General features: G+C 41.3%; 1 protein-coding gene across 1 annotated transcript; it reads right to left on the bottom strand.

Annotated features, from left to right (window-relative positions):
• Positions 1-21,814: 21,814 nt before the first annotated feature.
• Positions 21,815-54,217, bottom strand: LOC311246386 (uncharacterized protein; the record flags this gene model as incomplete). The annotated part of the gene is made up of 6 exons (XM_084336545.1): positions 21,815-21,948; positions 31,345-31,516; positions 40,935-41,050; positions 52,477-52,593; positions 53,764-53,844; positions 53,944-54,217. 6 exons carry the CDS (start codon positions 54,215-54,217, stop codon positions 21,815-21,817), a joined length of 894 nt encoding a protein of 297 aa, XP_084192671.1.
• Positions 54,218-72,089: the final 17,872 nt, after the last annotated feature.

Raw genomic sequence — 72,089 nt, 5'->3', positions numbered from 1 at the left:
TCTGCTGTTTAGTTCAGCACCGTGGGCAGCGCCAAGCTAGCCACAGCGCCGCTGTCCCAGCTGAAACGTATAAAAGGGAACCTGTGTTGAAAAACCATTGTGCCCCCCCGAGAAAATGTTATGCCCCCCCACTAATTTGTTTCTGCAGCCTGGTCTGGATAGTAGGGACTGCATCTCTGCCTGTCCTGGCCAGGAAACACTTTGCAACTGTGATCTCCTCTGGCAGTAGTTGGATATTGTAATGTGTGGCGAGGGGTTGCAGCAATTCCACTGAGAGAAACTGGTCTGAGGCTGTATAACATGCCTGTATGCCTCTCATACGTTGTTCTCCAACTCATGAGAACCTGCTCTCTAGCTCTTGCAGCATTCTGTTGAGGACTGGATAAAACAGTCTCTGTCTCAGCTGATCTCCATGAGGTCTGAGCTTGTGCCACAAGATGACTCAACTACATACTCGTCCATCCTTTTCTGCTTCCTCCTTTGGCTGGTAGTATGTTCCTCAATCCCAAGGCCATTACATATGGCCTTTGTCCTGTCATACATGTCCACTGCCATCTCTGAGGTGCGATAACCTTTGAGTGTGTTCTGCACTGTGCTTTTAAATAGTACAGATAGGTATTGAAGATGTGCACTTTAACGCAGCAGCACCTGGAGCCATCCATACCCATGTCCAGTGTCTACTGACAAAGACATGCTCATGATACTGTGATAAGCTATAATAAGCTTTAATCGAACCCTGGTTCATTCCCTCGGATAGTCCGGTTGGTTTGGGGTGGTGTGAAAGCTCATTCACTCTTGCAAGTGAACCCTGCTGCGGTTCATTTGAGATGTGAATGCAAAGCAGACCAAAGGCAGAAAAAGACCCCAAAATCTAATCTTTTTTTATGAGAAGACTGAAACATTATGTATATAATTTTTTCGATTGCTTAACACTTTGAATGCCCAACCCGAGAATATTCGGGTTTACCCCCCGCGGGTTGAATGCCCATCACGAGAATATTCGTTTGTTCTCGTTTTTTTATTTTATTAGTGATCTGAATTCATATTGCATCAAGCGAGTCTACCGTTGGTGAATCAGCCACCCCAGGCGCTCAGATGTGAAAAAAGCGCCCCCTATCGTCTCCCAGATGGTAATTCACCCTTTTGGATTGGACTCAATGAAAATGAATGAGAAAAAAAAAACCAGACTCACCATTTTACTTCTCACCGTAACCGGTGAGAGCCGACCAGTTTCATTCTGGACCCTCAGAGCAGCGGGATTATGTGTCTTACAGTATACGCGTGGGATCAATAAAAGGATCGATTTTCGGAATGGCGATCAGAAATAATCCATTTGGATACCATCTGATCTCAGGTAAGGAATCTATTTTACCAGTCTTAGGATAATCAGACCCGTTTTCACGGAGATATAAGCGTTTCCCATATGTGTCCCCCAGGCTGTTTGACTGTGCGAGCGGTCAGGAACTAGGAGAATCGATTTTCAGCTCGCGGCACAAGCGTGCATGCGTACACATATACAATCGATAATCTAGCATTTATTTGAAAACGATTCATAAATAGGCCGAAAAATTACAACGTTCTAGAATATTCCAGTAAAGCGCGATTATCATCGAATGTCTTCTTTTTTCCGTGAAAACAAGTGCTTTTCAAAATGCTAGAAAACGGAAATGAACCGATAAAAAAACAATCTGCTTTGACAATGTTGACTAGAAAATGAGTCTTTGATAAGCGACGGGCAGATTAGACACATAGCCATAATTTAAAACATAGATTAGGCGATATTAACGTTAACATTGGAGTGGTGCTGGGCATTCAAGGGGGTAAAAAGGAAAACACGGCTGGCATTCAAAGTGTTAAGCATGATTTTGAAAACAGGGCCCGGTGTTTCAAAACACTACACACAATTAGCACAACCACACACACAATTATCAGAACACCTCAGATCCTTTGCTAAATTAAACACAAACTATACACTAATTTATAAAAACTACATTTTGTTACCATGAAACACACGTTTCATATGACTTAATTCTGTTTGAACCAGTTACACACTGCTGTGCTTAACCTAAAACACATTTAGCAATTCTACTTCTCAGTGATTAGAGTACTGTAAGTGAAGTACACAGAGAATGTGCAAATATACAATAAATTCACCAAACACTACACAAGACCAATGCTGTAGACTGATGAAAATATAATTTATTTATCTCCATATACCCAAATCAATGATGCAGACTGATGGAGAAAAAAAAATCAGTCAACATTTCAACATGGAGAATCACAACAAAACATGTCCCAGTTTTCATGCTACTACAGTGTGCATAACACAGTAAGCTCAGCAAATATCAGACAAACATAAAATACTGTATCCAGTACAGGTTAAAATGACAGTAAAACTAAAACAAAAATAGAAACAATTTAAATAGAGTACAGAAAATACTAGACATTATCTTTTTGCCTAGCTGGATCTGGCAAGAGATTATTTTGTTGTGATTCTCCATGTTGACATGTTGACTGATTTGGGTATATGGAGAGAAAATTAATATTTTCATCAGTCTGCATCATTGGTTGTCTTGTGTAGTGTTTGGTGAATGTATTGTATATTTTCACGTTCTCTGTGTACAGTACTTCACTCTCCTTCCATTTTGGTTGAAGGCAGGTGAACTCACCTGCTGCATTTTTATAGTGCTTAAACCTGATTGGTGTATCTACAATTAAGCAATGGTGTGTTTGTGCATCTGATTGCTGTGTTTAACCAATTGGCTCATATGTGTGGTAATTTGACATTCTATGTGTAATGTAATGCAAGTGTGTTTAGTGTTTTGCAAATCACTGTGTGTATTGTTTTGCAAAAAGTGTGAGGCTGACTTTGTGCTTATAGGGGTGCAAATCTGGGCCTATGTTTTGCTCCTTGAGTGTAAGGTTTTGATAATTGTGTAATACTTTTGATTTGAGTGTTTATGCAATCGAAGAAAACTGTAAAGACTAGAGATTAACTGTTTATTTCTTTTGTACATAGGCTGTGCATAATGTTTGTTTGTTTATTTGCTTATGTGTATGATTCTTAACTGTGTTTTTATTTTGTTATTGGTGTATATGTGTGTATGTATGTATATGTATATGTATATATATGTATGTATGTATGTATGTATGTATGTATGTATGTATGTATGTATGTATGTATGTATGTATGTATGTATGTATGTATGTATGTATGTATGTATGTATGTATGTATGTATGTATGTATGTATGTATGTATGTATGTATGTATGTATGTATGTATGTATGTATGTATGTGTGTATATATGTATATTTGTACCCTCGTTGGGGCCTCTTGGACCATATCAATGTTTTATCTGGCTAAATAAAGGTTAAATAAATAAATAAGAAACTGATGATTTGGTCCTGTTAACTTTGAATTTTCTATGGGGACTGCCCAGATCCCTCTCATGGACCTGGACCTCACTTTAAAAAACTCGAATCTAGTTCTTCAGTATTCGTCTCTAATTACTCTAAAATTGCGTATTTCTGTGTGCTGAAGCCCCCAATGTTTTCTAACCCTAAAAACGCCCCTGCGATCTACTGTCTGCAATCTATCTCAAGTCATACATCTAGCCACAAGAATCAATGTCAACCGGGACCAATCGGTCACGTCAAAGTGCATCCATCACTTTTTCACGGATTATGCTGAAAAATGCTCAAAAGCGGTCTCTGTAACGGTGGGCTTCAGCGACCACAATTGCTTTAGCTATAAGAACAAAGGTTTCTTAAGCGGGGCTGTGCCGTATAGGTGGGTTGGTCATTACTATTATCATTGTATTTGTAACACCATGTGAACATCAGGTTAGTATGGGTAAGTTGTTTATGGTATTTGTTTGGTATGTGTGTATGGTGGTGCCACCAGGTAATAATTCCCCTTTGTGTTTCGCACTCCCCCCCCCTCCTCAGGTACCGCCCGCCCTTTCCTGTAGAGTCTGCTGAGTGCCCAATGATGACTATACAGCTGAGGGCACAGCTGAACGTAGGGTTAATATGAATTGGTAAATAGCCTGTGGCGTATGTATTGTGTTACTGGGTGGGTTTTCCCGGTTGGCCAACCAAATCAAACAAGCGGAACGTAAACGCTGGGAGGCTTATTATAGCAATTTGCCTGCTATTGTCCAGGGATATTCATCAGTGTCCTGGCCCGGGAAATTCAACTTCAAATGGGGAAGTAATCAACTTAACGGATCTGCCGAGGAGCGACTACACCTCCCCGGATATCTGCGGGGAGCGCTACCTGTGACATCTTCACTGATCCGTCTCCACCTCTCTGCCTGGGAGCTGTTTTTCGAGGGCCGTGGGAGATGACACCGGGCGATCCAAGTGCGGAGTGTCGTGAGAAGGAGACGGTGAAGCAGGGAGCGACACCGGGTGGAGAGGCGACTTCGAGCGGATTGAGGAAGCGGGAGCCACCGTTAAATCGTTACCTGATGCAGACAGTGAAGAAAGACGGGCCGAGATAGTCGGGAGGATTCACATTGATCACCTCTCTGTGATGGTGAAGATACAGCGGGATCATCAAGCTTTACCATTGAAAATTTAACTATAAGTAATCTGGATTCTGATACACATAAACACTAGGAGTCTCCTCCCCGAACTTCGACTGCTTGCTAGTAAGAATAATCGCTCAATAATTTGCTGTAGTGAAACGTGGCTAGATCATAGGCGGCGCATTAACCGGACATTAGGGTAGACTATATCGCGCAGAGTGCGCAAAATGTTTCCTTTTTTGTCAATACACACAACCACTAGGCTATGCGAGGCGAGCCCCACTCATTTAATATATAGTGCAAATTAAGTGTTAAGTGAAGGCATCCAATAATAGATTAACCATTGTCTTACCTTAACACATTGACCGCCAAAAAAGGTTTACGACGTGTTTGCTGGCCATGCTAATTCTGCCAGACCACGCTGTACGACGTTATTGAGATCATATTTAATTTTTTCACCATGGCATTCATAATTAGGCCACCCAGCCTCTGCTGATACAGTGGGACTCTGCACAACAGTGCAACGCCTCAATACCGCCGCCTGGTGGATGATCGGGCAAGTTACAACCGGAAGTGGATCTGGTGATCTCGGTGCATCTGGGAAATCCGTCCGGCAGTCACATATCGTTGCGGGACTATAGACACACACTGGCGTGCATGGATCGCTGCCATAACTCAATAATCGATATGATTTGGGCGTTTATTGCGCCATACAAACCGAAAATGGATCTAGTCGATCGACGTCAAATAAGTGGGATCTTTTTCCTCCAGTCTCATCGGAGAACGGTAAGAGGACAGTAACGTTACTTTCAGCTTGATTGTTTATTCTTTTCACTGCAAACCACTCTGATCAATATATCACCCATACTACATAAAGCATTTACTGACGATCACGGAATTATAAACGACCCCCCCCCCTTTCATCCGCGCATGATGAATCATAACGTATACGATCATGTACAGTTGAAATGTTTAATATAGCGTGTATCGACAATAAACGGCAGTTGATAATCTATATATGCGTTTATGCCTATAACTCACGTTCTATGAATTACTGCAGAAAACGATAAAAACATATTTATATTCTATGAGGTATTTTTTGGAAGAATCTATGAATGAAAAAGTATAACGTTCCTACATCCTGAACGATAGATAATCGATGTTGAATGGGCCATAGTAATGTCAATTTAGCAATACAATTTAAAAAGTTATAGCCCTGCAAAGAAGGTGAACATCTCCATAGGCTTAGACTGGTGGCAGTGATCCTACATTGATGGATAGGAGCGTGGCAGTCAATGTGTTAATGCAGCAAAATGCGACGTTTCGTCTTGGCGTCAATGATCTTTTCTGCTTTAACTTTGTCTGTGAGATCACTTTCAATGTGAAGCAGACTGGCGCATTGTTGTTCTTAGCCAGTTTTGGATGTGATGTGCCTCATTGCTGAGAAAGACTGTTCACAACTTGAATCACAAGCAGTGACGAATCCTCCTGGAAGCCAAGGGAAGCCAGGCTTCCCCATTAAAATATGAATATGAAATATTAAATATGAAAAAAAAATATATATATATATATATATTTTTTTTATATAGTTTACAATCATAATCAAAAATCATTATTTTTCATCTCTGTGTTATAATTTTTTTTTTTTTAATTTTCTCACTCTCTCTACACTGTCAGACTCACTGAGGCAGGCTGGCAGTCACTGTGCTCAGTCAGTCACTGCAGCTCAGGCAGGAGGGGAGGAGGGAGGTGTCTTTCCCTAGCTTCCACCACATGATTCATCCAAAACCAATTATTAGCCAATAGGATTCGAGCTTAATAAAGCACTTTCCACATGATAACACGGGTCTCTCTGAAAGAAAAGTACTCTAGCATCCACATACTGGCATCTAACGTGAGTCACGTGACAACGTCTGAACGTCATCCCCTTGCGGGATTGATTGATTGAAATTTTTATTAACACAGCAGGCACGTTCGAATCCTCTATTAGTGTATCAAACATTTAGCACTTTATTAGTCATTTATTTTTCGCCGGCGGGACATTTACTGAGGACCAGCACAGCACACCACTGTGGATATTATGATTTAACAAATCTATCTGTCCAGGAGGAGCGAGGAGGACCAGTTTATTGGCCAGGTAAGAAGCAGTTTCTAGCTTGGATGCTAAGTTACTAACGTTATCAGGCTAGCTTGGATGCTAACTAACGTAAGCTGGTCATGGTTCATGGTGACTAACGTGAGCTGTTTGTGTTATAACGAGACAGCAAATTAATGAATGAATGAAAACTTTATTTAACAGATTGCAGAATGGGTACAATAGAGTACGACTCAATACAATCAATTGTTAAGGGGATGCAGACCAGAGAAAGACGTTTGTCTTGTTTACATCAGGGTCCCCCATTTTCAATTCATATTGACATTTATGACATACACAATATACATGACATTTATGGCATAGGGACATATAGGTATTTAGTACTGATACATTTGTGACATATGCGGTATCCAAATATACAGTACTGTTACTCATAGATCCTGACAGAGTACATATGATATGATGGGGAGGGGACTGTACATTAGGAGGGGGTGGGTGGGTGGGAAAGAAATATACATCCGGTGGTGAGGAGACTGTACATTTGGGGCCAGGGGCTCGAATACGCAGTCACTTATTCCTCCATAGTAGCCAGGTTAATTTGGACATATGTACCTGTGGTGTTTGTTTGGTTTATTTAATTCTTTTTGAGGCGTGCAGTCTTATAAATGCCAAGTAATAGTTGTTTCATGGACCAAGACCACAACAGTCTCCTCTCCTATAGCGTCAAATGTTTTATCTGCTGACAAAGCACAATACCTGTTGGTTTTTAGTTCACTCATTGTTCAGGGAAACACATTGTTAATGACATTGACGGATTGTGAATTTTGTGATTGACTCAAATTATATTTATTTGGAAAAATAAATATAGTCACTTTATTTGAAGAGTCAAAACTGTTCTCTTGGCTTTGTTTTGTTCATAGTAGTAACGCCGCCGAGCCATACTGACTGCTTGGTTTGACTGGCAGTGGCCGCCGAGCCATGCTGTACATTACCCTGTATTATACACTTTTACTATCATGTAGACTATTCTGCTTTGTGTTTTTGTGTTTACATGTGATGTATTGTATATTGTATACATGCCCATTTATTATGTTCTTGTGTGATGTATCGCACATTTTATTGCTGTGTGATGTATTGCAAATGTTATCGCTGTCATCTTGTCCAGGTCTCCCTTGCAAAGGAGATCTTGTATCTCAATGGGACTTCCTGGTTAAATAATTGCAATTAAATAAATAAATAATTGCAGGCCTGGCGATTTTTTATTGCATCCTTTCAAATCACGATTTCGATACAAAATCGATTAATCGTTCAGCCCTAATGCACATGCCCACCCAATCCAATGATGTGCATTACCATCCGGGAGACGATAGGCGGCGGTATTTGCCCTTTTCGAGCTCAGACCCATTCCCAATGATAACGTCAGGTTGGATGGATGAAAAATGAATGGATATAGCTAATAAAAGCAAAAACGAGAAAAAGACGAGAACTCGTCATTGGCACTCAACGCATGGCGAGTTAACCTTTTTCCCAAGGAGCACATGTGCTCCTAAATGAAAAAATTTAGGAGCACACAAAGAAATTTAGGAGCACACAAAAATATTTAGGAGCACAGTGAAAATATTTCAAGTAACAGAGTTTATTTATTTATTTATTTTTTTAAATAAATGTATATTTGTACTGTGCGTGCATGTGCAAACGGGAACAGGACACACATCTGTGCAATAGCACATATACCACCAAAGTCACTGGCCCACTGTGTGCGTGTGTGTGTATCTGCGTGTGCAAACGTGAATGGGACACAGACATTTGAACTATTAAGTGATTAATGCCTACTGTGGCAAAGTTGTAGCCAACAACTAGGCCTAATAAGAAAGGCAGTGACATTGAACAAGAAGGAGACACTGGCATTACCACCAGGGCCATCAGTAGAGGGGACTGTAAGGTGCCCTTTCGGTATACTACCTTTGCTAAAACTGTGTTCTCTGTTAAAGTTGGTAACTACTGGAATAGCCTACCAGTTGTGATTAGAGAGTGCCCCACATACTCCATGTTCAAGACCCATCTTAAACTGCATCTTAAGGCAAACCAGAACTGTGATAATTTTTCATCTGATTTAGTTTATGTAACTTGTTTCTTGTTTTTATTGTTGTTTTTATCATTGATTGTCACCATGCTTTTACCCTAAGCAGGCTATTTATTTATTGAAAGAGTTTTGCTGTCTCCTGGTGTAAATTAGCTCTTGCTACAACCCTGCATGTTTACATTTTGTATTTTGTACTTGATGTTCATTAACATGTGCTGTCCCTATCAAATAAACTATCAAATAAACTATCAAATCAAACTACTGCTACAAAAGTAACAGTCACTTAACTTTAGCTTTTGCCCCTTTTATGCATACAATGCCTATGTTTTGGCTAGTGTTGCTCTTCTAGAAAAATAATGCTTTCAGGGTTGCCTATTGAAATACTGTACACCTCCAGTACAGAAACATTGTTTATGAGTTTGCGTGTCAGGTAGACCATTGATTGACAGTCGATTCTGCCAATTACGTCACACCGCTTGCACTCCGGCCGTCCGGCGCTGCAGCTGGACCCTATTGCCCACCTCTGCTGTTGTTATATATCGTATTTGCTTATCGCGTCCCGCTCTGAGCCTTATGAGATACCCCTTATCTCCTATGATACCTACTGTATCCCCAACGAACAAACTACATGCACCCACACCTGAATGGGGCCCCGCCCCTAAGGAAGCGTAGCCTACATAACCATGACTCTGGTCACCAAACACTCGTCCTCTATTTTCGTTCCAGCGTATCGGCTGCGTGCACCGTACGTAAACTAGCAGGATGAAAAGATTAAGGAAGATTCGTAATGTTGAAGGCTTACCGGAGGATTGTTTTTCCCTGGATTCTCCGGAGCTTGTTTCGGCGACACATGAGACCTGTGCTGATGGTTCCTCGGCTGACGACGACGGATCGAGGGGCAGCGTGCAAGGTTTGACTAGCGGGTCGGCTTGTACAAAGGTGAGGTCTGTGTCAGTAGGCATCAATGTCGGTGTTGGTCGTGCTGTGGAGTATGTTTCGGCACGGCTTGGCGATCGTTCCACTGCAGTGGACGATGTCCTGGCGATCCTGGAACATGCTGTTAACGCTAATACTGCTACTGCTAATTCTGCTAACGCTGATGTTGACGCTGGAATGTCTAATAATCCCCGCCGCGGGATACCGCTTTTCCCTCCTCTTACCAGCTTCATTGATGAAGGTCAGTCGGTGGATGTGGGGGGGTTCGCTGAGCTCTATTTACCTTTTTTACGGGTGGAGGGGCTAACAACGGGGTGCAGGCCGGGGGTACCTTGGCTAAGCAGCCAGGTAGCTTCTTTTCTGTGCCCAGGCGGGGATGAACGACGTTCCGCCCGGCCGATGCTTGATAGCATATCGGCTCGGAGGGTGGCAGTATGGAATGATGAGTGGTATACTGCTGCAGGATGGCATTTAGCGGCGGCCAGTGTTATGGCTCAGCTGGCTACTTTCCTATCCACAATGGCGTCGGGTAGTAGGACTTTGGGGCCAACCGGCATTGTAAACGTGATTCATGTTTTTTTTTTTTTTTTATATTTTATTTTGATTTTCCATTATTCAAAACATACACAAATGACAATACTGAGACAATTACAGGACAGTAATAACAGCAACAATAACAACAACTATATGTGGGTGCCTATATACGCCTATGGTAAATGGTTGTAAATGTGCAAGATAAAGTGATAAAGGTCCCTACATATGTAAACAAACACAACAGGAAAACAGAAACAAACGACAACAACAAAAAAACAGAACAAAAAATTACAATATTTTCAGAGACATTGAGAGATACAGGATGTCCTCAACACATCTTTAACACATCTTTACCAGAATGGAGCTACTAGAGAGATCAATGAGAAGGTCATTCAGTCAAGTCGGGTGGGAGATCTCCAAGATAGTCCAGAAAAGGCTGCCAAATTTTATTGAAATGATCAACCCTGTTCCTTAGTGAATAAGTCACCTTTTCTAGAGGGATACAGCTCTTCACCTCTGAAAGCCACATCCCAAATGGCAAAGGGAGATCTGACTTCCATTTTGTTGCAATACATTTTTTGGCAATAACCAGGAGGAGTTCTGTAAGCTTGATGGAATGACTGCGTGTAAGGTTTGAGTTTGTAAAGTTACCAAGGAGGCATAATTCGGGATCAGTCGGAAATGTTATATTATGAATTTGTGATATGGCCTCACAGACCCGCTCCCAGAAACTTTGCAGTTTGATGCCATGCCAAGTGGAGTGAAGGAACGTGCCCTCCTCCTGGCCACACCTAAAACAGAGGGGCGAGATACTAGAGTTGAACCCATGTAATTTGGAGGGGGTAAAATAGACCTGATGCAGGAAATTGAATTGAATCAGTCTATATCTTGAATTTAGTGTGCATGTGACCCCATCTTTACACAGGTCCTCCCAGAGGCCTGGATCAATTTCTGTGTCCAAATCTCTCTCCCATCTAGTCCTGGACCTATCAGGTTCAGTGGTCGGCAGAGAGGGTAGTAAGGTGTTATAGACTTGAGAGATGGTTCTCACCATCCTTTGATCATTATGAAAAAGACTTTCAATGGGAGATTTTTCTGGTAGTTTCCATTGACCTTGAGTGTTAACCCTCACAAAATCTCTCAGTTGCAGGTATTTAAAGAAATCTCTTCCAGGAAGTTGATATTTCTCTTTCATTTGCTGGAAGGACATAAAAACCTCCTTTTCATAACAATGTTCCAGTCGAGTGATACCTTGTAAAGGCCAGGACTCAAAGTCTCTATTCTGGTATAAGATAGGTATAAGCCTATTTCCCCATAGGGGGGTTTTAGGTGATAGAGGGCTATTGTGTCCGAATTTTTTTTGTAATTTTAACCAGGTTTGGACTGAATGGATCATGAAGGGGTTCTGGGTGATGGTCTTAATTGATTTCACGTCCCATTCGTACAAGGTATCAGACGGGGCGGTCTCGTTGATGTCTAGACATTCAATGTTCAACCATGAGGCTGAGAGGTCCCCCTCAAACATTTGAGCCAAAAATCTGGCTTGTGCCGCCAAGTAATACAATCTAAAATTAGGAAGTTTCAGTCCTCCCTTTGTATAGTCTAAAGTAAGTTTAATTAAGGCGATCCTTGGGGATTTACCTCGCCATATAAACCGTCTGATCAATCCGTCAAAGGAGGAGAAAAATTTAGAAGGGACTTGGATTGGGAGGGACTGAAATATATAAAGAAACTTTGGCAGGACATTCATTTTTATAGCATTAATTCGGCCTAGTAAGGTGAGAGGGAGGTTCATCCATTTTTCCAAGTCCTCCCCTAGGATTTGTAACTGTCTTAACAGATTGAGCTTATATAGATTCCATGATGATGTTTTCTAGCAAGCCACTCATGCCACTCAATGACTTCCAGGTGGTCTTCAAGTGACTGCTCTGTGCGGTTCCCCCTGAGTCTCCACACCCTCTCCTTATATGTTCTCCAGGCCCTTTCAATGTGTTGGGTGTGGGCCCCTGTTTCTGCATCTACGTAAGCTATACTGTGGTTCACTGTGTAATGCCGGTAGCCAAGCTGAGGCAAAGCATTTCTATAGGCTCGCCACTCATCACTAATGATGCTCGACCCTCTCTTCGCATGGTGAGCAATTAGTGGCACCAGTTCCCTCCTTGTTCTTCGCTCCACCAAGCGGAGCACAGGTTTCCCTGGCCTTTTCCCTTCCCCCAGCATGCCAAAGACCCACTTCTTCCTCTTCCAACCCCCAGCCATCCTGCCCCTTCCATACTGTGTTTCAGGGAAAATGGCAAAAGAAGAAAGAAGAGATTGACATTGATTCAGAAACATTTATCATGTGAGCAGAGATTGGAGGTAATTCATTTTCATTAATCATGATTGAATATACTGCATCCATATTTTTCCAAAATGGTGATATGGTTATGATGACCAGCTTAATAATGTGCAATGGTTAATAGAAAGGTACAGGCTACTTGCCTTTCTTTTATGTCTGAAGTGACTCTCATCGATCACAACAAAGTGTCTTCTCCCCCCTATGCACTGTCCTCTTCTTCTTCTCACGCAGGCCTGTCTCAGTCTATTTGAAATTTTTTACAGGGTTGCTGAGGACCCGGCAATGTCATCCATGATGAGGTCAATCTGGCGTAACCTCAGTCCTTGGGAAAATCTAGAAATATATAGTAGAAAATGGGTACCACGCCGTCCTAGCAGTTTTCTGAGCAGAAGTACGCGCAGTCGCGCACGGATGTGTATGCGCAGTCGCGCACGGATGTGCACACGCGCGCACACAAAAATGCGCTCCACTCAGTACTAAGTACCCACCGTCTTATAACAATAGCGCAGATCGTCAGGTGTCTTCAACTACACTACCCGGCACTTATCTATCACCTAGACTTTGCATAATAATAGGATACCAATACTAACATAACAAAGAAAGAGAAGCGCAAAACCAAAATACAAGCCCTGTGTGGGGGTTTGCTTGATCTGTGGAACTCTCACTATGTGACAAATGGTCCCGACTGGAAGGATGAGGCATTAAGTTGTGCTTCAGAAGGAAACTGTCCTTCTATAAACTGTAAGTTACATTGTTAATTTAGTTTGTATATACTTGTCTAGTTTAAGTTAATTCAATTAAAGAAAATGTAACTACAATATTGTATCTACAATTACATTTAAAACATTGTTTGTTTTTCAACCATATCTGTTGACAATATAATTTCTTTATATATTGAAGGCTACATCCTGCTACCTTTTTCAGCTTCTCTATTTCAAGGCAATATTTACAAAAACTAAACTAAAACTAGTAATTTCCTATACAAACATGTTTCCTACTATTTATGCATAATAATCATCTGTTCTGTGCGACCGCGAGGGAACATGTATGCGCATTCGCACGTGCACGTGGCGTCCAGGCAGTTCTGATATTACGACTGCATCCCTGCCCCCAAGGGTAATCTGCATGCCATTGGTGTGCTCAATACCTGGCTACACACATACAAACATTAAAACAGGTATTATTAGTCTAACCTGTACACAAATCTCAGCCAATTAAACAGGGAGATTTTTGATCTTGAGAAAATCGACTTGTGTCGAATTGACTTCCTCACTTCTTTCCCCTTGTGGATGTCCCGCCGACACTTCCTGGATTATACAAAGATAAAAATAGGGTCATTAATGACATGGAGGCATTAATTAGCATGGCCAATACATGTACTACCCTATAGTACAGAGGACGTTAAGTTAAAAAATAAGCTGTTGAGGGCATGCCCTCTTAGAAATACAATACAACACATCAGAGTAGGCCTATGCCCGCTATGGACTACTAAAAGTTACCTGATTGATTGATTGATTGAAAACTTTATTAACAGATTGCAGAATGGGTACAGTACAGTACAGCTCAATACACACAATTGTTAAGGGGATGCAGACCAGAGAAAGACTTTCATCTTGTTTACATCAGGGTCCCCCATTTTCAATTCATAATGACATTTACCTACCACTCAAAACGGTCCACACAATGACTCCGTAGCTTCAGCTTCATTTTATGGTGACATGAACTGCATTTAACCTTGCGTCGTATTATTTTTTTCTTTTGCAGCCATTCAATCAGTTTGTAGTGTTTTTTGTTAGTTTTTTCCCCTCTATCAGCTCTCTTAATTTACTGGCTAAACCAGGCATTTTAACAGCTCACAAGAATCCTCTTCAAGTTAAATGGTACACCACCCCTCCATGCATGGATATAATAATGGACTGTCCCGCCAGAAAACTGCAAACTCCCACAAGGCACTGGCAGGGGTGCGTTCAAATGCAGGCAAGTTCGTTGCGAACATGTTTGCATTCAACATAAACAGATGGTCTGGACTCTGGATAATCATATTTTGGATGTTGTCCTGCTAACTAGTATATAACGTGCTGCAACCCAACTTAACGTTAGATGCAAGTGAAATGACCTCCGGTATTCAAATAATTAATTAAATCATACAATTCACAGTTTGAAATAGTTTGCTTAACATTTGCGAACTTGAACGCACCCCTGTTTGACGTGTCATAGACACGCCCGTCTTTATAGACTCTGATCTTAGCGCTTTTAACTTGTGGGCAAAGCATGAACACGATGGAAGCCAGAAAAAGGACATATTCTAAGCCTAGTACGCGATCCTCGACTGTCGAGGAGGCGGAAGGAGCTGGCAACAGTGCACTGAGCGCAAGTAAGATACAGTACACAGCAGGGTTGATTTTCGGGGGCTTTTTTTTGTATTTCGGGGGCACAACATTTTTATAATGAAAATTAACATAAAGATTATAAAACATTGTTGACACTTTTTTTTACAGTCTTCGTCCCTATGTTTGATAACGTAATGTTAATGTCTCCATATATAGGGCTCTACGCTAACCTTTTTCCCAAGGAGCACATGTGCTCCTAAATAAAATGTTAATAAATAAAATCTAAATACAAATTTAGGAGCACACAGAAATTTAGGAGCACAGTGACAATTGTTCAAGTAACACACACACACACGATGTGTGACATCATGGCTTGGTTTCATGTTTTGAGGTACCTTCAATTATCTGTAAATAATACATACATACTCTATCTAAATAGATTAAATATTATTGTCCCTGAGGGCAAGTTGTGTTGTTGTCTTGATATATCTACAAATAGCAGATGAATAACCGGTTGCCTCTGGATCAATGAATGTCTAATATTGAATAATATTATTAGCTATTTTATTTTTAACATCCCTAATTCCAACAGTCAAGAGGCTTGTTTCAAATTGATACATGAAAAACCCCACACACGCAACGTTTGTGAGTATAGGCTCTGGCCAGATCGATCAATAATGAAATACGTTGCGTGCTCAGCGCTGTGGAATGAAGGAAATGCGCATCGGGATCGGATTTGGATGTTATTCTTTGGAGTTACAAATGGAACGGTCTTTCCCCGCCGAACACAAGTTACTTAACGTTACACAGGTCGCGCTATGCAGATGCTTAGCTTGCTAACGTTAAGATAGCAGTGTAAATTATGTTACACTATGCATGCTTGATGAAAGCAGAGCTCTCCGTCTGTCTGCGTTCGCAGCACCTCTCAAGTACCCTGTAACACGCAGCGGGCCCCGCCTCCCTCCCTCCTTGGAACAAACATTCCACCCAAAAACTGAATTTCAGTCCAGTTTCTGAACTATTATCAGCGGAGCTGTTTTGTAATCTTCACTCGTCTGTCTCGCACACTGCAAGTAAATGATTTTTTCCGGTTCGCACACACACATATTATTAGGGGCAAATACGAGGGAAATGCTCGCACTGTAGAGCATATATATAATTATATATATAATTAGTAAACTGTCTGGGGCTTTTCTTGCCCCCCTTAACTGATTTTCGAGGGCATTTGGTAAATTTTCTAGGGCATTTTGCCCCAAGCCCCCGTTAATTTCGAACCCTGGTACACAGCACTAAATTCACGTTGGCTGGCCAACTTACTTATTCCTTACTTAAAATGTACCTTGCTAAATTTAGTACTAGCTAGCTATCAAGCACATGCAAACATCTGTTGTAGATAGTTAGCTAACGTTAGCTTAAAAAGCTATTAGCTATAGGCTATCAATCAATGTATGGCTATATAGCCATTATCAAGAGTTCAAGTTCAAGAGTTTTATTCATCACATACATACCAGGGCATACAGTGAAATGCGGTGCATTTATCAGTTATCAATACTGATACAAGTACAACACGGCATGATAGTTTTGCTAATCCAGGAAGTTTGACTTTCTGACCAGCGGGGGGGGGGGAGGGAACGAACATTCTATTGTGCTAGTCCAATGGTCTATTCTGTACAATTAAGATGCCAAACACAGTACCGTGCCCAGATTATGTTTACATTTTAACTACATTTAGATGTAGTGTTTACATTAGGCATGAAATTATCATAATTTTCCTTTTGGGATTGCAGTGACTTGAGCGTGTAATACAAATATAAATCATTCCAACACTCGTTTTTTAGGCTACTTCAAAAGAATGAGTGCAAAATCATAAAGAAATACAAACAAGAAATGTTCAAATAAAACACGGTAAAAAGCTCTGTCAAAAATGATGTTGCTCCATATTTGCAAAGCCCCTTCACCAACTAAAACTTAATAATAATAAAAAATTATATTCTCAGTAATAAAATAATATGTATAATTACATGCATTATAATAACCAAATTAAATATAGAAAATGTCTGGATTATGGCTTGCTCTTACAGCTTGTTTCTAAAACATTCAAGATAACATATATAGGGGATCTGTGCAAGATAGGTTTGCTCGCTCGATTCATTTTTCCAGGAAGGGACATATTCCCATTGGAAATAAAAATACACAGAAACAAATATTTAGATTTTCTCATTGTTTTATTTTATTATTTTTACTGGTCGCAGCTATCAATCAATGTCAAAATGTCCAGCTGTGTTATTAGGGCAAATTAACCACTAATAATAACAAATATGAAACATTGAAGAACATGTGCTTGTGCTATAGTAGTATTTTGTTATTGTATGGTATGTAGTTATTGTTAGCTATAGCTACACTAGCGTTATAACAACTTATAATAACAATCACTTTTTGTTAACTAGCTGGTTGTTTTCTGTGTAGTTTCAGGTAACGCTATACAACCGTGCCCCACAGCTGGGCTGTCTGCAATAAAATTCCGCACACAGCTGGGGAAGTTGTCAAAAGAGAGGGTGTTACGGACGGTGTCCTTATGTATATATATAGAGGGGGTAATGTATAATATTATGTTGTGTATATATAGGCATGTGTTGTTTGTTGTTCTTTTGTCTCCCTCTTGTGTCTACATATCCCCATTCTCAGGTGTCTCAGGCCATGTCCCCACGTATCTGGATCTTTTGCCAAACGCACATTTTATTCCACGATTGGGCCTTTCATCCACACGTAAAGGGTGTTTTCAGAGACATAAACGGAGATTTTCTCAAACGCATTTTAAAGTGAAGATTTTCCAAAATATCCGTTCAGTGGATCCGTGCAGCCACTGTAAACGCATAGTCTAGATAAACGATGACGCCACAGCTCACTACGCATGCTCAGACTGTGGCGGGCCGTAATAATATCTGGCCCGTCAGATTGTTTGTCGAATATTACTTTACTATTTCTCTAATATATATCAGACCGACTATAGACTAGCTAGGCTATATATTTCAGCTATAATGTCCTTACAGAGAAACTACCACCACCTAAAACATCCTTATTACACCTTGTTTTATCCATATAGGCAGTAGCGCTTTGAAGTAATAATAACTTCGGTGGACTTGGTGCTGAAATGTCATTCAAACTATCCTTACTTATGCGACGACGGCACCACACGTGAACAGTACAATGAAATTAATGAATGTCTTGTTGTAATTAGTATATATATAGTTTGCTTTGTGATAAGGACTCGCCATTTAGTTACAGAATCCGGAGATTGTTAGCCCCTTTCGTGACTGTGATGCACCGAGTGAATCCACAGTCACTTGCTCCTCAATAGGAAATCAACCTAGATTTACCCTGAAGGACTGGTTCTAACCGAACCGTTCGTTATACAAGTATCACAGAGAAATGTCAAAGGTACTCACAGTTGCACGAGGGTTTCGAACAGAGATACGGGATGGTTTGAAAGCTTGGCGTTGCTAATAAACATTTTAAATATTTTTTATAGACTGCTCAAAACGGTATTATTTCCGGCATTGGCTGCCTGGTGTGATCACAGCGCATGCGCATCATGCACCCAACGCCGGAAATAATGCCGTTTTGAGCAGTTTATAAAGAATATTTAAAATGTTTATTAGCAACGCCGAGATTTCAAACCATCCCGTATGTCTGTCCGAAACCCTCGTGCAACTGTGAGTACCTTTGAAACGTCTCTGTGATACTTGTATAACGAACGGTTCGGTTAGAACCAGTCCTTCAGGGTAAATCTAGGTTGGTTTCCTATTGAGGAGCAAGTGACTGTGGATTCACTCTGTGCATCTAGGAGATTGTGATCTCAACATTGACATTGTATCTCTCCGTCGCCCAGTACGCAGAAGTAAAGCATTGAATCGTGACATATCTAGATTGGTTGTTTCCTCTGGACTGCATAATCCTCCGCTATATCTATTTATTTATCATCTTGTATGTCAATATAGCCAATGGAAATGCTAGGAATGGTCAAGTGGGCTGGGTGAACCAATGAACAATTCCTATCGTTTCTCAGTCGTCCTGACCACTCGTACATCGCTTATCGCCACCTGCTGGCCCGCATGCTTGTTGGAGCAATTCATATGCGTTTATGTGTTTGTGTCTGGATGGAGTTTTTTTTTAAACACTGTGGTGTGGACGGGAATTTTATTTTAAACAGAGCCTGAGAATATCCGTTTGGCAAAAGATCCAGATACGTGAGGACATGGCCTCAGCAGCAGCAGCAGCAGCAGCGGCTCGTCAGGCAATCAAGCTCCACACTCCTTCATATACCCATTGTGTGCAGTGTTAGTTTAGCTCCCTGGTTCGTTTGGTTGTGGTAACTATTTTGTGTCTTTGTGGGAGAGCGGGTCTTTTGTAGAGCTGGTGAAGGCTCTGGCACTTTATGCTATTAGTTAGTTTAGGAGTTTAGTTTAGTTTTGTGCTGTTTGTGTGTTCTGTAGAGCTGTGGCCTTTTTGGCATTAGTTTGGTATAGAGCTGAGGCTCTTAGTTAGTTTTGTGTAACTCTCTGTCTTTGGTTATAGAGCTGTGGCCTTTTTGGCATTAGGCTGGTGTAGAGCTGGTACCTAAAGCTCTGGACCGTTTGAGTTGTTGTTTAATAGAGCCATTGTCTTTTTGAGTACATTTCTGTTGAACCCTAACCCTGTGTATATTTATTCCTCGTCACCCAGCATATGGTGATTGTCTTTCTTTTGTATTCATCTTTTGTTTCGCACACAGGGACAATTGAGGACAGGAAGATACCCTGGGGTCTACATTTTGCATCACGTAGGATGTTAAAGACATCAGCCTTAGAGTGAGCACCGCCACCTGTTCTTTTGGGCGTCCGCGCCTGTAAAGGGGAGGGGAGGGGTGGGCTTTTGATATTTCATTTGGTGCCACTGCTAGTCCTCCTTGCTCTGTGTTGCTGTGTTTTGGTTATTTTGTGAAATAAATACTATTATTTTGCAAATTGTTTCTTGGGTTTTGTGTCGCTGCACCCTCACCTACCCTGTTTGTGGCCTTGTGTTGCGTCTCCCCACTGGGGTACGTAACAGAGGGACAAATTGACAAAAGAGAGGGACTCCCTATTGACCGAATTGGCCAAACGTAAGTAACACATTAAGCAACATTTATATTAAATAACATATTATTCAATAGCGGTTTACGTAAACCCTCTGTCATGAGACAAACATGGGGTGACATCATGCATCAAATATTATTCAGGGGGCACAGATAAGCAACTCAATTTGACTTATTCAATTGCTTAATTATAACAGCGTTTTTCAAGGTAGACTTTCTTAAAGTCTACGCTTTACATGGAGAGCAACAACAATAACATATTTACAGTATAATAATAGAGGAAAACAGTAGGTCTAACAATAAACATTAAAGGAGGATATGGAGTTGGTGACTGGTCTATGGCGGTGCAGAATTATGCGAACACTACATGACCGATTTTCACAAACCTTGATGGAGGGGTGTAGCATGGGCAGGGCAACCCAGTACGTTTTGACCACGATTCGTCCATAGGTTGTGCTACAGTGTCCGTTTGTAAACAGGATTATATAAATTATAGATACCAGATTTTAAATGATATAAAAATAGATTTTCATAAAGTTCAGTGGAATTTCACCATCACCCATGCATGATTAGACCTGTTGCTCTATGCTTCTAGATTTCACATCCAATACTAATCTACTCTGCCACCTAGTGGTAACATTTATATAGTCTAAGAAGCGACATAAACACACAGACATACAGTACTATCAGTGCCGACCTTGTTTACCTTTTACCCCGTTGAATGCCATCATCCACTTCAATGTTAGCGTTAAAAACGCCTAATCTATGTTTTAAATTATGGCTATGTGTCTAATCTGCCCGTCGCTTATCAATGAATTGTTTGCAGTCAACATTGTCGAAACGGATTGTTTTTTAATCGGTTCATATCCTTTTTATAGCATTTCGAAAAGCTATCGTTCTCTAGAAAATTTTCGGAAAATGTAAAGATTCCCCCCATAAACGGCATTTATTGGAATATTCTCGAATACACTAGACACGTTGTCATTTGTCGGCCTATTTATGAATCGTTTTCAAATAAACGCTAGATTATCGATAGTATATGTGTACGTATGCACGCTATAGACGCGGGCTGAAAAATCTATTCTCTCGTTTCCGCAAGATCACACACACACACATAGGGACACGCTGTTATCTCAGTGAATACAGCTCCGACTACCCCAAGACTGGTAACATAGACTCCTTACCTTAGATCAGATGTTCTCCAAAAAGATTATTACAATTCCTGATCGCCATTCCAAATATCGATCGCATTGATTGATTGATTATTGGCTGCTGTAAATATATGATCCAGGCTGCTTTCCGTCCCGCGATCAGATCCCTCTTGAGCAGACGGCTCGCCAGCACAAGGAGCCAGTTGGCTCCACCTCTACAGATCCCAGGTCAGTCTCCTGCAGTTACACAGGGATAGACGATAGGGGGCGCTTTTTTCCAATCTGAGCTCCTGGAGGGGCTGTTGTACCAACGGGAGACTCGGTTGATGAAATATGAATTCAGATCGCTAATAAAAAATTAATACAACATTTGTCGTCGTCGGCACTCAACGGGGGGCATGATAAGACGACAATACACGTCGCCGGCACTCAAAGTGTTAATGGCTCCATACAAACTTCAATGCCTTAGATCAACATAATGCTACTGTAGAAACAATGTACATTTTATATGGTATTTGAACTTCAAGAAGGATTACACATTTGCTAATTAGGGATATCACGCTGTAGTATTATTACATTTCAAAGTAAACAAAAGCAATAACACGGTCTTCATCGGGTCATGGCAACACACAATTTACAGCCACAACTATGCTCTCTCTTTCGTGTACCGTGTCTACAAAATGTTTACAGTATGTCTGTCTTTATTTTTGTTCTGCATTAGACAAGAAGAAAAGCAGTGCCAAGGCAGTGGAGGAGGCCGCGATGGACCTGGAAGACTCATCGGAGTCATTCAAGGATTCCTCAGCCTCATCATCTTCTTCCTCGTCCTCATCATCTGAGGAAGAAACGCAAGAAGAACAAGAAAAACAAGAAGCAGAAGAGGAAGAAGGGAAAAAAATATAAGACCAGAGGGGAGGGAAAAAACTACGGACGCAGAGGTAAATATGGGCTGTGGAAATTATGTGTCTGGGAGCTGTGATTACAAAAACTGGGCTTGTATTACTGTTTAAAAGGGTTCATTTGGAATGATGGACATAGATTCGTATTGCCTAATTATCCAGAATGTTGATTCATGGATATATCCATTTCAGCTCAATCCATGCTGTTTTTGGTTTAGAACGTCCAGCTATTGCTAATGCTGTGTTGTAAACTCATCAAAAAAGTTTGGAGCTTTGTGTTTGGTCGATCATATCTCTGTTGTCACTGTATTAAATAGCATTGTACCTTATATAATTGGAAAGCCTGTTCATTTCCCTTTACAATGATGTTCCATCCGTACGGATCATGCATTTGTGGGATGAGTATGAGTAAGCACACACACACATCTCATCCCAGAAATGCATGATCCTTATGGATGGGACAACACACACACACAATCCCATAAATGCATGATCCTTATGGATGGGACAACACACACACACGCACACATACACACACAATCCCATAAATGCATGATCCTTATGGATGGGACATCATTGTTAAGGGAAATTAACTGGCTTTCAAATTACGTAAAATGCAATGCTATTTAATACAGTGACAACAGAGATATGATTGACTACTGCCAGCACATGTGCAACATATGAATGGAGACAGACAGGAAAGTGGAGTCAGAGATTGAGAGATGCTATCCTATGTTCCCATCAATTGACATTCCAGTTAATTCTGGAAGAGTTATGGTCTGTTTAATCATATTGGCACAGCTTAGAATGCCTCTTGGCCAATCTCAATGTATGGTTGGAACTAGCTGTTCTATACTTCATTTATCTTTTTGTTTTGACTTTTCCATTGTAGCAGTACATCCAGACCAGGTGGTCAAGAGGTACCAGAAGGTCCTGCAGCACTACAGGAGAGGGACGAATCTCGCCATGTCCTATAACCATGTTGGGGTGGATAGAAACACAGTAGTGACGAGTGCACCAATAACAGAGCTGGCCATTGCCTCACCAGATAGATATGGTGAACTACTGAAGGGATATTCGAGGCAGCAAAAGCTGCAGACATTTGCATTAAAGATGACCCTGTGCTGTCGGCTGAGGTCGAAGAATTTAAAAAGGCAAGGAAACTTCTCCCTTTCCTGAAAAGGAAATAAAGTACAGGAGTGGGTGAAATTCTATGTTACAACGTTTGTAGTTTGAGTAGTTATGTTATGTTATGGCAATTAAAAGGAACACGCCAACATTTTGGGAAATTAGCTTATCGTCTTCTCCAGAGAGAGACAAGAAGATAATAGATACCAGTTTCTCTTTGTGCGTTCAGTAGAAAGCTATCTGGCTGCACGTTAGCCTAGCTTAGCACAATGAATGGAAGCGGACATGGTCAGTTAGCCTAGGCATTGAACAACTAACACTTCTCCGAAGGATAACTGGTCATGTCCGTTTCCATTCATTGTGCTAAGCTAGGCTAACATGCAGCCGGACAGCTTTCTACTGAACGAACACACAGCGAGGAAACTGGTATCTATCTTCTTGTCTCTCTCTTCTTGTCTCTCTTCCCAAAATGTTGGTGTGTTCCTTTAAAGATCACCCTGTGCTGTCGGCTGAGGTCGATGAATAAAAAAGGCAAGGAAACTTCTCCCTTTCCTGTGCTGTTGGCTGAGGTCTTGAAGAGAGTATTTTTCTTTTTTATTATAAACCATGTTTATTGGTTGTTGCATTGTTTTTGTTAATAAAATTGCATTTATCTATAGTCATAATTCTGGCACTGTTTGATGTCACAAAGAAGGGTGGATCCGAAAGCTGTCTAGATTGATTGATTGATTGATTGAAAACTTTATTAACAGATTGCAGAATGGGTACAATACAGTACAGCTCAATACACACAATTGTTAAGGGGATGCAGACCAGAGAAAGACTTTCGTCTTGTTTACATCAGGGTCCCCCATTTTCAATTCATCAGGACATATATGACATACATGACATACAGATAGACAGTACTGCTACATCTATACATTTATGACATACCAGATTTGCAAATACAGTACTGTTTGTGATACAAAAAAAGTCCAGAAAAGGGAGTATATACATTTGACATAAAAACTGTACATTGGAGGAGGTTGGGGGGGGGGGGGTTGGGTAGGGAGGGGTTGGGGGGGGAAACACTGTACAACTATACAAGCAAAACTGTACATTGGGATATTGACAATCATACTAGGTAATTTACATTGGAGGGGGTTGGGGGGGAACACTGTACAAACAAGCAAACTGTACATTGGGGGGGGGGGGCACTGTACAAACAGGCAAAACTGTACATTGGAATATTGACAACCATACTAGGTAAATTACTGTACATTGCAGGGGGTTGGGTTAGGACATTTACAGGGGCCAGTTTCGAATTGCAGTCTCCCGTAGGTGTTCCTTGAGAGTGGTTTTTACAAGTGGGTAGTGATTCACATTCCTTTACAGCTTTGGGTAGGGGGTTCCACATTGATGTGGCATAATTGCGAAATGTGTTTAGTCCCTTGTTTGAGCCGAATCTGGGTTTAACATGATTTGTGGAGCTCCCTCTGGTGTTGTGATCGTGGTATTCACTGACCTTTGGGAAGTATTTTGACATGTACATTGACAGGTACCTTGGTCGTGTAGTGTATCTTGTAAACCAGGCCCATTGCAAGTTGCTGTACTCTGTCGTCTACTCTAAGCCATCCTAGGTTGTTCAAGTGGGCAGGGGTGAGGTGGGTTCTAGGAGTAAGGTCAAGCAGTAGTCTGACCAGTTTGTTTTGAGATGTTTGTAATTTTGTTTTTAGCGCCTTTGAGGTGCTTTGGTACCAAGAGGTGCAAGCATAGTCGTAGTACCCTTGAATGAGTGCTCCTGCCAGAGTCTTCAGGGTATTCTTGTTTACCAGAGAGGAGATCCGGTACAAGAATCGAGTTCGTTGGTTGACTTTTTTTATTACATTGGATGCCATTTTGTCACAGGAGAGATTAGCCTCTAGGATGGAACCCAGGTAGGTAATTTCATCTTTCCTTGTGACAATATTGTCACCCACTGTAACTGAGAAGCCGTCGGTCTTGCTGAGTTTGTTATTTGAACCGAAGAGAATGGACTCTGTTTTGCCCATGTGTAATGATAGTTTGTTATCAGCAAGCCATATGCAGATTTTGCCTAGTTCCGAGCTGAGGGTTTTTTCAACCTGTAACTTGTTCTTGTCAGAGACCAGCAGGGCTGAGTCGTCCGCAAACAGGAACAAGTTGCAGTCACAAGCGGACAACATGGCATTTGCATAAATTAGGAACAGTAATGGTCCTAGTATGCTTCCTTGTGGAACACCACAGCTCACTGTGAGGGGGGGGATAGGGTACCGTTTACCTCCACCATCTGTTCTCTCCCCTCAAGGTAGGATTGCATCCAGCTCACTGATAGACTATCAAAACCAATTGCTTTTAGCTTGTCAATCAGAATAGAGTGATTGACAGTGTAGAAGGCCTTTTGTAGGTCCAGCATGACCATGCCGCAGTATTTGCCCGCGTCCACCTCTTGTTTGATGTGGTCGTTCAAATAGAGAAGGCATGTGTCAGTGGAGTGGGATGTTCTGAAGCCAGATTGGAATTCGTAGATTCGATTTCTTTTTCCGCTAGGTACTTTGCGACCTGTTCGTAGAAATTTTTTTCCATGACTTTCAAGATGGAGGTGAGAATAGAAACAGGGCAGTAGTTGCCTGGGTCTAATTTGCTGCGCTTTTTGTGCAGAGGGGTCACCCTCGCAATTTTGAAGTCCTTGGGGATGTGTCCCTGTTTTATGGAGAGGTTTATTATGTGTGTGATGACTGGGGTGATGGCGGCTGCTGAGTCTCTGAGGAATTTGGAGGGGATGTTGTCATGGCCAGTTAGGTTGGAGGGCGCTCAGTTTTTTGAGTACCTCATCTGTTGTTACCATTTCCAGCTTGAAGTCGTCCTTGCGGACCCCTAGGTTTTTGTAGTAAGCTACTATGTGTTCTACCCCATAAAACCCTGAGTGGGAGGGTAGTTTGTTTACCAGTGTTGTGGCTATGTTTGTGAAGAAAATGTTTAAGTAATTGGCTACATCCAGCTTGTCTGTGATGAGCGTGTTGTCCGTTTTTATGTTTATGTTTGAGAATCTGGTTTTAAGTTTTTTTACTGCAGCCTAGTTGATTGAGTAATTTCCAAAGTTCACATGGTTTGTTTTTGTTTTCCTCGGTTTTGTCATTGATGAAATTCTTTTTTTCAGTTTTGATCATGGAGTTTACGTCGTTTCTTAGTCTGTTTCTTTCTAGTTTGAGTTCAGTCACGTGGGCTTGGAGTTCACTGCTTGTGCTTTTGGTAAGCTTTGACTGACTTTTACGAAACTCAGAGCATTTTTTGTCTCTGGTTTTCATAGCGGCCAGTATTTTGGAGTGCATCCATGGCTCAGCGCGATTTTTTACCCTGGTGGTTCTTAGGGGGGCCATGTCGTTTAGTATTGTTGAAAATTTGGTTTTGAAACCAAGCCATGTTTCTTCAACCAGTGTACCATTAAGTTCATCTGACCAGTCCAGACTCTCCAGTTCAAGGTTAAAGGCCTCGCTAGAGTAGGTTTTGAGGTCTCTAGATGTGACTGTTTTGTGGCAGCCAGCCTTTTGTTTTAGCTTTTTGCGGGTACAGAATATCATATAATGATCACTTAACCCGCATGCTATAACCCCTTTATTGGAGATCTTGGACTTGTCGGAGGTCAGAATGAGGTCAATGGTAGTCTGAGTTGATTCACATACATGTGTGGGTTGCAGTGGCGGCTGGCCACTAGGGGCGCTCGGGCGCCGCCCCTCCTGGTTAACCCTGGTTAAAAGAGAGCAGAATAAGAAATATTATTTTTTGTTTTTTAGCCCTATAAATAATATAAACATGTTTAAAATGAATAATATTTACTCATTTTAAGTATGTTTGTGTTTCCAATGCACAATATAATGTTAATATATCAAATATAAATAATCGTTTTCCTGAACAGGAAGTGACTCAACTGTCTGAGGGCGGCTACGTGGCGTAGTGGGCAAGGCGCTCGCCACGAAATGCTGGAAACGCTGGGCTCGTCAGTTCGAGCCCAGCGCTCCACATTTGCTTTCAGTTTAGCTGGTCGTCCGTACTAATACACATTGGCCGTATTAGGGGGTGGGAAACTGATGGGTGGGGATCGGGCGTTGTGGACAGCGACTCCTACAGGTCGGTTGGTGCGCCTGCGCAGTAGAATCAGGAAGTGTCGGGGGCAGCGTGAGCCTCCCACGCGTTACTCCTCGCCACTGAGAGATCGAGCTGCGCAGGTGAAAAGATGCGACTACTGTTACTTCAGGTACCGGAGGGGACTTGTGCTATGTATGACTTAGTCCACATTGCAGCCGGCTTGTGGGAGGCAAGAAACAGCGTCCGTGACAGGGGAGGGTTGAATTGGATGATACGAAAATTGGGATGGGAGAAAATATAGAAAATGGGAGAAAAAGTGGATAAAAAAAAAAAGGAAGTGACTCAACTGTCTGATAGAGAATACGTTCCGTTACCGTAGCCGCATTTCTCCTCGCCGCATTTCTCTCGGGCTAGACGCAATAGCGCTTTGAGTGCGCGTGCACGCCGTGCACTGTTTCATCGCTTTTTTTCCGATTCATATCGATAGTTTAATAGCTAGCCTTGGCTCGTTTAACAATATGCTAAATATGTGTACAGCCCTGTACTCATACTGAAGTTATTCTTGGTATATACTACTACACATACTAGGTCTGATTGTGTAACGAATCGATTCCACGTCGCGCTGTGTGTGAGAGAGAGAAAGAGAGATAGAGGGGGATACTAATTAATTCCGCCCCCCCCCCCCCCGTGAAGAATTCACGAGCCGCCACTGGTGGGTTGTGTGATTAGCTGGCTGAGGTCTAGAACATTTATAACGTGATGAAAAAGTATTACACATTTGTTAATGATGAATAGTGTTCACTTTAGATTAGGGCACACAATAGCATCTGCAAATGATTTATAGATCAAATCATTTGTTGAACATGAACAAATAAATGGAGGTATAGTAGTTTTTTCATATCCATTTTTCAAAGCATCTACAAATGTGTTACTACACATTAGATATCATTATTAAATGTTGCACTAATAATGAACAAATAAGGTTGATCATGTGGAAAAAAGTTACCAACAGATCGAATTTTAAACGAGTGCATTTACAAATGATGTACTAATCAGTTGTAAATGGTTTTGTTCATGATTAGTTCATTATCTACAAATACCATATAAATGTATTATAACAGGGTGTTATTATAAAGTGCTACCAATTAATCACATATTAATCACATCAATATTTGCTCTGAGAAGGTCAAAAAGAAGCAGGATTTTCTTGAATTCCGTTTTATTCTCAAATTCTTTCCAGGTTATTTTACCTGTTTAAACCCAACAAAACGGTCCAATTGACCAGGGGTTGTCAAAACCTTTTCTCAACCCCATTTTATTTAGGATTTCTTTTGGCGACCACACTTACTCATTGACTGCCACGCTGTTTTCCCATCTTTACTCCCTTGCGCCAGTGTTATTGACCATTTTCACAATGTTTGGAGACCCATCGTATATTCAATATTATAGCAATGGAGACAATAGTATTTCAAATATCATTTGACAGGCACTATTTATAGTACAACAGGGACAAAACAGTTCATTTCTACATCCCTGTTTGTACGCTATACCACGGTAAACATCGCCCTGTTTCAAAATAATCTAGGCTGGTTTTCTAGATTGTGAGATAAAGTGTTTTGTGCAGCGTATGCGCAAAGCCAGGGAGGGGGGGGGGGTCGTTTTCCGATGCTGCAATCATACAAACGCATGTTTTCGGATGGAGTTTCGGTAAAGTAGACGTAAAATAGACATGACCTTTGTTTTAGAGGTACTCCATTTCTCACTTAAGAGTCCAAGTGTCTTGAATCAGAACAGGATCAATACATATAACATTAGGAAACACACCTTATCATCCATATAATCCATTTAGTCTTTTTAATAATATCCAATAGTTCGCTCTAGTCTACGCGATCGCCATTGTCGTCCTGCTCACAGCTGCTCGCAACCTACTAGTAGAGTCCCTAGTTGTTTGGGGGCTGGGGCCACCCACACTAAGCTGGCCCATATGCATGTTCATAAGGCAGGCGATACTGCCACCTGGCGGGATTCAATCGTCATTGCAATTTCAAGGTCTCAGATGAGTCACAAAGGTCCGTGCGACTGTTTAGAATAAGAAAATCGAAAAAAAGAAAAAAGGATCTAAAAACGAGATATCTCGGGTTTGGCGCTCAGCGGTTGGATTTGAAATACGAGGGTGCCAGGGTGGCGCACCACATACAGCGCTGCGGTGCAACACGGCCGTCCTTGGTTTGACTTCCGGACCCGGCAACCTTTGCCGAATGTCTTCCCCCTCTATCTCGCATACTTCAGCTCTCTCTCTGCCAGACTGCCCGGAGAAAAAAACAATAAAAATCGTACCAAAAACATAATAAAAATAAAATAAAGGATTTGAAATACGAGAAATCTCGGGTTTGGCGCAGAATGAGTTAATAAAATCAGCAGATAATTTATCAATCATCACTATCATCAATTAGGTTATTCTCTACTTTAAGACCCTTTAAAAGAATGTATGAATGCGCTGGTGTGTCTTTAAGTCTCCAGAGTTACTGACGCTCTTCTCACACTGGTCGGCTTCTCTCCTGTATGAATGCGCTGGTGTATCTTTAATTTTCCAGATTGACTGAAGGTCTTCTCACACTGGTCACAGTGGTAGGGCTTCTCTCCTGTATGAATGCGCTGGTGTATCTTTAATTTTCCAGATTGACTGAAGCTCTTCTCACACTGGTCACAGTGGTAGGGCTTCTCTCCTGTATGAATGCGCTGGTGTATTTTTAATTTTCCAGATTGACTGAAGCTCTTCTCACACTGGTCACAGTGGTAGGGCTTCTCTCCTGTATGACTGCGCTGGTGTATCTTTAATTGTCCAGAATGACTGAAGCTCTTCTCACACTGGTCACAGTGGTAGGGCTTCTCTCCTGTATGACTGCGCTGGTGTAGCTGTAAGTTTCCAAATTCACTGAAGCTCTTCTCACATTGGTCACAGTGGTAAGGCTTCTCTCCTGTATGAATGCGCTGGTGTATCTTTAATTTTCCAGATTGACTGAAGCTCTTCTCACACTGGTCACAGTGGTAGGGCTTCTCTCCTGTATGAGAGCGCTGGTGTATCTTTAAGTCTCCAGAGGTATTGAAGCTCTTCTCACACTGGTCACAGTGGTAGGGCTTCTCTCCTGTATGAATGCGCTGGTGTTTCTTTAAGTGGTCATATCTACTGAAGCTCTTCTCACACTGGTCACAATGGTAGGGCTTCTCTCCTGTATGAATGCGCTGGTGTTTCTTTAACCTGTCAAAGGTAGTGAAGCTCTTCTCACACTGATCACAGTGGTAGGGCTTCTCTCCTGAATGATTGCGCTGGTGTATCTTTAATTCTCCAGAGGTCCTGAATCTCTTCTCACATTGATCACAGTGATAGGGCTTCTCTCCTGTATGAAGGCGCTGGTGTATCTTTAATTCTCCAGAGGTCCTGAAGCTCTTCTCACACTGATCACAGTGGTAGGGCTTCTCTCCTGTATGAATACGCTGGTGTATCGTTAAATCCCAAGAGGTCCTGAAGCTCTTCTCACACTGATCACAGTGGTAGGGCTTCTCTCCTGTATGAATGCGCTGGTGTTTCTTTAACTTTGCAAAGGTAGTGAAGCTTTTCTCACATTGGTCACAGTGGTAGGGCTTCTCTCCTGTATGAATGCGCTGGTGTATCTTTAATTCTCCAGAGGTCCTGAAGACCTTCTCACACTGATCACAGTGGTAGGGCTTCTCTCCTGTATGAATGCGCTGGTGTATCTTTAATTCTCCAGAGGTCCTGAAGCTCTTCGCACACTGGTCACAGTAGTATGGCTTCTTTCCTGTATGAATGTGCTGGTGTTTCTTTAAGGATCCAGATTGACTGAAGCTCTTCTCACACTGGTCACATTGGTAGGGCTTCTCTCCTGTATGAATGCGCTGGTGTATCTTTAAGACTTCAGAGGTACTGAAGCTCTTCTCACACTGGTCACAGTGGTAGGGCTTCTCGGGCTTCTCTCCTGTATGAATGCGCTGGTGTATCTTTAAGCCTTCAGAGGTCCTGAAGTGTGTTTCACATTGGTCACAGTGGTAGGGCTTGTCTCCTGTATGAATGTGCTTGTGTTTCTTTAAGGTGCTAAATTTACGGAAGCTCTTCTCACACTGGTCACAGTGGTAGGGCTTCTCTCCTGTATGAAGGCGCTGGTGTCTTAGAAAAGTGGACTTATTGATGAAGCGCTTTCCACACTGGTCACAGCAGTGAGGCCTTGACTCATTCATATCTCTGCTTGTTGTTGGGGAGCAATGCAGCATTTGTACCTGGAGATGAGAAAAGTACACCAATGAAGAGTTCAGATTTTGTGTGTCTTGCAGTTTGTATTTCTCAAGTAAAAAAAAATGTTATGCTCCAAATGTGATCTGCTCCAAGGGCGGTAATTGAAAACTGGCCAACATTAATACAATACTGAGATAAAAACCCAACAGGCAGTTGCCTGCAATATGACATTGTGGTTGTATCTGTCCTTGTAACAATATCATTGTTGTTCCTAGTTTGTGTTGTTCTGGGGAGCAATTAATACATTCATGGCCAACCACGTATATATACGCATTTGGGCGCCATGCTTAAAGGGCCAACCACGTATATAAACGTGGTAAACTCGTATTTGCTTTTATTGCATTTTAATATCCTACTCAATGTCACGGAGCAGCACTGCAGATGTACCCTACTCTTGGAATTCGGAAAAGTGCATTACCGGCCAGATCCTGGTAGTGGCGCTGTCTCGAGAATGGAATACTCCTTGTTTTCAGACCGGATGTAAATTTTTTTCATTCAGGCCTACTTTTTTTGTTAGCCTGAAGCTATGCCTTCATCAGATCGCATGGAATACCCTTTCAGTATGCAGTAAAGGAATATAGCATCAGCCAATGGACATATTGATCTACCAGATGGCGATCAATAACTGGGAAATCCTTTTTGGGATCCAACCGGCCACAGGTAAGAACGATTTCAAAATTGCTAATTTTGACTATGTTAGATCCCAATGGTCACTATTGTGACCAAGTATAAAACTAACATTTTCACCAACTTAACCATCATAAAATTTAAAAATAAATACAGATCATCTGTTAGGGAGGTCTAAGGAACAAAATGCAAGCACTTACATTGCATGAACAAATTTGGGATTAAATGGGTTAATGCCTACTGTGGCAAAGTTGTAGCCAACAACTAGGCCTACTAAAAAAGGCAGTGAATGAATGAATGAACAGATTGCAGAATGGGTACAATACAGTATGGCTCAACACACTCTCTCCCAGTGTCCAGCTGCAGCTCCGGAGTGCTCCCAGTGTCCAGCTGCAGCCCCGGAGTGATCCGCTCAAGATGCTACTCCAACTCTCCGCCCTCCAGCTACTACCAATTTTTAACCCACTCCTGCTCCTATCCTACACCCAACTTGGACTCCTGCTTCTCCTACCGGTTTCCCCTTCGATTCTCACTCCCCCCCCCTCCCCCCATTTTTCACTGCCCCCTCCCCCCCACCCCCCCGCCGCCTCTCATATACTCCTACTGATCTTCACTCGCTCAACAACAATTACCGTCTCCCTGCTGCCACTGCTGCCAGAAACGCTGGCATTCACTGTCGCCGTCGCAACATCCACAGAGGCCCCCGCCTAAATCGAAACCGGACTCTCCACCTCCCCGACGGCTCATACATCCCCTCTTCCTGGACTACCTCTCGCCCCCCTGCCACCCCCACAAGTGGTCTGCAAGGGCCTTGAAATAAAGCCTGTGCCCAGCCCGAGCCCGTGAACTTCAGGCCCTGCCCGAAAATAAGCCTGACTGTAAATAATATTTTAAGCCCTAGCCCGCGTGAAAACCCGGAAAAAAAATTATTATTATTATTAAAAAAAACTTTTTTTTGTATTTGTTTTAAATATTCGAAACATGGTTTTATATGAACTTAATAAATAAACAAAAACGAAAATGTCCAATAGGTCTAACTAAATAACACATATCACGCTGAAAACTAATAAACCATTCTATAGCCTGATTCGCAAATTCTATTATATAGTCCAATATAATTTTGTTTTTGTTTTAAATATTCTAGACACTTTATATATTAACTTAATAAATAAACAAAAACGAAAATGTCTAATAGGTCTGCCTAAATAACGCATATCACGCTGAAAACTAAGAAGCATTTACATAGCCTGTTTCGCTCTTATTAGAATGCCGTCCCAGTGCTTGCTTATTAGACAGCCTCGTAAAACGTATTGAAGGCTATAGAATCTTCTTTGACACACACACACACACACACACACACACACACACGACACAATAGCCTACTCAGTCACTATACAAACAAACCGAAAACAGAAATCAGATTTCGAGCAGAGCAACATAATGAAAGCACAACAAAACAGGGCAGCAGCACCCAGCAAATAATAAACATCAGACTCACCACTTCGCTGTTGACGTCAGCAACGCGTTGAACAACGTTAACAAAACTTCGCCAACCGGCTACATACATCCAAGAACAAATTAAAACGTTCGCCAACTGGCTATGTTCCAACACAACCAATGCCACTTCGGTCCGGTTCATTTGTTCATCAATCCACCTGAGGGTCATCACTGTTCTCCCTCGAGTTCTCCTCTGAGTTCTCCCTGCGCGCTGCGGTAATTACATCCAAATGTTTATCTGATGACAGCTTGCGCAAAAGAGAAAACGAATCTTAAGGAAAACGAAGGTTATCCTATAACCCTAGTTATATGAAAAAAAATAAAATAAAAAACGCAATAAAAAAATTAAAATAAATATAAAACAGCGGTGCCCGGCCCGGCCGAGCCCGAATTATTTATTTAAAAGTAAAGCCCTACCCAGCCCGAACCCGTCGGGTCGGGTAGGGCCCCGTCGGGCTTGGGCAGGGTTGCAGTGCACTAACCCCCACCCGCCGCACCGCTGACCTCGATAACCTTCGCTCCTTCCTCCCTGCTCCCCGATCCATCTCCCTTGCTCTCAACACTCTCACACAACCTTGACCTGCTCCTCCTCACTGAAACCTGGCAACAGCCCTCGGACTTCTACTCCCTCAACCAAGCTACCCCCCCAAACTACAGCTTCATCGCCAAGCCCCGCCTCTCTGGCCGAGGGGGGGGTCTTGCCGTTTTCCACAAACTCTCCCTATCCATCACTGAACTGCACCTAAACCTCCCTCCCATGCTATCCTTTGAATACCTTGCCTTCTCCCTCCCCAACTCTATCACTGCATTACTCCTCTACCGCCCTCCAAAGCCTCATCCCTCTTTTCTAACTGAACTTTCTGATCTCCTGACCATAGCCTCCACTCTCTCCACCCGCCTCCTACTCACCGGTGACCTCAACATCCATGTTGACCAACCTAACTCAAACCTCACTCCTGACTTCCTCTCCCTCCTTGACTGTTTTAGCCTCACCCAGCACATCAACTTTCCCACCCACAACAAAGGCCACACACTCGACCTTGTTTGCTCTGCCTCCCTACCCCAGGCCTGTACGTTAACTTTTTTTGCACATAGCACTGGTGCTACAGAGGTTGATCGTTTTGTAGCACTGGCCAAAATCTTGTAGCACAAGTATAAAACGTGTTATATTTGTAACAGTCACAAATGTGCCTATTGTATTTGTGTTATTTAGTTGCAGTCAGGGAACAAACTTAACTTTTTGACTTACCAGCCATTTGGCTGGTAGATTTTAAAAAGGCTGATTTTTTACCAGCCAAAAATTATAAATAGCTTTTTAGTATATCGCCATGTGTTATTATTACTATAATACTCTCATATGCTATTTTCAATTAATATCATAAACAACATAAGGAATATTAGCATAATTTTGAGTGGACTGAAGGAATGAGTCAGCGTTAATAGTTTTAAATGCAAATAATTTATTGAAACATAGAAGTGGGGTCGGTTGGGACACACACACACACAAAATGGGGGACCCTGATGTAAACAAGACGAAAGTCTTTCTCTGGTCTGCATCCCCTTAACAATTGTGTGTACTGAGCCGTACTGTATTGTACCCATTCTGCAATCTGTTAAATAAAGTTTTCATTCATTCACACTGTTTCAACTCACCACCCCTGCATCATATTGTAGACTAGTCTGTCTTCAAACTTCCACTCCTCTCGACACACACACACACCCTTTCCCCAGTCCACACTGTCTCTATGGCTCTGCCTCTGATCAGGATTAGCTTGTTAGTTTATGCTAATGTAACGTTCATTTCGGGCGATGTGGGCATAAAGGAATGGCGACGATGCAAAGCGTGTTAGATGCATTTGACCCGTTGTGAGAAGAGAAAAAAACACCACAGACTTATTTCGGATCGCAAAATAGCCGCACTGCTGTGCACTGCAGCCCCGCTCGGCTGAGAGCAGAAGGCAGAAGCACGGTCTGGGGCGGATATGACATTGCGGAGTTGCTATGGGTTTTTTCAAAATAAGAGTATCATATGAACCTGACCGTTGCTAGCTGCCGGAGCCCAGATATTATGACTGGAGCTGCGCTTAGGCGGAAATGAGACCTGTGACAGGATTTTCAAAATAAGAGTATCAATATGAACCGAATGCCTATCGCACCAGTGCTACTGAAGTAAATCCATTCATCGCACAGACCGCTGTTGCTGTAGCACGTGCGATATATATGTCGCACTGTACAGCCCTGCCCTACCCATATCCAATCCTCACCCCATCCCATTCCCACTCTCTGACCACTACTGCATCCTTTTCGCTGCTCCCCTTCCCCCACCACTTCAATAAACGCAATAATCTCTTTCCGTAACATAAAATCCATTGACCGTCTCACACTGTCTCATTCCATATCCTCTGCCTTTCCCCCTGATTCCGCCCCCTCTAACCCAGACGATTATGCCCTCCTCCTCAACTCTACTCTCTCTGACTCCCTTGACTCACTGGCACCCCTGAAAACCATCACTGTCTCATTCACCACCTCCTCCCCCTGGTACACTCCGGAACTCCGCTCTATGAAGCAGACCGGCCGTCAATTAGAACGCCTCTATAAAAAAACCCACCTCACCATCCACGCCGACCTCCACAAACAGCACGTCTCCTCCTACCGTGATGCACTCCAAGCTGCCAAATCTGCCCACTACTCCACCATCATCAAGAGCAGCAACCGCAACCCCCGGATCCTCTTCTCCACTGTCAAGAAACTCCTACAACCCCCGGACAATAACTCACTCTCCTCCCCTGACCTCTGCAACTCGTTTCTCCTCTTCTTCAATAATAAAATATCTCTAATCAACAGCTCACTGACTGCCCGCATCGCCAATTCCCCCACCCTCGCCCCCCCCCCCCCCCCCCCACTATCATTTTCCCCCCACCTGACTCCATCCCTCCCACCCCTTTTACTGCCTTCGCCCCAGTCGACTCCTTTTTCATCATGGACCTCATGACCACTACCTGCTCCCTTGACCCCCTCCCCACTACTCTCACCAAAGCCTGCCTCCCTGCTCTCATCCCCCACCTCACCGCCCTTTTCAACCAGTCACTATCCCTAGGCCACATCCCCTCCCCCTATAAACTCGCCGCTGTCATCCCTGTCCTCAAAAAACCCACTCTCGACCCATCCAACCTCTCCAACTACCGCCCCATATCCAATCTTCCTTTTTTCTCCAAAACACTGGAACGCATTGCTGCCTCCCAACTCCACTCCCATCTCCAGTCCAACACCCTCTATGAACCCCTTCAGTCTGGCTTCCGTCCCAGCACCGAAACTGCACTGGTTAAAGTCATCAACGACCTCCTCATCTCCGCTGATTCCGGTGCCCTCAACATCCTGATCCTACTCGATCTCAGTGCAGCCTTTGACACAGTGTGTCACTCCATCCTCCTCCAAAGGCTGCACCAACTGGGTGTTGAGGGCACAGCACTTGACTGGTTCTCCTCCTACATCACAGACCGACACCAATTCATCTCCCTCTCCGGCCACACCTCCTCCCCCTCACCAGTCACACAGGGGGTACCCCAAGGCTCAGTCCTTGGCCCCCTGCTCTTCATCTGCTACATTCTCCCCCTTGGTCACATCATCCGTAAATACCACCTCAACTTCCACTGCTACGCTGATGACACCCAAATCTACATCAGTACACAATCCCCCCACAGCCCACCCCTCAGTCACATCGAATCCTGCATTACCGAACTCCAAACTTGGATGACTCACAACTTCCTCAAATTGAACAGTGACAAGACTGAACTTCTCATTATTGGCACCAAAACCACCCTCACCAGATCCGGACCCATCACACTCACCATCAATGACTCCACCATCACCCCCCTCCCCCCTAGTCCGAAACCTTGGTGTCCTCCTTGACCCCACCCTCTCATTTGACCCCCACGTCCGCTCCATCGTAAAAATATCTTACTTTCACCTCCGCAACATTGCAAAAATCCGTCACTGCCTCTCCCTCCCTGCTGCTGAATCCCTCATTCACGCCTTCATCTCCTCCCGCCTGGACTATTGCAACTCCCTACTCACTGGTATCACCTCCTGCTCCCTCCATAAACTGCAAATGGTCCAAAATTCAGCCGCCCGCCTCCTCACTAACAACTGGTCCCGCAAACACATCACTCCTGTCCTCCACTCTCTCCACTGGCTCCCGATCAAACACAGCATAAACTTTAAAACACTACTCCTCATCTTCAAAGCCCTCCACAGCCTGGCCCCCCCCTTCCTGACTGATCTCCTTCTTCCCTACCGCCCCACCCGTTCCCTCCGGTCCTCCTCCACTGCCTCCCTCACTGTCCCGACATCCAAGCTTAAAAACTTTGGAGATCGGGCCTTCTCTCATACTGCACCCCGACTCTGGAACTCCCTCCCCCAGTCCATCAGAGACTCCCCTACACTCTCCACCTTCAAAGCTCGCCTCAAAACCCACCTGTTCTCCCTTGCCTTCAACCCCCCCACCCATAAACCCCCCCCCCTCCAACCTGATTGATGTCTGTCTCCAGTCTTTTTGTGCTATCATGCTGTCTTGTCTGTTCCCCCCATGGTCTCTTGTTCCTTTTGTTTTTGTTTCTTTGTTGTTTCTTTGTTTTTGTTTCTTTGCTTTTGTTTCTTTGTTTTTACTTTTGCTCCCGACTATTGTCAGCGACTTCGGGTTATTGAGAAGCGCTATATAAATTAAATGAATTATTATTATTATTATACAATTGTTAAGGGGATGCATACCAGAGAAAGACGTTTGTCTTGTTTACATCAGGGTCCCCCATTTTCAATTCATAGTGACATTTATGACATACACAACATAATGACATTTATGGCATAGGGACATACATGACATACAGGTATATAGTACTGTTACATTTGTGACATATATGATATGCAAATATACAGTACTGTTACCCATAGATCCTGACAGAGTATATACATATGATGGGGAGGAGACTGTACATTGTACTACTGTGACATTGAACTACTGCTACAAAAGTAACAGTCACTTAACTTTAGCTTTTGCCCCTTTTATGCATACAATGCCTATGTTTTGGCTAGTGTTGCTCTTCTAGAAAAATAATACTTTCAGGGTTGCCTATTGAAATACTGTACACCTCCAGTACAGAACCAGTGGTTCTCAAACTTTTTACACCAAGTACCACCTGAGAACTAGGGATGCACCGATATGAACATTTGCGGCCGATACCGATTGTTCAACTAACACAATCGGCCGATACCGATATTTGTGGCAAATATATATATTTTTTTATGAAACTACTGTATATTTTAATGTCTCTAAATGTTTTGATGAATTGAAAATGGAGGACCCTTATGTAAAAAAGCCGAAAGTCTTTTTCTGGTCTTCATCCTCCAGTCTTAGCACCGTTGTTGTATTGAGCTGTACTGTATTGTACCCATTAGGGCTGGGCGATATGGCCAAAAACGTTATCGCGATAAAATAATTAAATAATTTTCATATCACTCGATATCGATAATTATCGTCGATATACATGAAATAATTATTTCTGTCGAGTTTAATTAACTTCTTATGCCCGGCACCGGCGGGCTATTAATAGATAGACTCACTGTATCTCTCTCAAACAAAGCTCCATGTTCTCCAGTAATATCTCCATAATCTGAGTTTGCAATGCATGTGTCGTGTCAGGTACAACAGAACCATTTTGATTGACAGTTGATTCTGCCAATTACGTCACACCGCTAGCACCCACCTCCTGCTATTCTTACCACCAATCGGCAAGCGCTTATTCGTTTTTTACTTCCGCGAAGTCCGCCATTGATTTTGACGAGAGCTCAACAACAAAGCTAATAAAGTTAGCTCCCCGCGGCCCACGAGTAGATTACCAGCGCTCCGCAGGAGTACTAAACGAGGCATGATGATTTTACTGCAACGAATGTTATAATAAAAGCTTTTCTATAAATTTGTCTGATTGAAAACTTTATTAACAGATTGCAGAATGGGTACAATTCAGTACGGGCTCTCTGAGCAAAGGAAGGAACTGAGCTATGAATGATTTGATTTGATTTTATTACGGACCAACAACAATGCTATATGTTCGGGTAAATACGCTGATGTTATTGCACGTGTAACTATATAACGTTAATGCCACAAAACGAATGCCTTTGTTAATCATAAGTAACTTTGATGCAGTAGCGTGTGTGTGTGTGTGGGGGCGGCGTTGTGCAGGTCGCTTGACTGAAACTTTTTTCAAAGTTTGAACGTGTGGGCCAGATTGATGAGACACAAATTGATGGATATTTATCGGCTACTGCCATCGGCACATCTGAGCTTATCGGCCGATAGGCCGATGGCAGTCAACAAGGCACTTATCGGCCGATATATCGGTGCACCCCTACTGAGAACGTAGCTGGCTCTCCAAGTACCACCATATGACCGACGTTAAAATACAGTCTATTCAGCTATGCACAGTTCACGCACGAGGCAAATGTATTCCTAATACCATTATTTATTGTTATCTTTAGTCAGACACAGCCACAATGTACAAAGGGGTAGCACTAGAACTAGCAAACTCTTCCACACAACTCATACAATGCAAGGGGCATTGAGAACATAATAACTAACATTCTCACATAGCAAGTGAGAAAATTAAGAACAACTGTATTTCACCAAATGTACTTAATTCTCTCTCTCACACAGCAAGCAATTGTCCTTCATTCACACACACACACACACACACACACACACACACACACACACACACACACACACACACACACACACACACACACACACACACACACACACACACACACACACACACACACACACACAGTTGTTGTCCATTGACAACTCACATAAGCAGGGTCGGACTGGGGAAATAATTCAAGCTGGGAAATATAGTGTGAAATTTGGTTAGAGCGTCTCTCTCTCCACACCACTCTCGTTAAGAGACAGTAGGCTACAGACAGACACCCAGTCAAGCTCAACTCAGCCAGGAACAAGACTAGGCAAGTCTAGTTAAGCAAGACCCAGCCAAGAACAAGACTAGGCAAGCCTAGTTAAGCAAGACACTGACAAGAACAAGACTAGGCAAGCCTAGTTAAGCGAGACCCAGCCAAGAACAAGACTAGGCATTAGGCAAGCAATCATTTCTTCTTTTTTTTAAATACAGTATATCTATATTTTTATCATGTAACAGTTTTTATATCAAATCTGCAAATGGATTATGCAAAACAACTCCCAATGTAATATTTTCTTCCCCATCTTACCGCTGACAATCTCTTGAGCGGGATTTCCAGGAGTCTTGTCTGTAGTTTAGCTCCACTTTTCTCTCCAAGCTCCTCATAACCTTGGATTACAAACCAGTCTGTGTCCTTTTCTGAAACTGAGAGAACCGTCATATTTGTTTTTGTTTATTAAAAGGGATCCCCATTAGCTGATGCCAATGGCATCAGCTAGTCTTCCTGGGGTCTGAAGTCCCACATATCAATATATACACATCCAAATATACATGCACATATATACATATACAATAGGGGTGTAATGGTACACAGAAGCCACGGTTCGGTACATACCTCGGTATTGGGGTCACGGTTCGGTACAACAGAAAAAAATATATTTATAATTAAATTTATAATCTTTTTATTATTATAATAATAATTTTTTAAATAATAATTTATACTTATATATTTATGATAATAATAGAATAATTTTCTATAGGCTTGCTGGCAGTGTTAATTTTGGCAGCTATTTTTATTTTAGTTTTAGTCTTAGTCATGTGTCAAGTGCTCCTTTTTCGTTTTCATCATATTTAGTCATCTTCATTTATTTTTCGTTTAGTCAGTCAACTAAATGTCTGAGCATTTTAGTCTTAGTCAGTTTTTGTCTCCATTTTGTCTTTTTTGTTTTAGTCTAGATTTAGTCGACGAAAACGGATGACATTTTTGTCTATTTTTAGTTCATGGAAAATAATTTGTCAGAAGTCAGAAATAGTCAATATGGAACATTTTCTGATTTAAATTGCGTATTTATTTTTTAACCTAGGGGAATCTGAGTCGGCGGCACAAGTGATACACAGGAAGTATATATGTTGGTGTAGACATGGTCCAATGTATTGTTGCTCCTACAGCAGGGCTATTCAACTAAATTGTTCAGGGGGCCACATTGTCAGAAACCCAGGGGGCCAGGGGCCGGACTGCCACGGCGCCTCCCTGTGCTATGAATATAATATACACTTGACACAACACGCAACCACATTTTCACAACTTTTATTTAAAGGGGAACTATTTTACTATTTCTTTCACTATTTGGGCACTTTTACACAATTCCTGTGGGTTTATGGAACACCTCTGTAATTTTTTTTTTTAATTCATTGTTTTGTATTTCTAATCAAGTACTCAAAAACAGCATTTTTCTACCTCATGATCTTAAGCCGTTTTGAGCCTCATGGGCTCCAACCACTGTGGGAACTGTGTGGAAACTCAGCTGATTATCATGCAGCGGTGTCTCTCTGACATCACAAATCAGCACATTTTCAGATGACTCAGTTCAGTGAGGGTGAATATTGTGAGAGGAGAATTGGAAGAATGCGCCAATATGAGAATTAGAGACATAGATCATATTAATATAAGTCCACATAGCTAGGAAACAATGCTAAACACTGAAAAAGGCCATTTATAAGATAGTTCCCCTTTAACTACATTGCAAAAGTAGTATACTTTTCAAAAAAAAGTGCTTCATTTATGTGCCACATCTGCAACATCTCCTGCAAAAAGTGCTTCATTTATGACTGTGTAACAACTGCAACATCTCCTGTGCATCTGAACATTCTAACATCAACACTTGAACAAAAAAACACATTTATAGTGCAGCTGAGCTTATGAAAAAGTGCTTAATTTCTGTGCAACAACAGCAAATCACAGCATCTTATTAGCACTTATTGTCGACTCTTAACTCTCAAACATCAGGGGGGTGGGGGGCAGACAGGCCTAGCCTACATACACACATCTAATGAGAGCGATTGCACTTCTTTGACTGGGCAATGGCAGAGAAAGAGGGTTCATAGGAAGTGAGGGCTACCCGCAAACAGTGATGCAAATGCTCATTTGTCAAGGAGGCATGGTTGCTTGTTTTAATGGCATTCATGTGAGAGAAACTGGATTCACAGGTGTATGTTGAGCCAAACATTGTTAGCACAGATATTGCCAGCGTTTTTATTTTGGGGAATGTCTTGACATGAATACACTTTATCCAAAATGTTGTGGTGGATTCATTCTCAAGTGCCTGCTTCAGAGCAGATGATGCTTGCATGTCAATTATTTCAAGTTGCAGGAGACCTTCATCAATGTGAAGTGATGCAAGGAACTCTTGTCCTTTTGTGGAAATAGCAGCTACATTGGCAAATGGGTTGCTCACAAAATGCATCAATTCTCTGGACATGTCAAATTCATCAAATCGACTTGCAAAGTTTTCCCTCAATTTATCAATGAAATCTGTCATTAATTGAGTGACTTTTGGCTCAATTGTGCGTGTTAACGTTGACATGAAAAGAAAAAAGTTAAAAAAAAATAAAAAGAAATATAAAAAAATATATATATATATATATTTTTTTTTATTTTTTTTTATTATCATGTAATCTTTGGCGGGCCGGTCAGAATCATCCCGCGGGCCGGATCTGGCCAGCGGGCCGCCAGTTGAATAGCCCTGTCCTACAGTATATGTTGGTGTAGACATGGTCCAATGTATTGTTGCTCCTACAGTATATGTTGGTGTAGACATGGTCCAATGTATTGTTGCTCCTACAGTATATGTTGGTGTAGACATGGTCCAATGTATTGTTGCTCCTACAGTATATGTTGGTGTAGACATGGTCCAATGTATGCATCAAAGAGAGCATTACGGATGTGGTGACGTTGTTTCTGACCAGAGAGATGACGCTGAACTCTGTCTGTCTTCTGTTTGCTGTGTCTTTCCTTTCTCTCTGCCATGTCTGTCCTCTCTCTGCTGTGTCTGTCCTCTCTGTCATGTCTGTCCTCTCTCTCTCTGCTGTGTCTGGCAGCGGTTTATTCTATAACAGGATACTGTAAACTAAGTAAAGAGAACACACAGTAGTACTAGTAGTAGTACACACTGATTGCAATCTGCTTGCATAAAAACATTATATAAAATCACATTCTGAGGTCAGTGTTAAAGTGTCACATGGAAGAGGTCTGGTTAGTGGTTAGAGTTAGAGGTGGTCTAGGTCTGGTTAGGGTAACTTAGGGGTAGTTAAGCATTCATTATAATTTATTATTATTATTATTTAGATAGATGGATGTAAAGGGCTAGACTAGAGCCATATGAAATCCGCGTTCACGGAATTGTGGACGGAATCGCGGAATTAACCAATAAAAATGGAATCAACTGCAAAACATGGAATATTGCAGAAGTTGGCCTAATCTGGACTGAAATTCCGTTTTTGGGTGGAACGTTTGGTGCACACGAGACCGGGGAGGCGGACGCTAGAGCGGGTTACACACAACACAGCAGTCTCCAAGCGTCTCGCTGCTTCGGTGTTAACATAGTCAAGAAGCTAAGAAATTCCCCAATAAGCCCTCAATTCAGAGCAGAGCAGTATCCTAATGACTTTTATGCCTCAAGCAATAAGGTGTTTTGCAAATTCTGTCAACGTTCCGTGGACTGGAGCCACAAAAACACTTGCGACACTATTGTGATTAAATAGTTAAATTAAATCTAGTGCACCCATCCATTTGTTTAATCCAAACGATTGTCATTATACACTGCCCTTTATAATCTAAATAAACTTAAATAGCTATGAAACGTTACAGTACATAGGACTATAGATGGAAATGATAGCTTCTTGCTAAATCTGGTGCACTCATCCATTTGTTTAATGCAAACGATTGTCATTATACACTGTCCTTTATAAACGAAATAAACTAAACTAAAGGTGCCTAAATTATGCATTACTATATTTCATCACAATATAATAGATATAGCTAGGCTACTGACATTGTCATTGTGATAATGTCAGTAGTAGCTAGCTGTATCTATTGTTTACACTTGAAATGTGTATTTTTATTTTGTCACAATATTATTTGAAAAGTATTGTGTAAAATTGAACTGTATTTCTGAGTTGCAGCACTTAAAAACATTAAATGGACTGTTATGTCATATTCAATTGTGGACATTTATTCATTCCCACTTATTAGACACTATTTCTGATGGTAAAATGAGCATAAAAAGCTAAATACAGAATTCTAAAATATTAAAACAGAAAAAACTAGAATAAAATGGAATTTGGAAAATAATAAAACGGATTTCATATGGCTCTAGGCTAGGTTAAAGTTAGAGGTGGTCTAGGTCTGGTTAGGAGTTAGAGGTGGTCTAGGTCTGGTTATACTGATCCAATACGAGTGCATACATAAATAAAAATTATATTATATAAATTATAAAACTTTTTTACTTTTCTTTTTTACAGCTACTGTTTTATGTATACTGTTTTTTTAGTAATAACTAGAAAGTAATGGTATTTATTCAACAACAGGTGATTGTATAGATTAGTATTAGTATCATTAATTGACAACTAAGCTCAATGAGTTCACCCACGGAATGGTTGTTGGTACATTGGTTCCGCACGGACGTTACACGTTATTGCGCACTTCCTATCCAGGCTGCTCCGTTTAGGTTAGCTAGTAGTAACGTTTATGTATTTTTAATGCAAAATAAATATTCAACATTCTCTTTTGAGACTCCGCCTCAGACTCTTATCATTTGGCACAAAAAGCTAAACATTGTCACCGGTATGGCTGTCTGCATTATGTCATTAATTGTGTGCGAGAGGTCGATCAGTAACCACGTTAGCGTGAGCTAGCTTAGCCACTAGCTAACGCGAGCTAGATGGAAATACAAACAATGTAACGAAGTGATTTACCTTGGAATACTCCTTTGCCAACTTGCTGTACTTTGCTTGCAGGTCTGCAGCTGGATTATGAATAGTCCCAACTTTAGCCAAGGTAACGTTAAGATAAAACTAGCTTTTCAAATAGCTCTACAGCTAATGCTAATAACGGAGCTCCCCGTCACACTGCTCTGTCGGGACGATGGCATTAAGAAAAGTTATAATTATTTTGTCTCGTCTTGTTTTAGTCAACAATATCAATATACATGAAGAGAAATTTCGTCCTGGTTTTTGTAAATTACATTTTTGTGTCCTCAGTTGTGGTCAACGATATTTAATAAACTATTTAGTCTCGTTAGCGTGACATGGTCTTCAATAACGTGACGTCACGTCTCGTTGTCGTCATGAAAAAAAACCTTCGTTGACGAACATCTTTCGTCATCAATTTAGTCAACAAAATTAACACTGCTTGCCGTGGTAGTCAGTGATACTGGTGTCATTCTGTGTTCAGGCATCCACTGAATAAATTAATTGCCTAGTGCCCCTTTAACAACTTATCCTTGCTAAGTTTCAGTTTCACTTCTAGAGAGAATTTTACTTCACGAGACTGAATACTAGAGAACAGATGACATGTTACAACAATGGCAGATGATTATTTGGATTTAAACACAGTAGCAGTTCAACTGGAGAGGAGCTCAGTATGTACGTTTCTTTTTTTTATTTGATCAGCTCTGCCTGAGAGTCCGGCGGGGGAGAATGTTGGTGTGTGTGTGTCTTTCCATTGGCTTCATTTGGTTGACATTATTGGGCGAACAAGAAAACGAAAGAAAACTGTAAAATTGTAATGACCCTGCAGCTGTTCCAATGTAAATGTGCCTTTCTCCGTGCACTTTCGCCTGCTCTGAAGTCGGACTCGGTGTGCCACGCGCTGTTCTCACACGGACACGGAACCCGCGAGTGCCTGCATGCGCGACTGGTGTGTGTGCGCTGTGAGGCGTATTCTTCGTATGGCTGCGCGTACCGCACCGTGACGGCCGTACCGTAAATTTGCGCGACGAATACACGTACCGTTACACCCCTAATATACACGTATACATACACACACATACATACACACACACTATATACATACATATACAGCAGATCAGTACCCTATTCACGTCAGGAATACAGTCAAATCAGAACGGCTTAGTTGAGTGAGGGAAGATCTCGTGAACTCGAGACTAGACCGATGAGTCAATATGGTAATTAGAGACACAGACCCATTGATACTAACCCATATTGCTATAAAACAATGGTAAATACTGAAAAAAGCCATTTATAATGCATGTCCCCTTTAACGACCTGTCCCAGAATATGTGCTGGAACATAAGGATGGCATTTTCTTGCCATATAAATGCCATTACCCATTTTATATAAACCACTGTGTCAATGTGCTCTAGCCATGTTAGTCGACTATCTATTATGACTCCCAGTAATTTAACCTTATCAACCTGTTGTATGGGTTCACCAGACAAGTGCAGACTCAGTGTAGGATTGGCTAATAGTTTGTGACTGATTCCTAGGATAATGGATTTGGTCTTTGAGATGTTTAATAACACCAGCTTATTTTGTGTATCCAATTAGTTACTGCATATAACTCTGAAGATTTGTATACTTGCTTTACACAAAGCAGATGGTAAGTCATTTATGAATATGGAATACAGGAGTGGTCCAAGACAGCGGCCCTCCAACCTACAGATGCAGCTCTTAGAAATCCACCCTCTGCTGCAAGGGTGCTGTATCGTTAACGCCTCGTTAACGGCACTGCCAGGTTAATGGTATATTCAACCAGTAGGGGGGATCAAGTTACATGGGTGATTATATCCATCCGAGGCGCAGATCAGCTCGATTATAAGTTGGAAGTTGGAAGGCCAACTGGAGAACAATGACATCACACAAGTGTGGACTGGAATGCAGACCATAACCGGCATTAAACCGGTGGGGGGAAGGGGAGTGGATGGAGATGTAGACCGGGCTAATCTGTTTTACAACAGGTTTGATACGGCTGCCCCGGATAGTCCCCCCCCCCCCCCCCCGACACTACTCCAGTTGCCCCTCCCTCCCCCCAACTGCCCACCACCCGCCCTCTCTGGTGCAGCCTGTCTGCCCCCGTGGCTCGAAGAACCACCCCTCCCCCAAACACCTGAGAACCCCACAGTGTGGCTCTCTGCAGAACAGGCGAGTGTACAGATGAAACCTGAGCCCCCCACGATCACTTAATGGTTACAGAAGGTTGAACATGTATATACAATGGAACACATGACATTCCAGCTACAGTTGAAGATGCCTCTCTTTGAGAGGAGGTGGAGGTCAATTACTAGCTATCTTAAAGTGGCTTGGGACTAGGGTTGGGCATCGTTTGGATTTGAACGATTCCGGTTCCGATTCCGATTCTCCATTTCGATTCCTGTTCTAAACTATTCTCAATTCCGATTCTTTGAGGTGCAGGTAGAGCCATATGAAATCCATTTTATTATTTTCCAAATTCCATTTTATTTTACCAAATTCCGTTTTTTCCGTTTTAATATTTCAGAATTCTGTATTTAGCTTTTTATGCTCATTTTACCATCAGAAATAGTGTCTAATAAGTGGGAATGAATAAATGTCCACAATTGAATAAGATATAACAGTTAAATATAACATTTAATGTTTTTAAGTGCTGCAACTCAGAAATACAGTTCAATTTTACACAATATTTTTCAAATAATATTGTGACAAAATAAAAATGCACACAAAATAAAAATACACATTTCAAGGGTAAACAATAGATACAGTTACTACTGACATTATCACAATGACAATGTCAGTAGCCTAGCTATATCTATTTGGTTCATATCGATACTCTTATTTTGAAAATCCCGTGGCAACTCGGCGAGTCGTATCCGCCCAGTCCGTGCTAATGTCTGCTGGCATTAAGCAGAGCAGGGCTACACAGCAGTGCGCCTATTTTGCGACCCGAAATTCGTCTGTGCTGTTTTTTTTCTCACAATGGGTCAAATGCATCTAACATGCTTTGCATCGTCGCCATTCCTTTATGCCCACATCGCCCCGAAATTAACGTTACGTTAGCGTAAGCTAGCAAGCTAATCCTGATCAGAGGCAGAGCCATAGAGAGAACAGCAGAAAGTGGGGACTGAGGAAAGGGAAAGGGGGGGGGGGAGCGGCACTCTCCCTTTCTCTGTGTGTGTGTGCGCGCGTTTGGAAAGACGATGAAGTCAGGAGTATATTATAGTAAACTGAGGATTACTGAGGATGGACAGATAATGTTGATATTCAAATATAAAAAAAATTATAATAATAAATGAATTCATGATCAGCATGCAACATAAAACAATTGTAGAAACGGTTTGGGAGAGGAAGGGGTTTTAGGTTGCGTGTTGTGAGTTCCAAAATAATTTACTTGAAGTTTAAAGGGGAACTATCTTATAAATGGCCTTTTTGAGTGTTTAGCATTGTTTCCTAGCTATGTGAACTTATATTAATATGATCTATGTCTCAAAATTCTCATATTGGCGCATTCTTCCAATTCTCCTCTCACAATATTCACCCTCACTGAACTGAGTCGTTTGAAAATGTGCCTATATGTGATGTCATATAGTCACGGCTGCATGTTAATGTTCAGGGGGGCCGGCACGGTGCCGTGGTTTAGGAGCCCAGGCTCAAAACAGCTCGAGATCTTGAGGTAGAAAAATGCTGTTTTTGAGGACTTGATTAGAAATACAAAACAATGAATAAAAAAAATATATATATTACAGAGGTGTTCCATAGACTCACAGGAATTGTGTAAAAGTGCCCAAATAGTGAAAGAAATAGTAAAATAGTTCCCCTTTAAAGCTCAATATATCAAAATGTGGCACTTTACAGTGAACAGGAGGTCTATTTGTATTAAAAACAATAGATTGTTTTTTCATTTAAATGTCTGGAAGAGCTAAATAAATTTTTTTTTAATTATATTTTCATTACCTTTTTTGAGTTGCTCTAAATGTTACTGATTGTGTTAAATGGGCTTATGATATCATCTCATATCGATTGCAGGCACCTGCATCGTATCGTGGCAGATATTGGCAAATATCGTATCGTTGTCCAAAGAATCTATATCGTATCGTGATGAAACTGGTGATTCCCACCCCTAGTAGAGTCCATACATCCAACACCACATCCCATAATTCCTTACACGTAACGTGTCTGGCTGTGTGACGTCAACTTGTCAGCATGAAAATGACAGCCAAACATGGCACTGCAACTAAATAACACAAATACAATAGGCTTTGTGACTGTTACAAATATAACACGTTTTATACTTGTGTTACAAGATTTTGGCCTGTGCTACAAAACTATCAACCTCTGTAGCACCAGTGCTATGTGCAAAAAAAGTTAACGTACAGCCCTGGTTGCTAGCTGCCGGAGCCATAGATATTATAGCTGGAGCTGCGCTTGGGCGGAAATGAGACCCGCCACAGGATTTTCAAAATAAGAGTATCGATATGAACCGAATGCCTATCGCACCAGTGCTACTGAAGTAAATCCATTCATCACACAGACCGATGTTGCTGTAGCACGTGCGACATATATCTTGCACTGTACAGCCCTGTATTGTGATGAAATATAGTAATGCATAATTTAGGCACCTTTAGTTTAGTTTATTTCGTTTATAAAGGACAGTGTGTACTGACAATCATTTGCATTAAACAAATGGATGGGTGCACTAGATTTAGCAAGAAGCTATCATTTCCATCTATAGTCCTATGTACTGTAACGTTACATAGCTGTTTAAGTTTATTTCGTTTATAAAGGACAGTGTGTAATGACAATCGTTTGCCTTAAACAAATGGATGGGTGCACTAGATTTAGCCAGAAGCTATCATTTCCATCTATAGTCCTATGTACTGTAACGTTACATAGCTATTTAAGTTTATTTTGTTTATAAAGGACAGTGTGTAATGACAATCGTTTGCATTAAACAAATAGATAGGTGCACTAGATTTAGCAAGAAGCTATCATTTACATCTATAGTCGTATGTACTGTAACGTTACATAGCTATTTAATCACAATAGTGTCGCACATGTTTTTGCGGGTCCAGTCTGCGGTACGTTGACAGAATTTGCAAAACACCTTATCGCCGGAGGCATAAAAGTCATTAGGATACTGCTCTGCTCTGAATTTAGGGCTTATTGCGGAATTTCTTAGCTTCTTGACGACGTTAACACCGAAGCAGCGAGACGGCAGACGCTTGGACACCGCTGTGTTGTGTGTAACACACAGCAAACCCCGCCTCCCCGGTCATGTTTGCTTTGCAACAAACGTTCCACCCAAAAACGGAATTTCAGTCCAGATTAGGCCAAATTCTGCAATATTCCACGTTTTGCAGTTGATTCCATTTTTATTGGTCAATTCCGTGATTCCGTCCGCGATTCCGTGAACGCGGATTTCATATGGCTCTAGGTGCAGGTCAAAACAGGTCACAGCTTATTTCGCAGGAGATATATATATTTTTTTTTATCCTTTATTTTTTTCATACTATTCACATTGTCAATTGACTTGATACAGTTTAATTTGGTTGCTGTACTGTAACTAGGGTATTAATTAACAAAGTAATTTTTTTTTTTTTTTTTAAGAATCGAAATGCAAACATGTTACTTCCGGTTCCGGAACCGGAAGTTAGGAACTGGTTCCTATTAGAACCGGTTCTCTGTGCCCAACGCTACTTGGGACACACTGCTTTGAGACAGGATGGTACCGATATACCGATATTGTTCAACTCTTAATTTCCGATATCAACCGATACCGATATATGCAGGGTTTCCCCCCCCCAAAAAACGGAATAATTTCAGGTAATTAATATTACATATGTCTTGTTGTGTAATTAACATAACATTATGCATACTTTTGACAATAAATAAAATCAGAATTTGTTCTTACTTGCTTGCCTGGGTAAATAAAGGTTATAGAAATGTAAAAAAAATAAAATAAAAAATAAAAAATTTGAAAACCGATACAGATATTTTCTGATATCACATTTGAATGCCAATATCGGCCGATAATATCGGACATCCCTAGTTAAAACCTTTTAAACTAACGTTAGCATTAAGCTAGCTAACAACGCTTCCGGTCCTCTTTCACTCGTCTCTCGTAAGCTACGTCATCCCCCGCTAAGAGTCACGGGAAATGTAGTAAATACAACAGTCCTTCCATAATTCCATGAATTATGACAGTAGCCACTACAGTAACATCATTAAGTCTGCTATAAGCCATTATCCCTCTCATGTGTGTGTCTTTATGCAGATCTTTATGCAGTTTTAAAGAACCTCGGCTTTGTTCTGAATGCACTTTGTTGTAGTTATCCTACAGAGAAAAGAAAATGCACTTGACTTTAATGCACATTTTGTTGTATGCAAAGAGAAAATGTTTAAATTGTACAATCTTTCAGCATTCAGTCTGGAATTAATGTATGCATTCAAAAGTGCTGAATAAATGTTTTATGGGCCCATAATAGCAATTATTAATATTATTTAAGTTAAGTTTTGCCATAATCATGTCTTTTGCCATAATCAGATGGCTGAAAAAAAAATACATTATATATATATTTATATTAATCATTTTCGGCCTTTCGGCATTCGGTTTTCGGCCAACTGTTTCCTATTTTCGGTATCGGTTTCGGCCAAGAATTTCCCATTCGGTGCATCCCTAATCTTATCTTACCTCCTGAGCCACTGTTGCCCCGTATTGAATGTAAATGTATTTATTCATTATTTTAAATGTATTTATTTTCAATTCTGTATTGAGATGGTTATACGACTAATACAAATGTGCTGGAGCAGAGGATGGACAACAAGAGAAAATAAAGACAAGAACAAGAAAAGTAACATACCGATATCCTGATGGTCTGTGGGCTCCTCCTTCAGCCCAGTGGAAATATCCATGGTTGGTTCTAGTGTGTCCTGAGCCTCTTCTTTCTTCAGTCTCATCAGTAGGTTGCTGGGTGGATCTGTTGTCATACAAACAAGCAGCCCTTCAGTGACATGTTTATTTTTGGTAAGTCAATACAGGGGGTAAATTATAATAAGGGGAATGTCACCCATTGTAAGAATCCACATTATGTGAAAGAGATCTGAAACATCTGTGTGGCGAGGTTGATTGGTTTACTGTCTGGGACAACACATCTAAAAACCCTAACCACAAACATATGCACTTCAATTACTTACATAGACTTTACCTCACTCCTAGACAACATCACCTCGCGAAACACCCCTTTAGGCTAGTGCGTTTCTTATGTAATGACTATTGTTTTTCTCAATAAAAACAATTGATAACAACAAAAAATCTAAATAATTTGTGTATGTTCTTCCTGTGCCCCAGGACAGTTCAGTCAGTATTCGTGAACATGCACCGCTCTCTCCTAAAGCTAGAAATCATGGAGAGAACCCTCCGATCTGTGATGTCACTGGGATGTAAAGTCTGGGGCTGCTGCATAGACAATGAACAGGGCTATGACTTCATGAAGCCAGGCGTTTGTGTGAGCTCTTACACCCAAATGAGGGTTTCATTATGGTTCACACCTAGCAATGCTAGAATATAACCTGCATGTAGGTGTAAGAGCTCACACAAATATTAAAAAGCCATCACCTCATAAAGTCAGAGCCCCATTCATTGACAGGAGAGTGGTGCATGTTCACTGAGTGAGCTGTCCTGGGGCGCAGGAAGAACAGTGCTGATTGTAGGCAGGAATGAGTGATCGGCATGGGACGGCGATCTTCGCTTTGTCGTCTTTGCTCCACCGTTGGACACTTGAAAGAGGCTTGATCCCACAGGCATTGCTCAGGAGCGTGACACATTTGTTGTCATACCATTTGACTGCAAGTACCCCTTCAGCAGACTTGTAATCAAGAGATCCACATCCTCTCTGCATCAGCTCTTTGTCTTCTATCAAGCAAGCTCCACCGATGCAGTTTGGTCGGGCCCGCGCACACCGAGTCTGACGTATGCAGCGAACAGGTCTATAAGGCTGAGTTAAGTTCAACACATTTTTCAATGAGAGATAGTGACTCAAAATGTGCTCTTCCAAATCACTGAGCAGACTATTAAAGGGATTACGGGTATATTTCAGAATTTTGTTTGTAATGAATCAATCAATCAAGCAATCCATTCATCGACTTACTTCCATAACCTAGCTTTGGTGTTGCTGTCCCATGGCCATGATCCTCGTCATCTTCATCTGCATGTGGAACCACTTTGTCATCTGCATCAAAGAGTATGGGGTTGTTATGCAGTCAGAAAGGCTGTGAAGTGTTCTCCTCACTCAGCCCTGATGTTGTATCAAAGTAGTTTGCATTCTCACCATCTTCCTCCAATTTAACGTCAACACTTGCATCACTGTGTTTTTGTGATGTATCAAAGTAGTCTGCATCTTCCTCATCCTCTTCCAGTTTAACATCAACACTTGCATGGCTGTATTTTTGTGATGTTGTATCAAAGTAGTCTGCATCTTCCTCATCTTCTTCCAACTTAACTTCAACACTTGCATGGCTGTGTTTTTGTGTTCTGGAGGAGTCAGAGAGGCTGCTAGATGGTTCTCTCAAACCGAGGTGTGAGGGGTGACAAGGGGAGGCCATATTCACAGGAATCTCTGGGGACGATAAGAGGAACTGTCAGTTCATTTTACATTAATCCGAACATATAAAGAAGTGGTTCAAATGAAAATCCTGTAATAGATGTTATTTCTATGATCTTGGACAAATTAGATTTGATTAGATTCAAATGTACTGTCACAGCACAAGTCAATGGCAAGAATCTAACCAGAGTACAAATGTAACAGTAAAGTGCATTAACAATATACAATGTACAAGTGATTAAATGTGATATAAATATATAACAAGCTACTGGTAATATATGCTAGAGACTGATGTATGTACAGTAGGGGTGGACGGTATAAACGGTATACGGTATAAACGGTATGAATTTGCTCTACGGTATGGATTTTGACTATACCGAGTAACCGGTAGGGCAGCTCTAAAATAGCAATGACGTCATGTAACCACAGTGCGACTATTTCAATCGCATTTGCCCCTAAAAATAGATCGAATTAGTCATAGATAATAGATATGTGCAAACTGGAAAAAGTTATTTAGGAGGCTTCGCGCAGTGGGCGCACTGGGCGTGTCAACACGCAATTGTCATTTCATAATAAACATATCACCGCGGCGCACAGCAAGTTTCAATTTCAGTTCCTGGCATTTTTAACCAGTGGAGAAAGGTAAGAGATCTTACCTATCGTTTTTCTAATATGAATTATTCTACGTTAATAAAACATACCTGGTGATCAACTACAGTTTGCTGTAAACATTATGATATGTGTGTAGTGTTATGATAACGACGGGAGGACGGCTGCTGCAGCCAATAGTATCCAGCTGCAGCCGTTCAGACCAGCGCTTACAAGCCCCGCACATACAAGCCCCGCACATAGCAACCCCTCGCTTCCATTGGCTGATTTTGGTGACGTGATTTTGGGTCACGTTGCACGTTGCACTGCGGGATTGATTGATTGATTGATTGAAAACTTTATTAACAGATTGCCGTATGATTTGGGTCACGTTGCACTGCGGGATTGATTGATTGATTGATTCATTGATTCATTGATTGATTGATTGATTGATTGAAAACTTTATTAACAGATTGATTGATTGATTGAAAACTTTATTAACAGATTGCCGAATGGGTACACGTGACCACAGGCCCTGATTGATTGATTGAAAACTTTATTAACAGATTGTAGAATGGGTACACGTGACCTGACCGATTGATTGATTGATTGATTGAAAACTTTATTAACAGATTGCAGAATGGGTACAGTGACCGATTGATTGATTGATTGATTTATTGATTGATTGATTGATTGATTGATTGATTGAAAACTTTATTAACAGATTGCAGAATGCAGTACAGCTCAATACACACAATTGTTAAGGGGATGCAGACCATGCAGTACTGTTACATTTGTGACATACAGTAAATATATACAAGGGGGAGGGAACTGTACATTTATGATGAATTGAAAATGGGGGACCCTGATGTAAACAAGACGGAAGTCTTTCTCTGGTCTGCATCCCCTTAACAATTGTGTGTATTGAGCTGTACTGCAGATATATTTCAATTGCCTTACTTATTTACATAAGTATTATAGGCCTACAGCAGTATTGTACAGACAGTCTGTGTGAAGTCTGTGTGGTTATCCAGCTGCACAAAGGCAGAGCAAGAGGCTCTACAGAGGGTGGTGAAGGCGGCAGGCAGGATTGTCGGGACTCCTCTATCAAACATCACCTCCGTCTTCACCTCCCGCTGCCTCCACCGCTCCAAGTGTATCATCAAGGACCAGTCTCACCCAGCACATCACCTCTTTCAGCTCCTTCCCTCAGGGAGGAGATACCGGTACATACATGCCAAGAGTTAAATATTTAAGAACAGCTTTTTCCCCCAAGCAGTCAGACTGTTAAACGCTCATTGACTGTCCCCTCACGTGCACCATGCACTTACCTGGACTTGATAATCACTGTTACCACTCATCATGCACTTTATTTAAAATATTCTGTTATGTACAGTGTTATATGTGTTTCATGTATGTATATATTGTACTACGGTCTGTGGGAGCTCCCCTGAAATTTCACTCACGGTCATATAAGAGTTTTAATGTACCATGTACAGACATTGGATTTTCTACCCATAATTTGATTTAAAACATTCCATAGATTTTTACCATCATTTCTCACATCATATAACCATGGTTTAAAATATTCCCTTTTTCTCACCTTATTTAACTTTGTGACTTGATTACGTAAGGAACGGTACTTTTGTCTGTCATCTGCAGAACTGGAACACACTGATGCTTTTTTGGCTACAGTATGTCTCTCTCATTCATTAAAATTCATTAAAAGCTACTATCTATCCATGGGGCTGATTTGTTTCTGACATAAATAAGTCCAGTGCAACCTCTGGGTCATCCTCACAACATACCTCCTCCCAGTTTATACCCAACATTTCATTAATAAAACCTTCTACATTAAAACTCTTATATGACCGTGAGTGAAATTTCAGGGGAGCTCCCACAGACCGTAGTACAATATATACATACATGAAACACATATAACACTGTACATAACAGAATATTTTAAATAAAGTGCATGATGAGTGGTAACAGTGATTATCAAGTCCAGGTAAGTGCATGGTGCACGTGAGGGGACAGTCAATGAGCGTTTAACAGTCTGACTGCTTGGGGGAAAAAGCTGTTCTTAAATATTTAACTCTTGGCATGTATGGACCGGTATCTCCTCCCTGAGGGAAGGAGCTGAAAGAGGTGATGTGCTGGGTGAGACTGGTCCTTGATGATACACTTGGAGCGGTGGAGGCAGCGGGAGGTGAAGACGGAGGTGATGTTTGATAGAGGAGTCCCGACAATCCTGCCTGCCGCCTTCACCACCCTCTGTAGAGCCTCTTGCTCTGCCTTTGTGCAGCTGGATAACCACACAGACTTCACACAGACTGTCTGTACAATACTGCTGTAGGCCTATAATACTTATATAAATAAGTAAGGCAATTGAAATATATCTGCAGTACAGCTCAATACACACAATTGTTAAGGGGATGCAGACCAGAGAAAGACTTCCGTCTTGTTTACATCAGGGTCCCCCATTTTCAATTCATCATAAATGTACAGTTCCCTCCCCCTTGTATATATTTACTGTATGTCACAAATGTAACAGTACTGCATGGTCTGCATCCCCTTAACAATTGTGTGTATTGAGCTGTACTGCATTCTGCAATCTGTTAATAAAGTTTTCAATCAATCAATCAATCAATCAATCAATAAATCAATCAATCAATCAATCAATCGGTCACTGTACCCATTCTGCAATCTGTTAATAAAGTTTTCAATCAATCAATCAATCAATCGGTCAGGTCACGTGTACCCATTCTACAATCTGTTAATAAAGTTTTCAATCAATCAATCAGGGCCTGTGGTCACGTGTACCCATTCGGCAATCTGTTAATAAAGTTTTCAATCAATCAATCTGTTAATAAAGTTTTCAATCAATCAATCAATCAATCAATGAATCAATGAATCAATCAATCAATCAATCCCGCAGTGCAACGTGACCCAAATCATACGGCAATCTGTTAATAAAGTTTTCAATCAATCAATCAATCAATCCCGCAGTGCAACGTGCAACGTGACCCAAAATCACGTCACCAAAATCAGCCAATGGAAGCGAGGGGTTGCTATGTGCGGGGCTTGTATGTGCGGGGCTTGTAAGCGCTGGTCTGAACGGCTGCAGCTGGAAGCATCTCGCTGCAGCAGTGGATTTGCGAAATAGCATGCAGCTGCAGAGCCGCAGAGCCAGTGGCTCTTTCAGGTCTGGTCACAGGCCCGCTCAACAGCGCCCCCCCACCAAACGGCTGAACGACCTGAAAGAGCCACTGGCTCTGCGGCTCTGCAGCTACATATGCTTCTAGCAAAATCCAGCCCCGCTGTTTGCAATGGGAGCAGCACGGAGTCTCGACTCGGGACTTATTTTATTTGGAATATAATGACTTTATACGCAAAAGTAGCCTAGTTTTAAGTTAAAATATTATAAATCTACATGCCTTGAGGATGTCATTCTTTATATAGCCTGCCTATTAGGCAAAAAAAAATATTCTAACGGAAACACTGATACCGTGATATATACCGTTACCGTCTATGCTTCAAATTATACCGTGATATACATTTTAGACCATACCGTCCACCCCTAAGTACAGTATAATTATGCTATAGAGTGATAAAGGTATAAAAGGTGGAACAGATATAAATATACTATGGTAGTAACTAGTAAGTCATGCTTGTCTAAATATACTATATGGTAGTAAGTCTTGCTGGTAAAAATATACTATGGTAGTAAGTCATGCTTGTATAAATATACTATATGGTAGTAAGTCTTGCTGGTAAAAATATACTATGGTAGTAAGTCATGCTGGTATAAATATATACTATGGTAGTAAGTCATGCTTGTATAAATAATTGGTAGTAAGCCATGCTTGATAAATACTGTATACTATGGTAATAAGTCTTGCTGGTATAAATATAGTAACTAAGCCATGGTTGGCCAGTGCCCAGTGGTATGTAACCTATAGAGTCGATCCTTACTCTTTTACTCTTACTGTATTACTGTATGAAGCACAATCTCAGGAGGGTCATACAGAACCAAGCATTTCACTATAATGTGTATGTAGGCCTACCTATATGTGACAAATTAAACAAAACTTGAAACTTTAGTAGGTATGGGATATAAAATGAGTCTAAATTAGGAATGAATATAGTGAAATATATGTTATTTCTATGATCCTGGACAAATGGGTCTAGAATAGATTACTCCCCTAAGCTACAACCAAGAAAGTAGGGCTGGAGCATTCAGTTTTCTAAGGTTTACGACTTTACGCTGGTCATGGATCCATGCAAAGGCAGTGCTTTCCCTAAACAAGGTATAGGGGTGCAGCGCCACTATGACAGTGCATCAGCGCCACCATGTGTTAAAGAAATGAATACAAATAAGAAATCTGCCGTGAAAGCTTCTGGCCAGCTTAGAAACAGACGCATGTCGTAGGAAATATTATCATGTCATTATAGATCTGTGTTGAGGAGATATCATTTTATCTTTGTACAGCTTGACTGGTTCAATATGGCCAGCTAGTATAATGTGTGTGTCTCTTTAAAAGGTCAGAAAGTGGGTTAAGCGCAGAGACGAATCGCATCGGCGATCCTACAAAAAACAATGCATGCGTGTGTGTTCCGGTGTGTGTGTGTGCTAACCGTGTGTGCTAACCGCTAACATTGAGGATAATTACATGCCAATTAAAGACCTCTGAACAGGTCCTGCATTATTATTATTATTATTATTATTATTATTATTATTATTATTATTATTATTATTATTATTATTATTATAGTACCAAGGTTATCTTCCCAGCCAGCCAAAGCAAGGTTGTGCTATTACTTCCCGTAACTGGGAACCATTTTTATCTACTATTCATCATCATATCTGATGTATAATGTTACGTCTATTTCTGTGTATAATGTACGTTCTGACCAGAGCTCTTTGTCACTTTATGGTCAGACGCTAGTGTGTGAACATGATGTATCTGTCTGTAAACTGTCCTTTCATTGTGGCCACAGTGAAATAAACTTCTATTTTTTTAATAACGACTCAGAATGATTACAAAACGGCTCATCTTTTGTCCTTTAATATTTTCCATAACACGCATCATTGTCTAATATGTGATTTGCTTAGTCATCTGGTTCCACTGTGTGTGCGTGCGCTTTCGTGTGTCGTGTTAAACTATTGTGCAACCTTATACAACTAAATAACTACTTTGGAAATGACTGAACTTATTGAAATTATGTTTTTAAGTTGCAGGAAATTACAGCAAATGGCTTTTTTGCTTTTATTTGCACTGCCCCATCAGGATCACCCCCTAGTTGCAACTCAGTAACATCTTGAAAGGTATGGTTTTTACAATACCGTCATCAACAACACACTCATATGATGCCATATGATGTCAGTAAGTCTCAGTCCAGTGAAACATTTAGCTGTTTTGTCTCTGTACTCCAGCACATTGGATTTGAAATGGAACAATGACCTTGAGGTTAAAGTGCAGACATCATCCAAAGTTCACATCCATATCAGGTGAACCTTGTTGGAATTGTAGCCCCTTTATATACATACAGTAGTCCCCCCGTGTTAGGAGACTAAAAGTAATTGGATAAATTTACTTTATCTAAATAAAGTCATCATATTTAATATTTGGTTGCAAATACGTTTCACACAAATCATTGGGCTTCATGCAAGAACAGATATGATCCTAAATTGTTGTGAACAGTTTAACCCTCAAGAAACCTGTGGGGCGCCAATGCTACTGGCATCATATGAGACGAGACCACCTAAGGAATCCATTGGTACCAAGCATGATGAGGGAAGGGGGCTAAATAATGTTCCAAAGTTAGGACTTTGGTGAGGGGATAAACTGGCATTTACTGGTCCCTTGACCTCTCACCTCAAGATATAGGAATTGTGCTGAAGGGTCTGCAGTTATGTAGAAATCGACCTAAGATGTCCCCCTCTAAGTTCATTAGACCCGTTTGATATGTGAGAGTTCAGTAATTATTTTCCACATACTGTTTACTTATACCATCTGCCTGGTGATATTGCATCTCATGTTGTGTGACAGTGCTGCCATCTACTGGGCAGAGGTGGAAGTGTTTAGTTATCATGCGTCACTTCCTGTGTCGTTCAACTTGTCCAGACTTGTTGAGAGAGAGAAATATGCATCCAGCCGGGACGGTCACGGACATTTGACCACTGATGTAAAGTTGCCTATTTTGCGGACATTATTCCACCAGAGAGTGTGAGTTTTGAGTAGTTAGCTAGTTAGATGTTTAGGAAAAGTCAGTGATTCGCGGACTACAGCTAACTATCGTATTTCAAGTTATTGTTAGCAGTTAGCAGAAGCTAGCTAGCTCGGAGCTAATAGCTAACGTAGCCCGTTGCACATGAGTTGCTAGCTGCTCTGCACTGGACATATCGGACGATATAGCACAGACCGGAGAACATTTAGCTAGGTTCTGTGCCGAAGGGACTCTGTACAGAGGCACACAACCAATCATTTGCTAGCTCAGCAGCCGCTAGCACTAGCCTGTTGTACAGAGGCGGACCGCGTGTCTTCAGTCTGGCTGTCTGCATGCTCACTACTGAGCGGAGGAGACACTCGGATACCCAACAGCGGTGCATCTGGTCTGTAGGAGCAGACTGGTAGCGCCAATCGGACCGGGCAGCATCTTCATCGCCACGCAGCGGTCGACTACTCTTCGCCACAGAACAGAACCCCTCCGGGTTCTCACCACCAGGCTTACTAACTCTCTCTCCACCTCCCTCGTCCGGCAGAGGGAATTGTTCCTCTGCTGCTACAGTAACCGCGGCAACGTTGGCCAGAACACTTTAGTAGAACAATTTGGGCACCCATCTAAATTTAGCTATAGTATTTTAATTAGGAATGGTATAAAGTACTAAGAATATTTGTATGTATGTTTGTTCCCTGTGTTTATATAAAATGGCATTATGGTTCATCAGTTTCCTCGCTCTTTCTAGTCTAGGTGACTCCATTTAATTTAGTTTACTCAGTTGTGTAATTTGGTATCATTAGTTCGGCAGTTAAGGCATCCGACCAGTCCCTAAGGTGACAATTATATACAGTCCTTTAAGCTCCAGCACAGGAATAATATGAGTTATATGAGCCAATAGTCTTCTCTTTGCATACATGCCCACTTTATGCTAATCCCATATCGTTTGGGGCAAAAACTGCAGTTTGCATGCAGTACAAATGTGTTATTTTCACCTATTCAAAAAAGAATATATATATATATATATATATATATCCACTTTTTTCTCCTTATTTTCTATTTTTCTCCCATCCCAATTTCGTGTTTCCAATTCTCCCCTCCCCTGTCTTGAACGTTGCTCGACTATGCCCCCCACTGGTCGGTTGTAGGGAGGATAGAAGCCTTGCATCACGTGTCCCCTCCGGTACACGAGGAGGCAGCCTGTCACATCTTTTCACCTGCCAGCACGGACTCTCAGTGGCGAGGTGTAACGCATGGGAGGCTCACACTACCCCCGCTACTTCCTGTCTCTGCTGTGCAGGCGTCCCCCAACCAACCTGTAGGAGTCACTGTCCACAACGTCCAATCCCCACCCATCGACTTCCACCCTCTAACTCTGCCAATTGAGTTAGTATGACGGCTGGCCCAAGCCGGAGGCAATGCTGACACCCGGATTCGAGACCGGAGTCTCTTGCATTGGTGACGAGCGCAATCTCCGCTACGCCACCCAGCCGCCAAATATATATATATTTGACTATTCCTGCAGATTGTGTTCCCTAAACAGTCTTGGAATTGCATGAATTGAGTATGACTGGGAAGCTGCAATTATTGTGGATGCAATGAGTCCAACTGTGTGATGACGTTAGACCACACAGTAGCCATTTCATTGCAGTGAGACCATTTTATGAAACTTGACCCCACTGTATAAAAACAGCCTCATGAAACTTTACAACCACAAACTAAAGACCTGGGGCATTCATAAGATGTATGGCCATCCTAGGTATATTGACAATAAGGGGGGGGTCTGAGCAATTTCCCCAAAAATATCAATTCTTTAGTGGTAACACATGTTCATGTCTTTCACCAAATCTGTCTAACAATGGTATCAACCCCAAAATTGCTGCAGCAATTTTATGATACATAGCTGAGCATGGGAATGGCCATCATACATTTCCATCATAATGTTACATGCCCTTATACACTTTAAACATTTGAAGTGTCTGTACTAAACACAATGTTTAGTACAGATTTATGACTAGGGAATTGTGAATTTATGACTAGGATTACCATGGAATTATTTAAGTAGGCCTATACATAGTCTGATACCATGGCACAATTGCAAACAATCATAGCTGCCTACCACTATGGTATGTTTTCGTAAGGGATGTTAACACTTTGAGTGCCAGCCACGAGAAATCTTGTTAGTTCATGCCATGCGTTGAGTGCCAATGACGAGAAATCTCGTTTTTTTAATCGTCATTTCCTTTATTAGCGATTTCCATTCATTTTTCATCAATCTAGCCTCACGTTACCATTGGGACTGGCTCTGAGCTCGAACAGGGAAAATACCGTCCCCTATCGTCTCCCGGATGGTAATGCATGCATTGGACTGAATGAAAATGCATGAAAAAAAAAAATCCGGAATCCACATTTTACTTATCAGGCATGTAACCCGAGCCGATTGCATTCATTGCCGACCCTCAGAACAGCGTGGAATATGTGTTTCGAGTACCCAGCGTTGGATCAATAAACGCGATCGATATCTGGAATGGCGATGAGGAATTGGAATAATCTTTTTGCAGAACATCTGATGTGAGGTAAGGAATCTATTTTACCAGTCTTGGGGTAATCAGAGTTTTTTTTCACATATATCTCAACGTGTCCCCTAACTGTGTATGTGTGTGCTGCTGACCAGAAAATAGATAATCGATTTTTCAGCCCGCTTCTCTAGCGTGCATAAGTACACATATACTATCGATAATCTAGCGTTTATTTGAAAACGATTCATAAATAGGCCGAAAAATGACAACGTGTTTTGTGTATTCCATAGGGGTGGAACTATACGCATTCTAACTGTGTACCGTACGGTAGGGCTGCACGATTAATCGATTTTAAATCGAAATCGCGATTTGGAATGATGCAATTATCAAATCGCAAAAACCAGGAAGTCCCATTGAGATACAAGATCGGTTTGGGAGAGGGAGGTAAGGGGTTTTAGATTGTGTGTTGTGAAGTTTAGACTTCAGAGAGGGTGAGTAAAGTACAGAAAAAAAGGTACCATTGGGTACCGGTATCGATTCCGAGGTAAAAAGAAACATTTTCAGGCTCGGTGTCCCGAACAGACCCACCGCGTAGGCCAGATGCAAGCCGCATTTTACAATAAACCTCTGTGGGGCTGCTTTAAAAAAATATAGATTATCGCAAATTTTATCGCAATCGCAATATCTGTCAGAAAAATCGCAATTAGATTATTTCCCAAAATCGTGCAGCCCTAATGGAGGGCAGTATACATATGTGTATGTGCGTATTATCTGGGCATGTATTATATAGGTAGAAATATGTAGGTATAATTGTGTAGGTGGGAATGCTTTGGAGGAGGTACCCAATCTCAAGGTTATTTATTTTTAAGTGTTTACTTTATTTTATTTTGTCTGTACTGTCATATTGTATTGCTGTTGGCAATAAAGTAAAAAAAAAAAACGTTTAGACATGCTGCCATTGTAATACACTCTGTCTTCTATATTATAAATAATAATAGATGTCTCTGTTCAGAGAATATTGTACACCACTCTATACTGCACTCAAACTACAAAAAAAGCAAGCTTACAGAAACAAGTAGCTTATAATGATGTCATGATAATATTACTTAAGAGGGCTAGATGGTGTAGTCACTGTAGTGCAAGCAAGATGCGTGTGGCTGCAGGACTTCCATCCCAAGCTGTCTTAAGAATCTTATGTAGAAATGTATTTACCGGGTAAATGACTGTAAATGAGATCATCTTGGTTTTGTCCTTCAATCCCAGCAGTGGAAACACTGAGACAGTTGTCTTTATGCAAGACTCTATTTTCTTTTATTTTCTTATCTTTTAAACTATGTTTTGTATGGTGCTTTTATATGTAATTTATTCTATGTATTGTCTTTTATATGGACCCGAGTCCATGATAAAATGTAGATTGATTGACATCCATGAGGTGTTTAGGAATGATAGAAATTAAGAACAAAATTATTTTAAAGAATGTAAAGAATGTAAAGTGGTAAAATGATCACCTCTGGCAAGCTCGTCTATGTCCAGCAGACCATCCTTGTTGCCACGGGTGATGGGAAGCGTATGGACGTCTGGACAATCCATTAGGGTTTTCTAGAGGTTGACACAAAGATGCCCAAAACAAATTCATCATGGTGGACGCAGTGGATTATTTGCCAAAAAACGAAAGGCTAAATTACAGAAGGCTAAGAGAAAAAGATACCTTCATGTCATGGTTCATAATGTACCGACAATAGCCTAAATCTGCCAAACCTCTTTTTGTTGTACTGTACTTGTGCTGTATACTGACAGCTAATCGAATCTAAATTAGGGAAACCTCCTCTTCCTAACAAGTTGAAATAAAGGTTTGAAACGGAAAAAACAAAATGTTAGCTTTAGGCTAGAGCAGGGGTGGCCAACCCGCGGCTCGCGAGCCGCATGCAGCTCTTTGCCCGTCAATGTGCGGCTCTTCCATCCATAAAAAAAAATAAAAAAAAAATAAAAAAAAATAAAAAAAAAATATTTTTTTTTATACTTTTTTTTTTTTTACTTTTTTTTTTTTTATGTCACTCATTCCATAAGGACGTAGAATAAACATTTACAATTTTTTTTTAAATGGTCCATTTGCATGTTCTTGGTATCTGAATCTAGGGACATATATGGATCAGTGTCAGAAATAGTGTGTCTGTTACTAGGCTTGAGTAAATTGTAATGAACCAAAGGAGAATATCAATTCTATTTAAAAAAAAATTATCTTTGACTGTAAATAACACCATGCTAAAATTGACCAGACCTGAAAAATCTAAGCAAATGAATAAAGGGAAGATGATTAAACAGAAGGTTTTGTAGATACAGTACTGAATTCTGCCATCTTTTTTATAATGTAAATTTCTCCACCATTTTTCATCATATTGCAACACCGTTTTTTGCAAGACGTTCACAGAAAGGTAGAGAAACTAACTGCGTTCTGTTTTATGGCAATAACGTTCAGGTTTGTGGGAGATAATCCCAAAAAATAAGAGAAATTAAAAAGTAAATCCAGAAGTCAGATGATTGACAGGGGCTGGTGTGAGCTGGGTAGGGTAGTTTTTCGAAATTTGAAAGCCCTGAGTCTCTTCCTTCAAAAGACTACACTCACTTTTGGCTGTGCCACTTCCTCCTGTCAATATGCGCCGGTTTCCGACTCAATGCCCTGAGATTTCTATAATCTTATATTTCACTAATAACAGTTAAAATAATTGGTAAACAAACATAATGCTGAAAATATACACTTTTACTGTATATCTCGGGCTTAAGAGGTTAACCCTGTGAGGCCCAAATTAAAAAGAAATTAGCAACTTCAGAGGCCAGAGGGTGGGACATATAAACACATTTACTATCAAATAGCATTGTGAGGCTGAACAACAGGACCAATTGACTATACATGTGCTTAAAGGGGAACTATCTTATAAATGGCTTTTTTCAGTGTTTACCATTGTTTCTTAGCTATGTGGACTTATATTAATAGGATATATGTCTCTAATTCTCATATTGGCGAATTCTTCCAATTCTCCTCTCACAATATTCACCCTCACTGAACTGAGTCATCTGAAAATGTGCATATCTGTGATGTCAGAGATTTCTCAGCTGCATAATAATGTGGCAGTTGATGTGGCAGTTGGCACCAGGCCACACAGTGGTTGGAGCCCAGCCTCAAAACGGCTTAAGATCTTGAGGTAGAAAAATGTGGTTTTTAGTACTTGATTAGAAATACAAAACAATGCATTTTTTTTGAAAAAAACCTAGGTGTTCCATAGACTCACAGGAATTGTGTAAAAGTGCCCAAATAGTGAAAGAAATAGTAAAATAGTTCCCCTTTAACATTTTTTAAATAAACATTCTTTTTTTAAATGGCTAAAAGTGATTTTGTAATTTTGCAACCGTGGGTCTCACAGGGTACTTTTAACCCTGTGAGGCCCAAATAAAAAAGACATTAGCAACTTCAGAGGCCAGAGGGTGAGACCTATAAACACATGAAGGGTGCCGTGACTGAAAAAAAAGGTTGAGAAACGCTGGTATATGGTGTGGCTCTTTGTGGTACCACAGTAATTTTTTTGTGGCTCTTAGTCTCTGACTGGTTGGCCACCCCTGGGCTAGAGCATAAGGTAGCCTCCTAGCTTTCCAAACCATGCAACATAAAGTACTGATCACAGACAGCCAGGTATTCTAGTTCTATGTATTGATCACAGACATGTAGGATAGTTCTATGTACTGACCAGACACAGTAGGATAGTTCTATGTAGATTGATTGATTGATTGATTGATTGATTGATTGATTGATTGATTGATTGATTGATTGATTGATTGGAAACTGTATTAACAAATTGCAGAATGGGTACAATACAGTACGGCTCGTCGGCTCAATAGGATAGTTCTATGTAGATTGATTGAAAACTGTATTACACAGATAGCAGAATGGGTACAATACAGTACGGCTCAATACAAACAATTGTTAAGGGGATGCAGACGAGAAAAAGACTTTTGTCTTGTTTACATCAGGGTCCCCCTGTTTACATCAGGGTCCCAGGTACATTATGAATTGAAAATGTGGGACCCTGATGTAAACAAGACGAAAGTCGTTCTCTGGTCTGCATCCCCTTAACAATTGTGTGTATTGAGCCGTACTGTATTGTACTTATTCTGCAATCTGTTAATAAAGTTTTCAATCAATCAATCAATCAATCAATCCCCCTGATGTAAGGTTGCTTTTTGTATTGATCACAGACATGTAGAGCTGCTGCGGTATCGGTATTACCGCGGTATCGCTGTTACATCACGCCCACCGCAGAGTTAGGCTGAATACCGCATCACCGCTGTTTTTTATAATAATAATAAAGTACCCTGCTCTCGTTGGGCTTGCGGCTCTGCAGATATACCCTACTCCTCTGTCGAGGTTCCAAGCAACCCTATTGGGTACCAGAAAAGTCACGTGAAACACTGCAGACCACTGATTGGTCAGAAGAGAGACGCGTCACACGTTGGAGCGTCCTGCAGTGTGTTACCACCAATCGGCAAGCGCGTATTAGGTTTTTACTTCCTGAATGTCAGCCATTGATCACTCAGAGCTCACAACACGGCTAATACGTTAGCTCCCGCCGGAGTCGATTACCGTCGCTCCTCAGGAGTACTAAACGAGGCATAATGATTTTACTGCAACGAATGTTATAATAAAAGCCCTTCGTTCTATACACTTGTCTGATTGAAAACTTTATTAACAGACTGCAGAATGGGCACAACTCGGCACGCTCTGAGCAAAGAAAGGAACTGAGATATGAATTGAGTAATGCTTGCCTTGCTATGGTCCGGTAAATACGCTGATGTTATTGAACATGTAACTATATAACGTTAATGCCACAAAACGAATGCCTTTGTAATCATAAGTAGTAACGTTATAATAATAATAATAAGAAGAAAGGGTCGGGGGGGTAACCGCCGGGCGCGCCGCTACCACCCCTGCCCGCGACACAGAGTGAACGGCGCACGACCAGAGGGGAGACTTCGAATCCGTGTTTCACTTTCAATAACGAATGCGTGCTTGCCGAATCCCAAACAATATTCATGCTGCAAAGTCATCCTCTAAAGATAGACATTTAGACTAGAGGCAGGCTATATGCTATAAAGAGTAGACTACAAACTATTTTTTTGTAAATGTGTAAATGTATAAATGTCCTAACCCAACCCCCTCCAATGTACAGTAAATGACCTAACCCAAGAATACACGAGACACTCCTCTTGGAACCAAGTATGGTTTCGTCTAGCCCCTTTCGTGACTGCGATGTGCAAGCCAGGGGCTTTTGAATACGCAGTCACTCGCAGCTCCCTAGTAGCCAGGTTCATTTGGACCACCAAGCACTGCTTAAAAGCTCGGGGTGGGTCAGAAATATATCAGATATAAATTTCAAATGTACCCAGCGTTCAATTAGGGTTTCAGACACACACACAGCGGGGTTTGAAAGCTCGGCGTTGCTAATAAACAATTTAAATCATTTTTATAAACTGGTCAACACTGCATTATTTCCGGCGTTGGGTGCACCAGGCAGCCAAATACGGAAATACAGCAGTTTTGAAAAGTGTTGACCAGTTTATAAAAATGATTTAAAATGTTTATTAGCAACGCTGAGCTTTCAAACCCCACCGTTGGATCTGCCTTGGATCTCAACCTTTCTTTTATTGTAGAGCTGTCTTGGATCAAGGTCAAGGACTACAGCCCCCTCAGCATCGACGGGGCACCGGTTGAGAGAGTCAACAGCTTCAAGTACCTCGGAGCCTACATATCCGAGGACTTGACATGGACCACACACATTAACAGTGTGGTGAAGAAGGCACGACAACGCCTCTACTTCCTCAGGCGCCTAAGGAAGTTCCAAGTCAGCCAGAAGATCCTTAAGAACTTCTACTCATGTACAATAGAGAGCATCTTGACCGGCAACATCACCTCCTGGTTTGGGAATAGCACTGCAAAAGACCAAAGCAGACTACAAAGAGTGACACGTTCAGCCGAACGCACAATTGGAGGGGGGCTCCCCACCCTCCAGAACATTTACTACAAGCGTTGCAAGGGCAAGGCTAAGAGAATCATTAAAGACTCCAGTCACCCGAACAACTGCCTCTTCGAACTGCTGCGGTCAGGCAAGCGATACAGGAGTCTCAAGGCGAGCACAGAAAGACTCAGAAGTAGCTTCTATCCCCAGGCCATCAGGCTGCTAAACGAACAATGAATGAACACTACACAACAACAACCACCAAACGCACATAGCACACACATCCACACGCACACACTCACTTTAAACAAACACACTGTAGCACCCACTCCACACACTTTATAGCACACACCCACTTTAAACAAACACACTGTAGCACCCACTCCCCACACTTTATATTTATGGATGAAGGATTGCACTACAACTCGTACACCTTACTCTAAATTGTACCTAAAATTGTACCTCATCCCATTTCTGCTTTGCACTAGATAGTACTGTACATTAGTACACTGCATAGTATTGTGTATTGTATATTATATGGTAACTCAGAACATTGTACATATGTCTATACCGAACACTGTGACCTCATTTTCTTCTTCTAAATTCATGCTATATTATGTTATTATGTTATTTGATACTATCTTGTCTAGCACAGTCTCTGGAGCGTAACAGTAAGAAGCATTTTGTATGAAAGTATTCTGTACTTCTGTATGACAACTATTAAAGAACTTGAACTTGAACTTGATCTCAACCTCTCTTTTATTGTAGAGCTGCCTTGGATCTCAACCTTTCTTTTATTGTAGAGCTGCCTTGGATCTCAACCTTTCTTTTACCCACCGTGTGTGTGTCTGAAACCCTAATTGAACGGTGGGTATGGGTACCTTTGAAATTTATATCTGATATATTTCAGACCCACCCCGAGCTTTTAAGCAGTGCTTGGTGGTCCAAATTAACCTGGCTACTAGGGAGCTGCGAGTGACTGCGTATTCAAAAGCCCCTGGCTTGCACATCGCAGTCACGAAAGGGGCTAGGTTTCGTCAATATTCCAATGTACAGTTTTGCTTGTACAGTTGTACAGTTTCCCCCACCCACCCCGTAGACCCAACCCCCCCCCCCCCCACCTCCAATGTACAGTCGCCGTCCCCACATCCTCCAATGTACAGTTTCTAGGTCAAATGTATATACTTTTTTAGACTCGTTTTGTATCACAAACAGTACTGTATTTGCAAATCTGGTATGTCATAAATGTATAGATGTAGCAGTACTGTCTATCTGTATGATGTATGTCATATTCATATATGTTATGATGAATTGAAAATGGGGGACCCTGATGTAAACAAGACGAAAGTATTTTTCTGGTCTGCATCCCCTTAACAATTGTGTGTATTAAGCTGTACTGTGTACCCATTCTGCAATCTGTTAATACAGTTTTCAATCAATCAATCATGCTTCGTAACAAAGACCCGTGTCAAACTAGCGACAACAACAACCATAATGACTTTCTATCAGAATCTTTCAACATAAAAGCTGCAACATATGCGTCTTTTCAGCTGTGTATACCATCACCTGTAAAAGGTGTAAGACATTTTAAAACATAGCCTACCTGGAATTATCCAGATTCATAAAACAGAAGTGATTGTAAAGGAGTGTAGGTACAGGATCGGGTCCGAATCAGGCCAGGATCCTCGAGGAATAATGACGCACTTCCTTATATATTGTAGCGTTCCGTCATGCAGGAATACAGGGAATAATGAGGAGAGTTTCCTCTGGTGAAGGGTGCTTTATTTCATCTTAAATATGGGTCTTCACAGGTTAATACCTCGCCTCGTAATACACAGCCCAGCTATATGCTTCATCACAACAACGCCAACATCCGGTCCGTCACTCTTATATCTCCCGGGGGGAAACAGCACCCCAGCTCAACAGTAGTGCCCCTAAGACCATGCACTACTAGAGCGATACACAAAACCCAAAAAAAACAACATTACAATATGTGATTAGAATGCGCATTCTTACAGTCGTTCGGTTTATTGTAGTATCAGCTGTACTTAATAACATATCAAAAGTATACCAATATCTGACCACTAGAAAGGTCTAATTTTCAAGATGGCCACCGCCAATTACTTAAAAGTTATTACCCCTTCATTATTCATCATAGACAAGTACCTTTTGTGTCAAACCCCGTGTTTTGGTGATCTAGGAATCCAGTTAGCATATATAAATTAGTAAAGTGATTACAAGTAGGCCTACAATTATATACTCAAATCATTGGTTATATATTTATGTTAAGTGAAGAAGATTTTCCAATGTAATTGGACCTTTCCCCCTTTTTTTTCACGTGCCATAATACATAATGGTTATTTCACTTAGAATAACTTTTTTTTTGATACTGTCAGGAATCCAACCGTGCTCAGATCCTCTTGAAAAGAGGGGGATCCATCACAACAAATAATTTAGTTCTATTCAGACGTGAATTTATTTTATAGTTTAATTGTGCAAAAGTAGTAAGAATAAACCGAGCAGTTGATGTAGAAAAGAA

The sequence above is a fragment of the Notolepis coatsorum genome (genome assembly GCF_963971535.1).
Source record: "Notolepis coatsorum genome assembly, chromosome: 19".
In the NCBI taxonomy this organism is placed as follows: Eukaryota; Metazoa; Chordata; class Actinopteri; order Aulopiformes; family Paralepididae; genus Notolepis; species Notolepis coatsorum.
This window is presented reverse-complemented; position numbering and strand designations above follow the sequence as displayed.